Source organism: Hibiscus syriacus, unplaced genomic scaffold (assembly GCF_006381635.1).
Source record: "Hibiscus syriacus cultivar Baekdansim isolate YM2019G1 unplaced genomic scaffold, ASM638163v2 tig00110114_pilon, whole genome shotgun sequence".
Classification (NCBI taxonomy): Eukaryota; Viridiplantae; Streptophyta; class Magnoliopsida; order Malvales; family Malvaceae; genus Hibiscus; species Hibiscus syriacus.
The window spans coordinates 1,955,735-2,016,682 of NW_024062594.1; the positions used below are offsets into that span (position 1 = coordinate 1,955,735).

The 60,948-nt window shown below is 34.9% G+C and overlaps 1 protein-coding gene and 2 pseudogenes across 1 annotated transcript; 1 reads left to right on the top strand and 2 right to left on the bottom strand.

The window, feature by feature from the left end:
• Positions 1–16,589: 16,589 nt before the first annotated feature.
• Positions 16,590–20,619, top strand: LOC120215285 (L-tryptophan--pyruvate aminotransferase 1-like). Its single transcript, XM_039213001.1, has 4 exons — positions 16,590–16,889; positions 19,599–19,879; positions 19,963–20,264; positions 20,353–20,619. Exons 1-4 carry the CDS (start codon positions 16,590–16,592, stop codon positions 20,550–20,552), a joined length of 1,083 nt encoding a protein of 360 aa, XP_039068932.1. The 3' UTR covers positions 20,553–20,619.
• A 5,095-nt stretch (positions 20,620–25,714) lies between these two features.
• LOC120215284 lies at positions 25,715–30,123 on the bottom strand (annotated as a pseudogene).
• Positions 30,124–32,085: 1,962 nt separating this feature from the next.
• On the bottom strand, positions 32,086–58,074 carry LOC120215127 (annotated as a pseudogene).
• Positions 58,075–60,948: the final 2,874 nt, after the last annotated feature.

Consider the following 60,948-nt stretch of genomic DNA (forward strand, 5'->3'; position numbering starts at 1 on the left):
ATTATCTTTTAAATAGAAAATCAATTTAAAGTTAAATTAATTACCTTTTTAGAACTTTTATATTTATCACTTTAGTTTTATGTGTATTTTAATTTTTTTCAATTGTAATATTTGATCTATTGATTGTCTGATTGTATTTTGTAGAGTCTTATTATGGATGCGACATTCTCAATTCAATTTATTTCATTAGTAAAGTCATGATTTGAACTTAAGACCTTATTTAAAAATTGAGTACCTCATCTCAATATAGTAACAAAAAAGTTTAAAAGTAGAGTAAGGATGAGTAAAATACATAAAAAATTACTTACGGATGAGTAAGTTTCTTCTTTCAGCATCGAAATTTTAAAAGTAATGAAAAAGTCACTAACATTATCATTTGATAATAAATTGATTTCTCGACCGTTAATATTTGTTAACTTAATAATAGAAGACTGATGTGGCACAATAGACTGACTTACTTTGCGCTGGTTAGCCATGCGAGACAAATGTTGATTGGCATTTGATGCTCGCCATAAAAGCTCCAACTGATCCAAGTAGGGCAAACCCTCTTCTTTCAACACTCGGTTTCTTTAATGGAGGACTCATTAATGGAACCCCAACAAACAGTCGTCCCATTCGATATTCGAATCCCACAACTGAATCCATCACCAAGAGCTAACCCTGAAGCAAAGTTTAAACCTTCGTTTAATGGAACATTGAGTTGACCCGTTAAGTTGTTTCCTTTACAAACGAACTCGGCAAATGAGTTCACTCCATAAACATTGTGCTACTGTTTCAACGACACACGGTCGATCAACTCAAAGTTTGAAGAAATGTGTTTAACAAGAGAAGAGTCTTCTCAATAACTTCAAGTCTAATTTTTGGGACTCATTATCTCTTTAGCTGGAATCCAAGTTATTCTAGATTAGAAACCTTTGAAGAATGTTGTTGAGGTTTACAGTTTCCTAACCCTAATTGGTTTTTATATAGGTTACTGGTTTGATAAAAAAAACAATCTTTAATCAATTTAAACATATTCTTACTAATATAACAATATTGACCAACATGAGATATAACTAGACCGTTTATGATATTTTAGTGGCATGGCCGAATATAAAAATTAGCCCTTTAATAACAAATATTAAAAATGAATGAATTAAAGAATAATTAAGTGAAAAGTGAAAAAATAATTTAAAAATATTAATTTAGCATCAATGTTAATTTTTTAATGATGAAAAAAAAAACAAAATGTAATATTAAGTATGATTTTAAAGAAAAATAATAATTAAATGACCAAAACGGAAATAAAATAATAAGTGAGCGACTAAATAAATAATTTATTATTTTTAATTATATATAAATTTATAGTTTTAGTCCCTGAGAAAGTGGGGCCCTGGATGAGTGCCCCTTTCGCCCATGCTCAGGGACGGGATTAGATATAATCACTGATATCCGATCTATTAATTGACTAATCTGGATTGAATACTATAAAGGTGAGGGTGACCATCCAAACCCAATTTACTCTATTCGCAAACGTCGGGATTTGAACCTCTGACATTGCTTAATAAATTTATTGTCTTATCCCATTAAACCAATTAGTTGTCGGATATTTACTATTATTTTTAATCATCTATAGATATATTTTAAGATAAATGTTGTACGTTTCATTGAATTAAGGCCCCTTTATGTTTTTGTGTATTCTTATTCCACAATCATTGGATTATAATCATTTTTATGTATCTATCGATTCTTACTCCATAATATATGGATTAAAACCTTTTTATATTTGTTGACTACTTTGATAATTTGATAATTTATAAATATGTTTTAAGATAAATGACGTGCATATCCTTAGACCGCGATCTCTTTATTTATTCTGTCTATTCATATTTGTTGTCTATTTTTATTCCATGATCGATGGATCAAAATCTCTTTTATGTTTTTCTTCAATTCACATTTATTATTGGGTAAATTATATCATTGACTTAATTATTTAACCCTTTTATTTTAAATACTTATCTTTTAATTTTGTCAATTAAACTATCAAACTATTTAATCGTTATCAATCAAATTAATTGCCATTAACAGTTGCCAAAAGTACCGACGTGATAGTTAATAATTGACATAATTATATATTTGGTTTTCAATAATTATACATTCTATCAAATTGATCGTAATTTTAATTTAATTTAATAAATTTAATCATATAATCCGACTGTAACAACATGATTGTATTAGAGTTTCAGAGTTATAATAGCTGTAACCAATTGTTACACGTGGAGCTTGAGTGCTGTAGATGTTTAGTAGTTATGAGTTTGTTACATGGCTGTTACGGTTACCTGTTCGCATGCAGTTTGCATAAAAAGGATACTTACCTTTGTATTTCACATGCCATAATATACAATGTTTTTCATTCATTTCCAGTATTATAATAGATTGGAGGATATTTTTTTAAATTTTAATTATTTTATTTTATTTTTTATTCAATCAGATAAAAATACGTGTCACCCAAATCACTGAGCTAAATCCCAATCTAAATCTAATTATGAAATGCAACATCTAATATTAACATATTGTAAAAATGGCAGAAGAAAAAGAAAGTAAAAGTTAATTTTAGTTTTAACTTAAGTAATAATTTTAAAATTTTTAAAATAATTTCATATATATATTTTTATGAATCAATTTACGTTTACAAAATAATTTCATATATTTTTAATAAAAATAAATTGAGTTAAAATATATAAAATCATTAATAAAAAAATGAAACCCAGAAAACACAAGTTTAAGACCCAACCTGCCTCCTTGGTGCTTATTTATTCTTCTTCTACTAATTTTCTATACAATTTGATGATGACACGTATCACTGTGTGATTATATGAAACAAAACAAATAAAATTAAAATAAAATAATACCTTATAGTCATGTTGTGACACGTGTCATAATTTGATTAGATGATTAAATTTATTAAATTAAATTAAAATTAGGATCAAATTGATAGAATGTATAACTATTGATGACCCTATATAATTATGTCAATTTTATTAACTGTCACATTAGTACTTCCGTCAACTGTTAACGACATGTGGCTTGATTGGATAACAATTAAATAATTAAGTGGTCTAAATGACAAAATTAAAAGATCTATAGTTAAAGTAAAATGGGTAATAGTTAAGTGGTCAATCATATAATTTACCCATATTACTATTTTAGTCATCTATAAATATATTTTAGGCATAATGCCAAAAATAGCCCCAACGTTCACCAAAATAGTCTGACCCATATTTTTCTTCTTCTTTTTTAGCATTTTGGCCTCCAATGTAACACCCCAATTTATGGGCTAAAATTAAGAAATTATAAAGTGGTGAATTTAATTGGTATTTTTGGAAGAAATTGAGGATTAAATTGTAAATCGTAAAGTTGGCAAATCATTTTAAGAAGTGAAGGAAGTTCAGTGACTAAACTCATGGTTTACCCATTTTTTATGGGATGAATTATAAACCCCATTTCCCTTTGTATTTCTACAAAAAAATGCTCATAATTCCTCTCCCGGTCAACAACTTTGATCTTCGATCTACTCGCCGTCCGACCTCCAATCGAAGAACCGAAATCACCATCGTGTTCGTTGTTGACTGAAAAACAAAACCCCTCAAACCTTTCGTTATGAATCGTCGTCGTTCGTCGTTAATTTCAGTCGGAAGTATCGTCGATATTAACTCGATTTCAGTCGGTTTTTCGTTGATTCACGACGATCCGGTCACCCGTTTTCGACACCTCCCGCACCATTGTGTTCCTTACATCGTTCCGAGTCCACCGATGTTCTCCGTTTCTCCGTCGTCGCCGGCGCGTGGAGGGGTAAGATCGTCAAAATTTCTGACGTTTCGAAATCGAGCTCTCCGCCGTTCAAAATTGTGAACCGAGCTAGGTAAGTGTCTCAAAATGCCTTAAAATAATTTTTAGGAATTTTTTCGGGAATTTTCTGACACCGTATTACTGTTCACACACCCCACGCGCCACCCCCGAGAGTGGGCATCATCTGGGTGTTAACTTTGTAATTAATTTCTATTTGGGTGTTATTTATGTAAAATTCGGGTGTTAGTTTCGTAAATATTTGTAGAAGGTGGCTAATTTTGTAATTAATTTCTGTTAGGGTGATATTTGTGTAAAATGGTCGCCTGTTGACCGACGTAGACCAGAACTTTGACCCGCATTGACCGGGCATTAAACAACCTTTGACTTTGACCGAGTATACCTATCCTGATGTTTTTTGACGCTCTGAGTCTGATTCCGCAGTTTGTTTTTCGAAATTCGGACATGAAGGAATCGCAATTGCCAGTCAAACCCGTTGACTTTGACTGAAATTTCAAAATTTTTGAAAAGTCATATTTTATGTTTTTGATGTCCCAAATCCGTTTCGCCAAACTCGAACCCGATAAGCTATTTTTGACTGATTTATCACCCGATTCGATCCGTTTTTTGGAATTAAGCTCCGTTTTTATGTAATTTATGTCGATATGCATATAAGGAATTATTGGAAGTTGATTTCAAGATCGAGGTAATACTTTACTACCTCTTTATGCTTTATGGAATATGTGAATATGGGTAAATGCATGAATAAGATAATGTTGGTCTCATTTGTATAGTTAATGAATTTCTACACTCGATCCAAATACAATAGAAATTTGGCAACTGATTATGGTTCAGATGATTTATATAAGAGATTGAGAGATTGTTAGAATTAATTACAAGTTTTGTGATTAGTGATAAAGGAATTATCCCTGGATTTGTAACTTATATTTTATATCAACAAAGGTTAAATACTAAAGGTACTCCGATGAGAAATTATGAGAATACTCTGGTTGGGTAAAATTACAAAAATACCCTTATGTTGTAAAATGACAAGAATTGTCCCTTGAAGTTGATTAATAACTCTGAAAAGACTTATTGATCTGATAAAATTATTAATGTGCATAAGAAATGCTAGTTTTGCTTGGAAAATTTGGATAACCGGTTTTTAAACCCCAGGAGGGTTTGTGCAAGATACTAGAAGTCTGTTAAAGAATCGTTTCAAGATCAGAGAATGTTCGGGAAAGCAATTGACCATAGGATCTCTATATTATATATATTTACGTTAAGAGTTAATATCGAAATTATCTAGTTATAAAATTACAAAAATGCCTTTGAGAGGTAAAAATAGTCCAAGTTGACTCTGAACGAGAAGGTAACCTGAGAATTTGTACTTAAACCGATAAATTACTGATTTAATGGTTTAGATCCTACTTTTGTATGGAAAATTCCTAATATTTCGTTAGTAATGTCTGAAAAGACTTTTAACTTGGAAATATCCGAGTTATGAGTAAATACCTGAAAAATTAATTATCAATGGTGCTATTTTGAATTGTTCGAAAGGTCTGAAAAAGATGATACATTTGAATTAAATGATAAGATCAGATGGAAGGAAATGATTGGAATACATTGGATCTGTAAGATGACCAAAATACCCCTATAATGAAAATGATTAAAGAATATCACAAAGCCAGGAATGAATGGATATCCTCAAGCTTTGAAATGAATGGAAGAACATTGAGCATAAAAATGTCCAAAATACCTTTATGACCAAGGATAAGTAAATGAATTGGATTCATTAAGGAATCCAAATAAACCTGGATGTTGCATTGTTTTTTTAAAAGTTATGGAATATAGTTTAAGCGAGTCGACCAACGTTAATGCTATGTTAGTACATGAATGTCATAAATACCACTTGAATGCGTGTTCATCTTCTCAAGTTTGGATCGATGATAATTCTGTAAGTAATTAGCTCAGCTCAACTCTACAGTGCATTTGGTACTAAGAAGTGGATATTTGTTAGACAAATCAACCACGAAGACCATATTGAACTGAACAGAAGTATTATATGTATCTGAAAATTTAGAAGCGTCTGAATTACTTTGGAAAATTCTGAAGTAACCGAGATAAATTGACTACTAAAGGAATTAAGTAATCTCTATAACTGAGGATTAATTAAGTGATTTGGATGAGTCTGAGAACGCTAATGAACTTGCATAATGTATTATCCTTATGGTAATAAACCACGAATCAAATAAGTCAGCATTTCTTGACACCGTTGAAACGTAGGAATGAAATAGAGACTATTGGAGGATATATTCAGCGATGATTCTGGAGATGATATATGTATATGCATTTTGGTATTAAAGAGTTAATACCATAGAAGGACAATTAATTGAGCAGTCGACAAGCATCAATTATGGGAGTTGATTGATAATTCGGTTGATTAATATAAATGGTAAATGTCATGAATCTTCAATTCTTGTTTACCAACTCAAATTACTCCGTCCATTCTTGAACACTTTCCTGATGCACATGAAAACATAGTGGGATTCTACAGTATCAACTTTAAGTGTGTGATTAGATCGGTTAGTAATCGATTCTCTCCAATATAACCTCGTTCCTGTAATTCAATCAAATTGCACAAGCTTCATGTTATCTATATTGATAACTACAAAATGCCACTGAGAAATACTTGGATCCTCTAGTGTGTTCCATATATACTACATGACGGTTTTATATGTTTTGAATTGAGTTTTAACGCAAGTATTGATTTACTAGTTTATGAACCATGGCAACATGGTAAGTGATCTACGATTATGGTTTTCATTGAAAAATATGGATTTGTTTCTGATTTATGGAATCATGGGAACTACTGGTTTATGAACTATGGTTTTATGTTTCAAAGGTTTTACTCAAACTGTTTTATTGGGATATTATATGGGTAGATTGGAGGTACATCTCTGATCAAGCTGGAAATTTCTTAAGGACCTAAGGGGATCCTTGGGTAGGCTCTCAGGCCCCAAGGTACTCCCTTGGATTAATAATTTGACTACTTATGGTGTACAAGTGGAAATTGATTATATGATTTATTTCAATATCACAGATATGACATATTACTGGATCACGATCTAGGTATTATGATTTATGGCTAAACTGATTTCTATTGGATTTTTATATGGATAGGATTTTGAAGTATGAGTCACACAGCTCTGATCCAGCTGGTAAGACTTTACGGACTTACGGATACCCTTGGGTAGGCCCCAAGTCATATCCTTAGGTTGGTTTCCTTTTCTGTGTACTTAAGATAACCCTACGGATCTAAGGATACCCTTGAGCAGGCTCCAAAGCATATCCTTAGGTTGGCTCCCCTTTCGCTGTGTGCTGAGGGCAAGCCTTACGGATGCAGTTCTGGGGAACTGCATAATGTATTATGGTACAGATCTAAGGATACCTTTGGGTAGACCCAAGGTATATCTGTAACATCCTCAATACCGGGTTAGTGATCAAATTGTAAAATTTCATAAATTAGTGATTAAAGTGGGATAATTGAATAGTCCAATGACTTATTAGAAGATATTTTATGCATCATTGTTAGTAATTATTAGATGAAGTCAAGGGTAAAATAGTCATTTGACATGGAATATTTTTATTTTCCTTTATTAGATAAGAAGCCCACGTGGAAGAGAAAAGAAGGAAAAAATAAACTTCCAGAGTTCTCTTATTCTTCTTCTTCAACCGTGAGTCACCATGGCAAAGGTGAGTTTTGTGGTTAGTTGATTATTTGTTAAAATAAAAGTTGGTTTATGATTATGGGATGATAATTAAGCTTAAGGAAAGCTTAAATTATCTTAAAAATAAAGGATGATGGAGTTATGAGAGATTAAGTAAAATGAGTTTTTAAGTGAATTCTTGAAATAAAAGGAGTTAATAGATTTTTAAGTTGAATTTGACTTGGCAATGGTTAAATTAAGGAATATGAAGTGTTAAAAGTGGATTTAGAACCTGTTGAAAATTGAGTATGATTCTTAAATTTCATAAGGATGATAGGATTTTGAGGTTAAAGATGATTTACCTGGATATAAGTTGGTTTAAGTAATGGTAGTTGAGTTTAATGACATGATAGGGGCTTAAAATAGAAAAATTGAGTGAAGAGTTGATGATTTTCGTAATAAAATGACATTTCTGGGCTATGTGCATCGATGCACATTCAATGTGTACCAATGCATCAAGAGTATTTCCAGAAAATCGTTCAGTGTGCATCGATGCACAAGAAGTGCATCGATGCACCCATTAAAAATGGAAACATCGAAGGTGATTTGTGTATCGATGCATAGGTAGTGCATCGATGCACTGTAGAATGCACCGATGCACTTCAAGGGGAAATTGAAATAGACATTTCTTTTGGTCTAAGAAATGATAGATTAAAGCATATCAATTGGATACTGATATGTATCAATATGTGATTATATAGATATCGAACACGAACAAGTTCCGGAACGATCATCAAGTTAAGATTCGATCGAAAGAAAGGAAATCATAAAAGTGGATCGAAACCTAGTGAGGTCAGGTGAGTGCATTTTAGTGATGAATGATGAATGGAGACAAGACTCATGATGAGTCTATTTTCGATTGTAGTATGCATAAAATCATGAGCATGATCATTGGTGTAAGATGAGTATATGTGTTATTTGTGATTATATGTATTACATGATTTTATATGTGTGCATGATTATATAATGATGATACACATCTATAGGATAAACACTATAGAAACTATGATATATGAGCTATAAAATGAAGAACTATAGAATCCCTATTAGAAGGATTATAGAAGTTATATGAAACTGAATTAAATAAATAGAATAATCTAGTATTTAAATATTGTGAGATAAGTGATATATGTTATATGTTATTGTAAAGGTTAATGTTATAAATCATGTAATTGGTAAAAGGGAAAGGAGAGAAGATATATGACTATGAGTATTGAATACGTATCTATGTGATATGATCTATGAGATCACATGAAATATTATATGACTATGTGATTATATGAAAAAAAATACAATGATATGTGATAAGCTCTGTGATATGCGAATCATATGAAAATGTTCTATGCGTAACTACGTGTCTATATGTATATGTGATATGTGATTTATATGACAATGAGCTATGTGGAAGAACTATGAGACTATGTTATATGAAGATGATAACTATAGTTATGTGACATGCCATGCCAAGGGTCGAGGGTCTACGCGGTCCTTCGGAACATATATGTATTCTTTGGAACATGTGTGAGGTCTTTTGAGATACATACTTGATCCTTGGCATATGTATATGATTCTTAAGAAATTTTCTACGAGGTCCTTAGGGACAATCTTACATGGCACTCCGGTGCAATTCTACGTGGTACTTCGATGCATTTATATGAGCTGTGGTGACAGCATTAGTGCACAACCTCAATAGACTCACATATCTATAGTTCTCAGAAGTGTACATGGGCTAAACAAAGGATAACAATGAATATAGTACTTATGAAATATATGCTTTTGGTGATATGAAATGTGTTATATGATTGATACGATGATGTGTGTGTGGTTTGAATGAGTCATATGTTGATAAAAAGGTTAGGTATAAAAAGGTACGCTTAAAGGATATAAATGATAATACTATGGATAATAGAATAAGATTAACGATGGAAATGACGAATTATGTGTATATGCGTACAGTTAATTATATATGAAGTTATATTGTGTGTGTGATAGCATGAGATGATATGTACATACATGTTTAAATAGTTCAAGTTACTCTTATACGTTAATGCCTCACTAAGTTATAGACTTAGCGTGTGATTGTTTCACACGTAGGTATGAGAAGCGAGAGTGGATGTAGCGAGGAGCAAGACAGGTCAGTATTTTCCTTACGATGATCAGATCAGAAACATATTGCATAAGTGTACTTTGTTTATAGAGTTAGTTGACATGTAGTTACAAGATTTTTAAGTTGAATATGCTCTGAATAATTCTGTAAATGTTTGAAAAGTCAATGTGACACCTCGGACTCGAATCTGAGTCGGATACGGTTTGGGAGTGTTACATTTAATGGTATCAGAGCTAAGGTTTAGCTGATTCTAGGCTTAAACAGAAGTCAAATGAGGTTTAAAAATGTGTACATGCCAACTAAAAGTGAAAATTTCTGATCTGATAGTGAAAGGAGTATGATGTCTTGCTAATAGAATAAGATTTGTATGATATAGTAGAAATTGATTATAGAAATCGTCAAAGTAAATTGATAGCTGACAAATCTGATGGTGATAGCAATTCACTTACCCTGGCAGGCAGGATGAAGAGCGAAACCTCAGAAAGTGTCTTATAAGATTAAAAGTTGATTTCAGAAAGTTAAAATCATGTCTGAATAATGATAGAATGTTTTCACTGTTTCGAATGGGAAAAGTGATATAGAGAAGTTTTGTTATAAAGAGAATAAGATAGAATATGGTGAACAAGTGTCACCATAAGGATGTTAAGAGATCAAATGATTGAGTTAGAATTACAAAAGAGTTCAAGGATAAGTGCATCAGTGACAAGTGTATAAGGTATATGAAGCTAGAGTTTATGAGGTTGATACAGAGGGAAATCGTAATGTTATGGACAACATTACAGTTTGATGGGTAGAGTGAAAGGTTGTGAAGCTAATTTAAATGAAAATGATGTATGCAAGTGATGTGTAGAGGGATGGTGCATGTATTAAAAGAGTGTTATAGGTGTCGAAATGGTTCCCTTTTCAAAACTGGTTATTGTGTTAAGGTTCTGGAGAGAAGTCAAAATGATTAAGGGAACTAGTATTTCATCAATCAGTACTATCGAAGAGTGATAGAGATTATGATTTTCAACTACAAACTTGGTTGGAATCGGTTGTATTCCAAGATAAAAGATCAATTGAAGGAAAGTCAGACTCACTTAAGTAGTAGAGTTTGGTTCTGGATAAATAAATGAGGAGTTAAAGATAGATATGAAAGTGGATGAATGAATTCAGAGTTTTGCTAGAATTATATAAAGTGAAAAATAAGAAGTATTTTAAATGGGTCAAGTGATGTAGATACTGTTTTGCATTCTAGATGGAAAAAGTTAGTGATGGCTAACAAGATTATGTGATGAAATGTGTTGGAGATATAGATTATAAGATATTGTCAGGATATGATAACCAAATATGAAATGGATCTGGATATAGTTGTATATTTGGATCATAGTAATGTGGTATAGTAAAGGAAATAAGGAATTGTATATTTGAGTAAGCTGAGGATTGATAAGAAGAGTTTGAGAATGTGCATATCGATAATCAGTTTATAAGACAAAGGAAGTCATAATGTTGAGTTTGAACAGTGGAAATTACAGGATGTATGAGAATAGAGATGAAATTGATAAGTTAAGTAAACTAATTTTGAGATAATTTCGGTTGGAAATGATGTATGATTGGTTGACTAGGGCTTGTGCCCTAGATTGAACAAATGTTATTGACTAGCTATCAGAGTAAAGGTGATAAGACAAGAGTATGTGAACATGAAAGGAAATATATGATTTGTGTATAAGGAATAAATAAAGGAAAATGCATAATAGAATGAGAGAAAAGACAAAAATGGATTGAAATTTCTGGTTACGACTTATATGATAGGTGATAGTACATAAATGTATAAAGGAAAAAGATAGTTGAAGAACTAAAGGAATGAAAGATTAAGTAAAGGAGGTAGCATGAGAACATTAGAAGATATGTTCTTATTGATATGTGCAGTGAAAATTCGAGGACGAATTTTCTTAAAAGGAGGGGAGATTTGTAACATCTTCAATACTGGGTTAGTGATCAAATTGTAAAATTTTAGAAATTGGTGATTAAAGTGGGATAATTGAATAGTCCAATGACTTACTAGAAGATATTTTATGCATCATTGTTAGTAATTATTAGATGAAGTAAAGGGTAAAATAGTCATTTGACATGGAAGATTTTTATTTTCCTTTATTAGATAAGAAGCCCACGTGGAAGAGAAAAGAGGGCAAAAATAAACTTCCAGAGTTCTCTTCTTCTTCTTCAGTCGTGAGTCACCATGGCAAAGGTGAGTTTTGTGGTTAGTTGATTATTTGTTGAAATAAAAGTTGGTTTATGATTATGGGATGATAATTAAGCTTAAGGAAAGCTTAAATTATCTTAAAAATAAAAGATAATGGAGTTATGAGAGATTAAGTAAAATGAGTTTTTAAGTGAATTCTTGAAATAAAAGGAGTTAATAGATTTTTAAGTTGAATTTGACTTGGCAATGGTTAAATTAAGGAATATGAATTGTTAAAAGTGGATTTAGAACATGATGAAAATTGAGTATGATTCTTAAATTTCATAAGGAGGATAGGATTTTGAGGTTAAAGATGATATACCTGGATATAAGTTGGTTTAAGTAATGGTAGTTGAGTTTAATGACATGATAGGGGCTTAAAATAGAAAAAATGAGTGAAGAGTTGATGATTTTCGTGATAAAATGACATTTCTGGGCTATGTGCATCGATGCACATTCAATGTGTACCGATGCATCAAGAGTATTTCCAAAAAATCGTTCAGTGTGTATCGATGCACAAGAAGTGCATCGATGCACCCATTAAAAATGGAAACATTGAAGGTGATTTGTGCATCGATGCATGGGTAGTGCATCGATGCACATATTAAAGAATGCATCGATGTACTGTAGAATGCACCGATGCACTTCAAGGGGAAATTGAAATAGATATTTCTTTTGGTCTAAGAAATGATAGATTAGAGCATATCAATTGGATACTGATATGTATCAATATGTGATTATGTAGATATCAAACACGAACAAGTTCTGGAACGATCATCAAATTAAGATTCGATCGAAAGAAAGGAAATCATAAAAGCGGATCAGAACTTAGTGAGGCCAGGTGAGTGCATTTTAGAGATGTATGATGAATGGAGACAAGACTCGCGATGAGTCTATTTTCGATGCTTGTATGCATGAAATCATGAGCATGATCATTGGTGTAAGATGAGTATATGTGCTATTTGTGATTATATGTATTACATGATTTGTATGTGTGCATTATTATAATGGTGATATAAATTTATAGGATAAACACTATAGAAACTATGATATATGAGCTATAAAATGAAGAACTATAGAATCCCTATGAGAAGGATTATAGAAGTTATATGAAACTGAATTAAATAAATAGAATAATCTAGTATTTAAATATTGTGATATAAGTGATACATGTCATATGTTATTGTAAAGGTTAATGTTATAAATTATGTAATTAGTAATAGGGAAAGGAGAGAAGATATATGACTATGAGTATTGAATATGTATCTATGTGATATGATCTATGAGATCACATGAAATATATGACTATGTTATTATATGAAAAAGAATACAATGATATGTGATAAGCTCTGTGATATGCGAATCATATGAAAATGTTCTACGCGTAAGTGAACCACGTGTCTATATGTATATGTGATATGTGATTTATATAACAATGAGCTATGTGGAAGAACTATGAGACTATGTATATATGAATGTATTATAACATAAATATTAATGCCCATGTTATGTGATATGAGAGCTAGAGGTATAGTTGGCATGCCAAGAGTCGAGGGTCTACGCGGTCATTCGGGACATATATGTATTCTTTGGAACATGTGTGAGGCCTTTTGAGACACATACTTGATCCTTGGTATATGTATATGATTCTTAAGGAATTTTCTACGTGGTCATTATGGACAATCTTACATGGCACTCTGGTGCATTTCTACGCGGCACTACGGTGCAATTCTACGTGGCACTTTGGTGCATTTATATGAGCTGTGGTGACAGCATTAGTGCACAACCTCAATAGACTCACATATCTATAGTTATCAAAAGTGTACATGGGCTAAACAAAGGATAACAATGAACATAATACTTATGAAGTATATGCTTTTGGTGATATGAATTGTGTTATATGATTGATACGATGATGTGTGTGTGGTTTGAATGAGTCATATGTTGATAAAAAGATTAGGTATTAAAAGGTACGATTAAAGGATATAAATGATAATACTATGGATAATAGAATAAGATTAACGATGGAAATGACGAATTATGTGTATATGCGTACAGTTAATTATATATGAAGTTATATTGTGTGTGATAGCATGAGATATATGTACATGCTGTTTAAATAGTTCAAGTTACTCTTATACGTTAATGCCTCACTAAGTCATAGACTTAGCGTGTGATTGTTCACATGTATGAGAAGCGAGAGTGGATGTAGCGAGGAGTAAGACAGGTCAGTATTTTCCTTACGATGATCAGATTAGAAACATATTGAACAAGTGTACTTTGTTTATAGAGTTAGTTGGCATGTAGTTACAAGATTTTTAAATTGAATATGCTCTGAATAGTTCTGTAAATGTTTGAAAAGTCAATGTGACACCTAGGACTCGGATCCGAGTCGGATACGGGTTGGGGGTGTTACAATATCCTTAGGTTGGTTCCCTTTTATTGTGTGCTTAAGGTAACCCTACGGATCTAAGGATATCCTTGAGTAGGCCCATAGGCCCCAATGTATATCCTTAGGTTGGCTTCCCTTTTGCTGTGTGTTGAGGGCATGCCCTATGGATGCAGTTGAACTGCATAATGGAGTTTGGTTGGGGGTTCAACTATGGTTTTAAAAGATTTATATCTTTTCACGGGTTTTGATTGGAACACACTAGACATCCTATTCGATCTCCTGAAAATGTCATACTTTGAATGCTTCCTATGAACCATGATCTTCATGGCCTCAACTTGATGAATTACTAATGGAACCCCAGATTATTCTGCAACGGGTATACGTCTGATTCAATAAGGAAATTATATGGATGTCTATTTATCTACATGTCGTGTAGCATCATCTAGTAGTTCTGTATTACTGTGCTTTCCGAAGCTCACTCTATTACTCACCATTGCAGGATAAAAGAATTGTACCAGTGCAGCTATCGATATCAATAAGGGAGTTCTTCTGGCGTTGCTTTCAGAGGATGGTATATGTGATTAGGGGGTATGTAGATTGTATTTTGTTTTATATCTGAGTTTGAAAAACCTGTTTAAGTTCTGAATAATAATAAATCATTTTATGATTTTACATGTTTTAAGAAAAATTTTAAATTTTCCGCTATTTTTACAGTGGGTCGCTCCGGTGGCCTAATGTGACAGTCCAGATCGGATCGGGCTATCTGCATCGGTCTGAGGGGGTTACATTTAGTAGTATTAGAGCTTTGGGTTGAGTCAAATTTTCAAGATAGACTGGCCGGTCGAATGTCAAAATATGTGTGATCAGTACATGCCCCTAGACTACAATCATATCTCTCTGAGCCGGAACTCCAAGGATGAATCCCTATCTGTAACGAGTAAACCAAAGTTTCTATTCGTTAAGGCTATAATTCTACAAAAAGGAATACCAGTAACATCTGTCTAAATACTGTGAAGTACCTCACGAGCCATGTAGGAGTTATTTATCTGAAAAATTCTGACTCGACTCCGGAAATGAAATTGGGATATGCTACTGCTCTATGAGCCTATTCTCATGATCAAGACTGGATTGATTACTCAAGGAAATTTTCGTTCAGATTCTTTTATTGAAATGAGGAAAAATTCTGATAAGAATGTATACTCAGCTGGTTAAGGATTAGTAAAGAACCCGTATTTCTGTAAAAGCTATTTGAAGCTATGAAAGAATTGATGGAAGTTTTATTTATTCATTTCTGTGATTGGAATGAATTTCGAGGACGAAATTCTTTTAAGGAAGGGAGAATAACAATTAAATAATTAAGTGGTCTGAATGACAAAATTAAAAGATCTATAGTTAAAGTAAAATGGTTAATAGTTAAGTGGTCAATCATATAATTTACCCATATTACTATTTTAATCATCTATAAATATATTTTAGGCATAATGCCAAAAATAGCCCCAACGTTCACCAAAATGGTTTGACCCATATTTTTCTTCTTCTTTTTTAGTATTTTGGCCTCCAATGTTTCACTATGGAGCAAAAGCTCCCTTTATAGATGAAAACTATTAGATAACACACGATTAACGCTCCAAAATATGAACCCTTTTAACCTAAAATGAAATGTTAATGGCTAAAATGCCTCAGAAGAAAGGGGACAAGGTGATTATTCTATCAAATGTTAGAGTTTTTTTACCCTAAATGAAACGGTAGGGGTAAAAATGTTCTAAAAATATAATAAGAGACAACATAACCATTTTGATAAATGTTGGAGTCTAATTTTAACATTATACTTATATTTTAAGACAAATTTTATCCGTGTCATCCGATTAAGATCCGTTACATAATTAATCATTGATAAATAATTTGGTCAAAATTTAGTTTTTAATTGAGTTAAAATCTAGTTCATTATCTATGGACTATATAAAGAAAACTAGTTCATTATTCTTTACAAAAATGTTGCCAAATAAATAGTTTATGATTCATGTACTTAATAATTGGATTACATGAACTGAAAATTAACCAAAAGAGGGATGAAACTTATTGTAAATATGCGAGGAATCTATAACAAAAGACAAATAAGACATAAGTCTCTTATATGGCAAGTACAACTATGGATATTGCCAATTAATATTTTCAATATTTTCTGCCTTATAAAGATTCCATTTTTATAACACAAACTAAACCACTAAGGAAAAAGGAAGTTGATGCTATCCTTGAGGTATGAGTTTAAACACCATGTACCAGCCATACTGGAGGAGAATGGGAGACAAGTGTACGGTCGTGATCCCTGGTCGTGATTTGATGAGTTACTTCAGTGACCCGGGAAACTTGTGCTGGTTTCTGATGCCGGAGCTCGATGATGCAATCAGGAGACTGCACCGTGTCGTTGGGAATGCGGTGGTTGATGACGACCGATACGTAATCGTCGGCACTGGCTCGACACAGCTCTTCCAGGCGGTTCTTTACGCCCTCTCTTCCCCACACAAGCCTGACACTGAGCCCCTCAGTGTGGTAGCCGCCGCCCCTTTCTACTCGGTAAACACTCTGATACAGTTTTAACCCTCGATTTCGGTTGAATTTTGAGATGATCTTTTTATCCTCTCTTTTTTTAATAACTCGGTTAAGTCAAATCAATGTATCCCACTTCTGTCGTGTTGGGTTCTTATCGTTTTCATCGAGGGTTGTTTCCATGTTTATTAGAACGTCTTTGCATTAATGGAATCGGTTCCATTTTTCCATGACATCGGGAAACGTTTGCACTATGGGGTTGTCTCAATTGGGACAATGGAACAAACATGTTTTCTCAAAAACAGCTGGGTACTGCTGACTCTAATGTTAAATCTAATGTTAAAGACAATGATCCCATTATCCTGAAAAATTTGCTTAATCTTAACTTGCCTGGTGAAGCCTTAGCAGATTTAGCAAAAGATATCACTGTTGAAGAGATCAAGGATCACTATTTTTACTCAAGGTAATGATAAGGCTCTTGGCCGAGATGATTTTACTCCTTTATTCTTTAAAAAACCTGGTCAGTGATTAGTGAGGATGTGATTAAAGTAGATAAATTCTTTTCCCGAAAGTCTTACATGCTGCATGCTTTTAATTCCACCATCATAGCCTTGGTTCCAAAGATCACAAATCCTAGCAAGGTTAAAGACTATAGACCTATTTCCTGCTGCTTAGTGGTCTATAAATCTATCACCAAGATTCTTGTCAAAAGATTGACTAATCTGCTGCTAGAAATGATTACTCCTAATCAATCAACCTTTGTTAAAGGTCGAACCATTATTGATAATACTCTTTTTACTCAAGAACTAGTGAAAGGCTATGAAAGAAAGTCAATCTCCCCTAGGTGTGCTCTTAAGATTGACCTTCAAAAAGCTTTTAATTTCCTCCACTGGGAATTCATTTCTTCTATCCTAAAGGCCATTGAGTTGCCTCCTAAGTTCATTGTTTGGATTGAAGCTTGCTTTACTGAAGCTAGATACTCTATCTCTTTTAATGGATCCTTGATTAGTTATTTCAAAGGAGAAAGAGGCATAAGGCAAGGTGATCCTTTATCACCCATCTTATTTGTTCTTGCTATGAACATCCTCTCAAGAATTCTTAATATTGCTGCTGCCAGAGGTATTTTTGGGTTCCATTTTAAATGTAAAAAAATTGGCTTCACTCATATTTCTTTTGCCGATGATCTTCTAATTTTCTGTAAAAGAAATTTAGAATCATTTACTGGTGTAATTACTGTCTTTAACAAATTCTATGACATGTCTGGACTTAAGTTAAATGCAGCCAAAAGTGAACTGTTTGCTGCTGGTATTTCTTTAAGAACTCTTGAGAACATCAAACTTTCAACTAGTTTCAACTATGGTCTCTTACCAGTGAGGTATCTTGGTGTTCCTCTTGTCACTAGAAAACTAAATGAAAATGATTGCTCTGCCCTTATTGACAAGATCAGATCAAGAATACATTAATGGTCTGGAAAACACTTAAGCTATGCTGGAAAGCTTGAACTGGTTAAAATTGTCCTTCTTAACATAGCAAATTTTTAGTGTAGACAGTTTCTTCTTCCTCAGGCTGTTATAAATAGGATAAACCAACTATGCTCTCGGTTCTTATGGAAAGGCTCAGACACTGCATCTACTGGTGCAAGAGTCGGCTGGGAAAAGATTTGTTGTCCCAAATCTGAAGGAGGGCTCAGATTTTAGGATCTAAAATCTTGGAACAAGGCTTCTATGTTGCAGCTCATTCAAAAACTATTAGTTGGTGAAGGCTCCTTATGGATCGTATGGATTTATTGTTATGTGATAAAATCTAATGATTTTAGAGAGATGACTGAATGTGCTTCTGCTAGTTAGAGCTTCAAAAGACTTTTGAAAATTAAAACAGAGGCACTTCATTTTCTTAATGCAGGATCAATGAATACTAAAATCATTTGGGAAGAAATTCGGATAAAACGTGACAAGGTTCCATGGCACAAGCTTATTTGGTTTCCTCTTCACATCCCTAAATTCAGTATTATTACTTGGATGACTATTCTAGATAGACTCCCTACTAGAGAGAGGCTCACTCGTATGGGAATTACCACTGTTGATTCTTGTGTGTTATGCAATGAGGCCATTGAATCCAGAAACCATTTGTTTGCTGACTGTACTTTGGCAGCTTCCCTATGGAAAGAAATTTTAAACCTCAATCACTTAATCAAGCCTCCTATGTCATGGGATAATATGCCTGCATGGGCTTCTAATTCATGGAAAGGTAAATCTCTTCTCACTTCCATCATGAAGATTGCTTGGTGTACCTTTATTTATACGGTTTGGGAGGAAAGAAACATGAGACTATTCCAAGGAAGGGCTCGATCGGTTGAAGAAATGTTAAACTCCATAAAGGAGATTGTTGGTGCCCAACTTAGAAATAGAGATCTTAATAGCCTTGATCATGTTAATATTTTACTTTGTAACAATTGAGGTATAGGTTAACAATTTTTATTGTAAATAGCTTGTCTTTGATCCTTGATTGGGTTGTTTTGTATTGAACTCTTCTTTGAATAATAAAATTTTAATTTATCCAAAAAAAAACATAACAATAGTTTTTCCAAACATATGCATGTCGGCATTCTTTTGGATCTTAGAGCAAGCATGGTAACATGGGCATGTCTAGTTCCTTGAACCATGTGATGAGTCAACCCCATATTATCCACCTATAGGTGTGGATGCATGATTTTATGTTTTCTTTCCCTTGTTACAGTCATATCCTAAGGAGACGGAGTTTCTTCGATCGGGGATGTACAAATGGGTGGGTGATGCGTACACATTCGACAGAGATGGAGCATACATGGAGTGTGTAACTTCACCCAACAACCCCGATGGAACGATCCGAGAAGCGGTGGTGAATCGTGAAGGTGGTAAACTCATTCATGACTTAGCCTACTATTGGCCTCAATACACCCCCATTACTGGTAAGGCTGATAATGATATCATGCTATTCACCTTCTCCAAAGCCACCGGACATGCTGGTTCTCGCATTGGGTAAAGAATCTCCTGCCATGAAATAATAATCCAGAGTAAAAATGTTTTGATCATTTAATTTATAACCCTTATTTGTTCTGCAGATGGGCTATCGTTAAGGATAAAGAAGTGGCTACCAAGATGGTTAAGTACATGGAGCTTAGCAGCATTGGTGTATCGAAAGAATCTCAGCTTCGAGCTGCCAAGATTCTCGATGTGATCGCCGAGGATTGCTCGAATTCCGGCCCTGACAAAGAGGAAAACTTCTTTGAATATGGCCATCATCTCATGTCCGAACGATGGGAAAAGCTGCGGGAGGTGGTTAAACACAATGGCGTTTTCAGTCTACCTAAGTACCCTAGAGACTTCTGCAACTTCACAGGCAAAGAAACTGATCCAAGCCCTGGTAAACGAATGATCATAAAATTCAATCAAACCATAATGTTTGGCATACATTAAAACTTATGAAATTTGTTTTCTTTTTCCTTGTACAGCCTTTGCATGGTTGAAGACCAAGGATGGCTTAAACTGTGACAATCTCTTGAGGGAGTCTAAGATCGTCACAAGGGGCGGAACGAATTTCGGGGTCGATTTGGATTATACTCGGATCAGCATGCTGAGTCTCGACGAGGAGTTTAACCTTTTCCTGGAGAGGTTGGGAGCAATCAAAGGGAACATCAATGGAAATTACTAGTTGTAATCAAGAACAAAATCTTTGTTCATCTTTAAGTGTATATGCTAAGTATTTAGAGTTTACCCCTCTAGGAAGTAAGTTTTAGAATGCAGTTTGAACTTTCTAGCGCGGAGAAGAAGTTAGGGCTTATGGTTTAAAAGCTGTTGGCTCTTCTAGCCATGATGGTTTCGCATGTATGTTGCTTGCTTAATCATAATGATTTTAAATAAATTTTGCAAACAAAGTTAAAACTACTGATCCAAATTGTTGGAATTGTAAATAGAAAACTTGTAAGAGATATTAGAAGAATGAAGTGGTGGAAGTCTAACAAGAAATGCTATAAAAAATAGTTATCAAATTGTGATTTCATGAAATAAAAACTAGAACGTTTATTTTTTTTAAAAATAAATAAATAAGAACCAACAACTTAAATTGACTAAAAATTATTCAAATAATTGAAAGATAATATATTATTGAAGTTAAAAAGTAAATTTTTAGCACTCCTTGCCTTAGGAACTGCAAACTTCAAGTTGTTATAGGAAACAAAAGTCTGGTTTGCTTCCTATATTAACAAGCGCATTTCATAATTCGGAGGTCTCTTACGGAAACTGCTCTCAACCTGGTGTTGGGGCAGTCTACTATCTTACCTCCCCCTTATCCCATACATATGGGAAAAAGGGACAACCATTAACAAGCGCATCAGTTTGTAGAGATCGCTTCAGACTTGGGGGTGGGAGCTGTTCCTCTTATATCTATTTTTTTATTTTTATTTTGTGTCACAATCTATTATAGGTATAAAATTCAAAATAATTTTTGTCTTACGACCCGTAAGGACAATATTATTCTTTTTTGGATAAATAAGCTTTTATTATCCAAAGGAAGCAAAGTTGCTACAAAAGAACCAATCCAATCAATGGAACAGAAACAAGGGTAACCTATTTACAAACAAAATCATAGTATACCCCAATTGTTACATATATCAATGTTAGAGCTATCTAGTCTATTAATGTTTCTGTTACTTAAGTGAGTACTAACAGTTTGCTTGATAGCTTGGAGTACTTCCCCCTCGTTTCTGTGGGCACCTCTGAATAGTCTATGATTTCTTTCCTCTCAGATTATGTAGTTGAAAGCACACCAAGAGAGCTTGAGGATGCAAGTGATAAGGGATTTACCTTTCCAAGTTGCAGTCGCCCAAATAAGGAAGTTAGACCATGATAGTTGGGGTTTTTGAATACCTGAAAGAAGAAGAATAGAGCTCCAGATAGAGGCTGACATTTTGCAATCAGCAAAAAGACTAGTTTCCGAAGCTTCAGAACATAAGATGCACTGAGTGTTTGTAAGAATACCAAATCTCTGCAGCCTGTCCTTTGTTGGCAAACGATCCAGAATTATCATCCAAGTGATGATGATGTGCTTGGGAATATGCAAAGGATACCAGATCAGTTTCTGCCAAGAAACTTTGTTGCTCTTCAGTCTAACCTCTTCCCATAAACTTTTAGAACATTTCAATCCTGCAGACAATATTATTCTTGCCCTATCACTCACGTGAGTCTCGAGACTTATTTAATCCTTGTTATATATGTTTCGCGATTCATTTCATATAATATATTTATAAGTATCAGTTAAATAAATATAAACTAATTTTGTATGAATAAAAGTATGAATGTATATTCTTCAAACTCTCACTACACATGTGATATTACTTTTTTCGAACAATTCCTACCTAAGGGAGGGGAACGGAAATTTTACTCCTAATAGATATTAAACCCGCATCCTAAAGAACATGAAAAATGTCAACCGAGAGCTTTTAACCCACTGCACTAGAGACTGTTAACACATGCATATATGATATCATTTAAACTACTATCATATTAAAAACTATAATAAATCATTGTGACTGTAAAATAAAATATAACATAAAAACGAGTTTAAAAAAATCAAAATATGAAGTCATTATATAATATTCAAATACAAACAATTATATGAAGAGCGTAAAGATGCATAGGTCTATCCAGGGCCGGTTCTGACTTTTTTTTGGCCCGGGGCAAAATTAAAAAAATTGGGCCATAATTTAAAAGAATATTAAAAAATATGTAATATAAAATTTTAATTATTTTTTTATTAAATTAAATAAATATTAATTCATTACAAAATCAAAAATGTCAAAAACATATTTAAGCATATAAATACTTATAAAAAAATATTGTCTTCGAGCATTTCTTGATGCAAAATCATTGATAATAGTGTCAACATCAATGTTTTCCAACATATTTTTCTCAATATATAACATAGCTAACTCATTCAATCTTTCTTGTGACATTGTTGACCTCAAGTAATTCTTCAATAATTTCAGCTTTGAAAAACTTCTTTCCGCGGATGCTACCGTTACCAGCATTGTTAATAAAATTCGATAAGCAATTGAAACATTAGGATAACAATCTCTAGCTTTAACAAACTCAAGAACTTCAAGCGCTGACATGAATACATTTGGCAAAGTCAATTGCAACACTTTATTTTCAGAAAAAAAATCATCTGCATCAATATCCGATAAATTATTATGAGAAAAAATAATCTTAAAATTATTACAACACTTTTTAATAAGTCAATAAGAAATAAGTTTATGGGCCCTGCTTTTAATTTAGTTTATTAATATTTATGGGCCCTGCTTTTAATTTAGTATATTAATATAGTTTTTAACGTTATGATGAGAACAATAAATTAATAAGAAATAAGTTTATGGGCCCTCTTGTATTAATATAAAAAATAATATATTAATATTTATGAGCCTTATTTTTAATTTAATCTATTAAAATATAATAAATTAATACAAATTAAAATTATGGGTCCTGGGCGGGTGCCCCTCTTGCCCCTGCCCAGAGCCGGCCCTGACGGTCTATCCCACCACCTATGACAAATATAATTTTTATCTCCATCTCTGTCGCATCCTCGAAACATTTACTTATCATATCTTATTACATGCTAAAGTAGAACAGAACCCTACAAAATCCGTCCTACTAATATCCCTAGACAAACCCTTTACAGTCTCCAATTTTTACATTTTAAAAAGCCCTTAGTCATGGTAGTTCTTGAGTCACTTATGCCATAACATCTACTTTTGTTCAACAGATATTTACTCCTCAATTGGATCTAAAGAGAAACTTCTCCATGTGATTTTTACTCTAACAAGTCTTGATTCGTGGTCTTGATCAAACAATAATCATCTTCAAAAACCACCTTAAAGTTTTTTTCTAGCAGCTGAACACTTAACAAGTTTTGATCTAGGTACACATAACACATTAAAAGTTATTTTAGTACTTGAATGTGTTGCAATAGCAATGGTTTCGATTCCTTTTGTATGGATATGACCATTGTGGTCAATCTTGACTATTTTAATTAGCTTTAGTTCCTTGAAAAGTTCTTGTCACGAGTAGCGTGATTAATGCACTTTGTTATCACTTGTGTCCTGTGATCACACGAATCCTAAATTATGAGAAATGTATCTTGTGAATTCTCGTTAACTGACTCGTGTCTCTTATCTGCAACTTCACGAATACACCTTGTGAACACTCACTAACGGTCGTGTATCAACACACATGTGGCCCATCCAGATGACTAATTTATCTGTACCATCGCTTCCTTGGATGTCCAACCAAGATCTATGCCACAACATCCTCCAACCGACACCTGCCCAGAATATTATAAATAGCCCAACAACAAAGAGCAAAACAACGTACACTCCTCTGCCAAAAGAACTAGACCTCCAACTCCAAACCTGGCGACTACCACCTTAACTGCCGTACCGACTGCCTTCCACGGTTATTGTTTCTCCCATTAGTTAACACACTCGTTCTCCACTAACCTACACTTTCTTCTATTAACAGTAGAGGGCTTTGTACTCGCTAGAAAAATTTCAACTATATAAGCCTTTAAAATCAGAACAAAAAATCTTACTCGATTTGTTATGCTTAAGAGCCCTTCAAAATACTCTTTGATGATCTCCAACTCTTCATATTTTGTAATTCGAAGTCTCTTACAAGGTTCCACTAACCTTAACTGGCGTACCGACTGCCTTCCAAGGTTATTGTTTGTCCCATTAGTTAACACACTCGTTCTCCACTAACCAACACTCACTCAAAATACCATTTAAAAATAATGTTGCATTGAAGAGTTGATCTTCCTTTTCTTCTATTAACTGTAGAGGGTTTTGTACTCGTTAGAAAAATTTCAACCATATAAGCCCTTAAAATAAGAACAAAAAATCTTTCTCGATTTGCTATGCTTAAGAGCCCTTCAAAATACTCTTTGATGATCTCTAACTCTTCATATTTTGTAATTCAAAGTCTCTTACAAGGTTCAACATCTATACCCCTTTGATTTGTACATCTTCTTCGTATTCTACTTTGAGATAATCCCATATAGTTTTGGCTACTTTCAAAGAAATGATTCAAATGAAAATTGTTGATGAAATTGCTACAACTCAGTTCTTCTAATTTTTCTACCATTGTTGGATTCTTAGGTAGCAGAGGAATTTCATATATCTAAAACGTTTAGGTAAGCTTCCATCAATATTAGAGGTGTTTATGGTTAAGTTTTAATCGAGTTTAAGTACGAGGTTAACATACTTCACTCGTGCTCAAATTCGATCCAACACAAAAAGCAAGTCTTAATTATTTTTTTGAAGTGTGCTCATATTTATAAATGATTAAAAAATCTTGTTTTCGATAAATTTTTATTCTATTGTAAGTTTAATATTTAATAATCATATATATTCAATAAGTTAATTTTTTAAACTCTTTTATATTTGAACTAATATATTTTTATATTTACTTTACGATAATATATGTTATTATAAATTTAATTTTTAAGTTACATAAATTATATAATAAAATAATATAATATATTACTTTTTTAACAATAATATAATTTTTAAGTTCTTATGGTTTTCCTATTCCTGTGATTCTTAATTTGAGCCATTGTTGGATTGTCACGTAGTGAAGAAATTATAATTCAATGGACCAATTTTATATTAATACATTTTTTGAGAGCTGTAAAATATTTGACACAACCATTTAAACGAAAAATAATTTTCATATTTCATTTCCTCTAAAACAGACTCTTAAGCATCATATGATTCCCAAATGCACTGAACTGACCCGTTCAAACAATTAATCATTAACCAAAGAGATAAAAGAATTCACAGTATTGAATTTGCAGTTTGATGAGGGAAGAAAATTTTAAGAACTCTTACATACCTAATAGATAAAAAAAATTATAATGCACAGAAAGTATAAGATGAAGCAGAAAAGATTTTTCAGGATGAAACACTCTCACATGCTCTTCACAGGGCCTCTGTTATAAACTAGTTTCTTGTATTCTTACGCCCCGAATGATTCAAAGGAAATGACAACTTAAAAGCAATGGCTATCAAATAAGTCTTAGTTCGTACTCGCCAGCCATTGTAATGTACCGTACCCACGGAAGAGACTGATAACCACTTTTCTCAATGATCTTCAGATATCGAACCTGTGAAACCCCCAACAGGTAAATTAGGAAAATTATAAAAATAACACCAAACACTAGAACTCCCTCTCTTTTTTTAGTGATTGTTTTTGTTAGCAAATTGACGCAACAATAATATTATTCCGCCGAATTCCTAGAGGCAAGAGTTATCTACATAGTAGTGCCAAGAGAAAGGGATGGACTCGTATTCTTATAGTTGTATCATTAGCATGTTCATGATGGATATATAACTAGCTAGCTAGCTAGCTAGCTAGCAAAACTAGCATGCTAACTAATCGTCCTTTCTCAAGTAATCTTTGAATGAGACATGAAATGTTTGGTCAGCAGGTTATGCTTGATATGCTGGCATCATGTTAGATTGACATCTTTAACCCAGCCTGTCAACAATTCATCACCACCTTTCCCCACAATCTAGACAGCTTAGCACACTTCTTTATGACAGTGCAAAATAGATCAACCAATTTGATGCCTCACCCAGTTTCAGGCTGTATAATTTCACATATCAGCCTGTTATATGATATTAGAATTACCTTATATTTTTTTTTGATAATACAATTACCTTATATATTATGTGCGATAATATACAGCATCTCTTAGTCGTAACATAATTGTTCTATACTGGGTGACATTCTAAAATCTAAGCTTTAATTTTTACTCATTGCAAAAAAAGTGATATTTATCCTATAAAGAAAAGCTAACTACATGCCTTCTTTCAATGACACCTGCCTGCAGGGATAGGGTTGGAATTTTATGAACTTTTAGGCCCATTGTTGGGTTATCTTTCACTTTAATTCTTAGTCAACTATAAGATTTAACTTAAGATCAAGCATATTAGTTCATGTGTTAAGAAAATAAATATTAATAATGAAAGTTAGCACAAGTTCTCCCCAATTCAGATAGGAACTCTAGTTCTTGACTGATGAAAGCGTGAGGATGAGAAAACAGGGAGACAATGGAAAAGAAATTTTCCATTTTTTATCCCTTTGAGCATGAGGGAGAACAGAAGATTGACAAAACAGTTGCATTTGGCATAACCAAATAAACGTAAAGGATATGAAGGCATACCTGTATCCCGGAAACTGTAAAATACGGAATCTCAAACTTCACACGAATAGGAGCTTTTCTCTCTTGGGTTGCCTCTTCATCTGTTATGCTAGGAAGAGTAAACTCGGCCCTCAACATATACTCCTAATGTTATGAATTTCAAAATAATTAGTATCATGGCTGGACAGATTTTTTTAGTAAGTTTGGAGTTGGCAGATGATACCTTCCCACCAGGAAAAGATCTTATTTTCCACACTAAAGCATCATTTTCAGGTGCGTAAGCTGCAGATCCCATTGATGTCCGAACATTTGGACTGGAAGCATCAGCAGGCACAGGTACCATAATCTCAACATTTGTAGCAGTACTGTAAAGAATAATTGTCTCCATGAGATCTCAGTAATCTAACCATTAAATAAACTACCTAGAGATCTGTGAAATATGAAGCAATAGGGACAAAAACCCAGTACCTACGCTCCTTGAACTGACTCCTGGCCTTTACCATAATCTCAACACGGCTTCTTGAATGTTTTTCAACTTGAGCTTCCACCCAAATGAGTGGTTTTACCTATAAGGAGAAATAATAACCAAAATCAGTCATCAGAAAAAATAAAAAAAGGAATTGGCAGAAAGACAGAAAGAAAGGGGAATGAAAATTCAAAAGAAAAATGGTTCACCTGAGTGCTAAGTCTGTATGTCATGAGATCAAAGGAACCATCAGGAGGTATGAAGGATATAGTCCGGTCATTCTCGAATCGAGCCAGACGTACACACCTAGACCAAAGCATTAATCATAGGGAAATCAGCAACATCAGACTTCAGTAGTTGTTACATGCAACGCTTAAGAAAGCATATAATATAAAACTGAAGTAATAGTAGAAAAGAGAGTTAGGGTACATACTGATGAAACTTTATGTCCTCCAAATCAATCGCCTTACCCTTTGTTGTCCGTCCTTGTGCCTCAAGCAATACTCTATCATTTAGCCAAGCTTACACTCCGGCATACCACTGAAAAGATGATTGAACCCAAATAGATAAATGGACAGCCTAGAACAGAATTTCCAAAATTAAAGGAAACTTTTTTGGTTCCATAAATATCAAGAAAAAAACAATTGTTTGGACAATGTTTGTGTGCATGAAGGTTTGAACTGCCTATTATCACATGACATAGCCTAGACAGAACATGCATAAATGTACATGCCAAAATTTCAGAGCTTCTAGCATAACTGGCGTGAATGACATGGCAAGCAGAAGTTTCATATGAATGGTGTTGCCAGCAAGGGTGCAAAATAGAGATGGAAAGACACCAATTCTCACTTCTAAATTCATAATGCTTTACAGGTTGCAGGAAGTATATCGAAATCGAGGTCTCGCCATATCAATTGTCTACCACTTTGATCGGTATCTCCTTTTTCCCCATGAAATTCATAAATGCTAAACTTTTATTTGGAACTTGCAAACCACACAGTATTATCGCGCTTTCTCTCTAAAATGCAATATTTGTTGAAATATAAAATTTGCTACATTAGACACACTTCTATATTTCCACTTTAATTCTATTCATGAAAATAAGTAATTACACTCTATAAGTAAAGATAGAGTTCGGTGTAGAACTAAAGTATATTCCCTTAAGACGAAACATATATCTTTAAACAACCAGAAAACACACCTCAAATAAGTTCTCATCTTCAACGCCCCGACAACATCTGACCTAATTATTTGTCCATTGCTGTTGACAAGTATGTTCACACTTTCTACCACATCCAAAAACACCTGAAAGGAAGAAAAAATCATCATAAGCTAGTGTCTTAATACATTAACAAATAAATCAAAAGAATAACTATAAAAAAAGCCACCTACTTCATTCTTCTTGTAGTTTATTCCTTCACTACGCCAAGAAACTGCATTTGTAACAGCCATTGGAGGTCTCTGGCTAACTTCCATCCTATAAGCATCGATCTTGATAAACTCACTGAGTATTTTTGCTTCAGTGTACTGAGGGTAGCCAAAATCCATAATCTCGTCTAGTAACTCATACTGGCAGACGCATAAAAAAGCCAATTATAAACTCTTCTACAAAAATTATTAACCAATATGGTCTAACAACCAATGCAAGAAAAAAAGAGTTTGATTTTCACATACCACTACAACAAAGTTATCCCTAAGCGATTCCTCTTCTAACTCCTCAAAATAATGCTTAAAAACCTGAAACATTAATATAAATACTGAGAATTGAGATCATAGACTTCATAGAGAAAACGGAAAGAAAGAAAAAGAACACAACTCAATCGGAAATTTGAAAAATATAAAAGGCATAAAACTACAATTACCGAATTGGCTTACATCAACTAAACGGTGCAGGAAGAAAAGAAGACTGGCGGCATTGCAATTCTGTCTCGTTGCGATCATCAAGTACACGTTGCTGTGCTGTATAAACATGTACGTTACTCCATTATCATAAACCACTGGATTTTGTGACTGCGGATCTCCCTGTGAACCAAATCCAAAGGACCGAATTGAACAACACGTTAACCAATTAGAGCACCATCAAATTAAAAACTGATTCGAAGTATAGATAAGCTAAATTCAAACTTAAAAAGAAAATAAAGCAATAAACAGAATAAATGCATTCATTCTAAACAGAAATTTTATATGAAATCCAAATCCTAAAATTGCAAAAAGAGGCGAAGAAAAAAAACCTCTTTCTCGATGAGTTTGGTGAAGAACTTTTCAGCTTGAGCGGCGGAGACGTCGCCACGGTAGTCACGCCACACCAGAACGCGGCCTTTTATATCCAGAAGAAACAGTGCAGATGCTGCCCCCGCCATTTCTTCTGTGGTTTATATTTTTTGTCCCTACGAAATCCCTAGTAATTTTGCAGATCAGATCGATGCGGTTCACGGTTTTTCTTAAGATCTGATTTGAATCAAACGCTAGAGGGGAGATCTAAACGAAGGGAGTGCAAAATCGAGCGTGCTTGTTGAAGTTGAACCATATTTTGTAAATGTTCGTTACGATCTGTCCACGCACTAATTTACTTTTCTTTTTCTTTCTGATTTTAAATGGAAAAATCATAGGCTCGCCTTCAACCTTCATCTCCCGATACCTTTATTTATTTATTTATTTTCTTTTTTGGTGCCAAATGCTTACGACTTTAACTTCTGGTTTTAAACGCCGCCGCTTTACGTCGTTTAAAGCTCACGCGCCAATATTATGAAATGTTTTTAGGTTTTGCTTCTTTACGGTTAACATTTGGGTAAATTAATGATCATTCCGTTTTCGTCTTATTTCAATGATTGGTTTTTTAATTTAATTTTTTTATCTAATTCATTGATCGTTTAATTTAGATCAAATTTTATAGAGATTTATTATTATAACGATTTTCTCAATCTAATTAATTCAGTTGTAAACGTCAAGACTCGAACTATTAACCTTATTTAAATAATTAGTTTTAAAAGAATAGTATTTTGATCATGTATGTTATTTATTCACTATATTTTAATCATAGAATTTTTAGTTTGATGATATGACACGTTATTAATATAATTAAATTAGATTTTTTTAATTAATTTTTTTTGATTAAAAAATTAAATTTTTAATTTTAAATAAAATATTAATTTTTTATTTAAAATTTAAATAAAATATTAATTTAATCTTATAATTTTTGTAAGTCGTTGATTTCTATCATCGATGACTGCAGATGAAAATGAATACAAGTTTGGAGAAGCGTGTTGATTGTCGATTTATCATAGCTTGCATAGTAATTGCTCTCGATCCTAATACTTTACGACCGCAAATTTGAATTTATATTCCCGTCTCATCGTCCACCGTGTTTTCTTGGATCAATTTTCTGGAGCTTCAAGGAACTCGTCTTATACGTATTTACTTGTTGATTCTTTTCAATTTCATTTCTGTCATTTAATTTTAAACGGTATAAGGAATGCAGAAAGTAGTGTACATGAAAACATATCCAAGTTTAGATTCTGGTTGTATCTAATTTGATCTTATCTCAAAATATCAATTCAATTTGCATTTCACTTGTTAACAGATTGGCGGTTTGCCTTAGCTCATTATTTTTCGATCTTATTTCATTTGACTTTTCGTCAAGATTGTGTTATACTGTTATAAGGAAATTTGTATTATGTTATTTGGAGCAGGAAGAGCATTACATTTCCAACACTTCTCCCGGCCTCGTATAAATAAACAAAGGGTAAACCACACGTTCAATAGATAAACTATTACTTTTGTTCCGTTTTGATACCTAAATTTTATTTTATTTTTAAAATTATATCTAACATTTAATTTAGGCTTCAATTTGGTATCTTGCTGTTAAACAATTAACAAAATTGATGATGTCACATTTTTCTATTTTTCAATGATTACATGACATTATCTTATGGTGACATATCAGCATCGCCGTTAAGTTTTTATACCAAATTGAAATCTAATCTAAAACGTTAGGTATGATTTTGAAAAAAATAAAATTTAGATATCAAAACAAACCAAAAGTAATAGTTTATGAACTAAATTTATAGTTTACCCATAAATAAAATATAAAGAAAAATAAAGAATAGATGGGGTCTTACTCTTCACATTTCCGAAAGGTGCATAATCATATTCCTCTTGTAATTCATTTTTCGACGTAGTGAAATTTCTCCTCCTGTTGTAATTTCCGTATGCTATCAAAGTTACCAATAAAGAGGTATAAAAACTCACACTTTTCCTCAGCAATGTCCTATACAGAATCAGTGTGGCATTTCAATATGATTTTGGGTTTTGAGAGGGCTTAGAACTTGTAATTCAGCAGCCAGGCTGCGCTAACTTACAAGGTTGTTTGTCCTAAAGTATACTTAGTTGTAAGCTAATTTGTCTGTTTACAACGTAATTGATTAGTAGTAATACCATCACTTTTTATATTAAAAGAAAAAAAACCTAGCGTTCCATAATATGAGTACCTCGATCATGTTCGAAAGCGCAAGTAGATAAGGCAACTTACAGCAGAATGTCAGCTCCAACTTCAATGATAATTTTCGCTACTTTAGTCAACATATCTGTAAAAATAATCTCTCGAAATTTAAAAATGGGTTAATAGGATGCATCAAACATTTTTTCCCAGCGAAATGTCTACATGGTTTATCGGGGGCCAATGCCCCAATTCAAACAGAGATTGCAGGCCTTGCAAAATTTAAGTGAAATGGAAATAAATTGTACCTTGGAAGGAAGAATCTCCCATGTATTTCTGCGAAAGAAAAACACAACTACTAACGAACAGTCTCGTAGATATATTTTGATAAACTTGAAGTTTCGGAAATGTTAAATGCCAAACCATGCAACAATAAGGTACTCTTTACCTTCTAAATACTGGAAGTACTAGCAAAAATATCGAGAAATGGTTTGAAATTAATACCACAATTTGGGATTTGAGATCGATTTCCTCAGACACTCTGGGTTGATTGGCAGCTACATCATTTAAGGAAAATGTGTCATGAATTCAGTTCCTGGATTTCTCAGTCTATATTTAGGTAAAAAAAATCTACCTTTTCAGCGGTAGGGCAGCAATTGGTATGTAATGATGTGAAACTGGGAGGAAAGGGTGGGAAAATGCCTTCAGAATTGTTATTAAGCATCTCATCGTGATTAAATGACTGCTGTCTAATTTCATAGTTCAAACTGGGAGACATTTCAGGAGTGTAAGCATTACATCTTGATCAACTGACTGCTGTCTAATTTCATAGCTCAAACTGGGGGACATTTGTGGAGTGTAAGTAACGTCGGTGTTAAAAGTTAGTTCAAAGTTTGGCAATCAACTTTGAAAAATATTTTTCAAAGTTTGGTAAATGTTTCTTTGAAAAAATATTTTTCAAAGTTTGGTAGATGTTTGTTGAAAATAGGAATGGGTAAATTCACTTTAGTCATTGCACTTTAGGGTATTTTCAAAGATTAGTCCCTAAGTTTCAACTATAAATACCCTAGCTCATTTAGCTTCAAAATCATCCCAAAATCCCAAAAATCATTTCTTTCTCCCAATACTAGAGAGTTTTCTTGTGAGTAGTGAGTGTTTTGTAAACACCTGTAAATTTTCTCTCTTAGTAAAATATCTGCAGCAGTCCGGAGACGTAAGCACAATTGGCTGAACTCCGTTATCAATTTCGGGTATTATTTTTCCGCTTTTATTTCGTATTCTCACTAATCTGGTTATAGGAAAATTACTCGTACTAGGTTTATTTCCCAACAACTGCTATCAGAGCTTTTGGTTGTGAATTTTGTCAATTTTTTGCGAGGTTACTATTTACATGAATAGTGAATTTCGTGAATAGTAAAATTTTGTCAGCGATACGAATTTTTCGACGGAGGTTTTCTAATACACGGTGGTTCGCAAGAATTGTCAGAAACAATCCAAACGAAACCAGATTCGAGTGGGAGCGATGGCTGCAGACGAAGGGAAGGTGAAAATTGAAAAGTTCGAAGGTGCGGACTTTGGCTTTTGGAAGATGCAGATCGAAGATTTTTGTACCAGAAAAATCTATATCAACCTCTCTCAGGAAACCAACCAGAGGGCATGAAGAATGAAGACTGGGCTCTTCTCGACAGACAAGCCCTCGGAGATATCCGACTGACATTATCCCGCAATGTTGCTTTCAACATAGGAAAGGAAAAGACCACGGCGGGTCTTATGGCGGCTCTCTCCAGTATGTATGAGAAGTCATCAACCTCAAACAAAGTACACTTGATGAGGCGATTATTCATTTTGCGGATGACGGAAGGGGCATCGATGGCACAACACCTAAATGAACTCAACACAATCACAACCCAGTTGACTTCAGTGGAAATTGAATTCGATGATGAAGTTTGAGCTTTAATTCTCTTATCATCTCTACCAGACAGTTGGAATGCTACTGTTACAGCAGTTAGTAGCTCGTTGGGAAATAGCAAATTGAAATTCGACGATGTTCGAGATCTGGTACTGAGCGAAGAAATTCGACGGAGAGAATCGGGTGAAGCATCAACCTCCTCAGCCTTGCACACGGAGTCCAGAGGGAGAACTTCATAAAGAAATTCAAATCGTGGTAGATCCAAATCCAGAAGGGGAAAATCAAGAACAGGAAAGAAATATTTTACCTGTTATAACTGCGGGCAAGAAGGGTCACTTTAAAAAAGATTGTCGGGCACCGAAGAAAAATATCGGCGCACAGGAATCTGCCAACGTGACAGAGGATACAGGTGATGCCATGATTCTAAGCGTCAACAGTCCGATTGAATCATGGATCTTGGATTCAGGAGCATCTTTCCACTCCACCCCATGCCGAGAAATCATGGAGAACTATGTCAGTGGTGATTTTGGGAAGTTTCATCTAGCTGATGATGAAACCTTAAAGATCGTCGGAAGAGGAGACATCCGACTAAAGCTGCCAAACCAGACCACCTGGACGCTGAAAGGTGTGAGACATATTCCTGGCCTAAAAAGAAATTTGATTTCCGTAGGACAGCTTGATGGAGAAGGTTATAGTACAACCTGTAGACATGCGTTTTGTCCGGTGTTATGTCGGAGCATACCCGAAGCAATGGCATGCCTAAAGAAGAACCTAATCCGTTGAAGGCACAGTTCAAGCCCAATGACCCAGCAACATTATCATCCAAGCCAGTCCACGTGAAGTCCGGGAAAACCGAAAAAATGGTTATCGGGAGTTAACCAAAACAAAGTGGGGTGAGGGTCGGTTTTTATTGATAAAATTACTGGAAACTGAAGAGGGAAGGGGCAGTTTTTTTTGAAAAAAAATAATATATAATAATTTGTTTTTAGAAAACCACGAAAAGGAGGAAAAGAAAAAGCATTGTGCAAGGAGGTCTGTTGGTTCTTTTTTTACAGAGAAGAAAAAGCATTGTAAAGGGGATTTTTCAAGGGAAACGGTGGAACTCCATTTTTCATTGAATCAAAGCAACACATAATATCAAAAAATAAATAAATAAATAAATAAACCTTACGGATATTAGCATTTCTTTTAAAAAATCATTAGAATATTAAATTTTATTAGTTTTTAATATATTTAATGTGTTAAATATTACTTTCTATAATTACATTTGTTTTGTTTACTTATATCATTTTATTAATTAGTGGTATTGTAATTTGCATGTTAATATCATATGTATAACTTGACCCCCTATTACATAATCGGACTAAAGGGTAATACCCTTTTAATTTAAAATTGTCCTGAATGGCCTGTCTTAACTGATTAGAGGGTCGTTTTGACGATTTTAAATTAAAAGTGTATCCCGAAAGTGAAACCAAAAATTGATTCGTCACCTAAAATTTGGGAACGAGAGAAAATGAAATGTTCGTTTATTTAAATTTATCGAGAAAAGGTTATTATAGCTTTTAAGATCTGGTCTCGATATTTGTAAATAATCGAACATTCTTTATCTTTTTAAAACGACTTGGTAATTTTAATTTAATTTATTTAAGTGTTTTTTAATGTTTTTTTTTAAATTTACATATTTGTTTTATGGGATCAAAAATCAAATTAAGTTCAAATTTGTAAAGTTCATTGCAAAGACTTTAATTAATTGACTATGTACCGATTTAGGGCGTTGTGGGGGTGCTAATCCTTCCTCACACGTAACCGGCTCCCGAACTCATTTTTGGTAACGTAGACCTCAATTTGTTATTTTAATTAAAATTAATTTTTATTTAAAATGACAAAGCATTTTTGGGTGCCCAATCACACCCTAATCAAATATTGGTGGCGACTCTTCGAACCGTATTTTTCGATTGTAAAGGAAATCTAAAATTTTTTGAAACGAGAGGTCTTTTAAATTGCATTTGTTTTTAAATTAAAAAGAATTAATTAAGAATTAATGTGGTTTTCAAAATCTCACTTTTCTCACCTTTTAAGAAAAAAATCGTTTCGACAGCTTGGCGACTCTGCTAGAGACTTTTTTTAGAGAGTCAGACCGATAGTTGATTAATTAATTGTCTTTACAAATGAAAATTATAAATTCGTTTTAATTTGGTTTTTGATCCCTTGTTCGGTTTTATAATTTTTTGTTTATAATTTGATTAACCAATAAATAGTTGTACTAATCTGTTTGTTAATGGTTTCAGATTAATTGTGTCTTTTGGGAATTGATTTTGAGTGTTTTTATTGTTTGTTTTTTTTCGCTTTTCCTTACACACTGCACAGTTGCGTTTTCATGACATGAGCTAAAACCACGCTCCGTCTTAATTAAGTAGGAGTGAGAGACTATGCCCTCGTGTGGTTTTCACCTCCGCATGGGATAGTGGATCGCTCCTGGAGGTCACGCCTTATGGTCCTCGTGATGGTAATCACCTCCGCATGGACATAAGGAGGTGTGTTCCCTCGAAATTAAACTCGATCCCTTAAAGCCTGTGATGGGCCAAGATTGAGGGTTTGATAGCCCAAGGGGGCACCGACAAGGACAATTCGAGAACCTATTACTTTAGAATCGAACCCAGTATATAGTGAACATAGAGTCTGAACTTAGGTTGAGCCAAACCCGAACCTTAAGAATCCCGTGAGGAGAGTACACAAGGAAAAGCTTTTTTGAGTCATTTAATTTCGTTTTTTGAATAAATATATGCGAACTAGAAATCATGCAGTTAGGTTTATTTTTTGAGCATGTATGCGAATTAGAAATCATGCGGCTAGGTTTATTTTCTCGAACAAGCATGCGAATTAGATATCATGTGGTTAGGATTTTTTGTGAATGACAAGGCATGGGGGTAGATATCATGTTGGGTAGGATTTGCTAAAGCATGGCCAGCATGTGAGGATATGTTTTATTTAATGACTTTGATACTTATTATTTTGTTGTTTATATTATGTGTACTAACCTATTTTGGTTTTATGTATATTTTATTTTGAATTTATCGCATTTGCATCTTCATCCAAAGGTGTTAATTCACAAGTGATTGTCTAATAAGAAGGTTGGTCATAATGAGACAAGAAATTCTTAACCATGTAATCAAAATCGGGAGATCCATAGGCGTTCAGATGATTCATGAAGAAGAACATCCGATGAATGAAGAAATTTGAACCTGACTGAAGAATGATTCATGAAGAAGGAAATCCGATGAATGAAGAAATTTGAACCTGACTAAAGAACGATTCATGAAGAATGACAACCGATTTCATCAAATGTGATAAAATACGCCGACCATTTTGGAGATGCAATGTCAGATTCCATTAAGAGTACGGTTCAAGGAAATGAAGAATCACAATTGTATTTTGATTACATGGTGTAATGAAATCTTGTTGTCTAAATGAATGTTGTTCTATAGTGGTCACTTTTGGGATTAACACCTTTTGCATTTGCATTTTGCATCCACATTTACAGTCGCATCGCTTTAATTTAAGCACTTTTACACGCATCAATCATGAAAACGTGAGAGTAACTCATGAAAGATACTGTGACAGAAGCTCTTGAAGCAAATTGAAGTTACCCTGAGACGTGTTTCTGGAAAATAGACAGCAATGAATGAGATCTTAGCATGAGTTAGTAAGATCGAGAGAATTCAAGAACAGCTCGTAAGGACCCAACAATAAATGATTGATGAAGCAATGAAGTTCCAAGTTGAATCCAGGGGACAGATGTTCAAGTTGATGAGCATGATGATTACAGTGATATATGGGGAGAAATCATCAGATGACCCTATTACACAAGAAAATATGAAGACTTCGGGTGAGAATCTGAATGTTAGTGGTGCAGCCAATGTGATGATAGCAAATGATCAAGAAAATATGAAGACTTCGGGTGAGAATCTGAATGTTAGTGGTGCAGCCAATATGATGATAGCAACTGATCAAGAACCTGTTAGGGGATGTGGTAATTCAAGTCAACTCCAAAAATCAAATAAGATTCTAGAAGATGCTACGTAGATCATACTGGGAAAAGCAGAAGTTAAGGGTGAAACTTCTAATACGAAAGTGGAGCCGTACTCAAAGAAAAGAGGCATATAGGAGGCTCAAATGCCAGTAAAAAAGGCCAAAAAGAATAGAAAAAAAAAGAAGATGACACCTCTGATTCCGATTCCGATCTCATATTCAGACTTGTTACCCTTTCTCTTTAAAAGTGGGCTCTTAAAGCCTTTTCCTCCGAGGTACAACACTTATTTGTGTCCAGACTGGCAAGGTGTCAAAAGATCATGCGGTTATCATTCTCAAGAGTTTAGCCACTCTACAGAAGATTGTACGATCCTGAGATTTAAAGTTCAAAACTTCATCACGGAAGGGTTGTTATGCTTTGAAAATGGAAAACCTAAGCTCTCTGGAAGCTCAAAACTTGTCGATGATGGGAGATCTGCAAATCAATGTCTCTCCCAAGATATTGGTCAAACGTTAAACCTTCAAAGCGAATGTTCCAGTGGTCAGTCACAAGGTCTTCAATATGATCATAATAACGGTAAGGAGAAAGTGGGATCAAAAGAGTTTTCATATAGTCAGATATATCCAAAGTTGCTCCAAGCCCAGCTGATTGTCCCACGTTTGGCCAAGCCTTTGCTGCCCCCTTATCCAAGTTGGTATAATGAGGATGTTACTTGTGAATATCATGCTGGAGCCCGAGGACACTCTATCGAGAATTGTAGCAACTTCAAGCGACAGGTTCGAGATCTTTTGGCTCATGGAGTTATAGAGGTGGATGCTTAGCAGTTGAAAGTTAATTTCCAGAATGAAGTTGATGGGGTTGAAACAAGTGAAGTACATGCCAAAGAAAGTGTTGAAAAGGAGAAAAATAAAATCAAAGAAATTGAGATATGTGAAGCAGAGATAAAGGACTCAACTCTTGAGACCTCTCTGATGCTAAAAAAGAAGATAGAAGTGGGAAGTGACAAGAAGAAAGTTAAAGGAGATGTAGTCTGAGACTGGCCGTAGAAGATGTCTTGGGAAAATACGACCCTCAAGGTTTTTTAAGTGCCCATTTCCGACTTGTTATCCCCTTTAATCAAGAATCAATACCTCACTCCAAGTCCATTAAGAATAAAGACTAGCCCATCCGCTTATGGCTATGACCCGAATAGTGCTTGCGATTTTCATCTAGGGGCATTGGGCCATCACACTGACAAGTACATACCATTGATGGAAGAGATAGAAAGCCTCGTTGACAAGGGAGTCCTGACAAGAGAAATGATCGAGAAATGAGGAGTAAGTGAGGGTAAAAACCCTAATCCAATGGGGCACCCGCCATTCTAGGGAAAGTAGGGCCTTTTGGTTGAACAAGTGAAGGTTGTGCTCCACCACAATCGCATTTTCCATTTGCAACATCATGTTTGAACTTGTTTTTCATTCTTTCTCAGTTTTTTATAATGATATTTAAATAAATTCATGTTATTTTATGGATGGTGAGCATTGAATCGAATTTACGACTTGAAATTCTTTGAATATCAACTGAATTAAAAGCTCTTTAATGATTAGAGTTATAAATCTTTAACAAAATGACAAGGTTGAAACCTGATAAAACAAGGACCTTGACATTAGCCCCAGAAGATGCACTCGAACACCATACCCTTTTCTTATAGGGACCGATGTAGCCTTCTTCTATCATAAGGGGATGAACAATAGGCTTGGTATTCAGGTATGCACAGGAGCAGACAACATGGGGCATCCCTCGTGTATGATGTTACAAAACTGACTAGATTACACTTTTGTTGATGACGTTCAATGATGATTATGATCTTTACAAATGGAATAGTTGAGTAGATGAGTCTAGTTTGGGTCAGTTGCTTGGGAATTGAACTCTAACGATGAGATTTTCTGACCTACAACAAACACCGAGACTATAACAGGTTCTCCTTGACAAGCTTAAGAAATGGAATTCGTATACCCAAATATATATATATATATATATATATATATGTTTATACAATAAAGCTGAGCTATTCCACTAAGGCAATTGGTTATAGAGGAAATTCGAAAGCCCTGGCTTTATGAATAGATTATATTCAAACCATGACCTTGATCAGGTACTTGGCAATTCGATGTATGCTCCACTGTGATTGTCAAGTCAAAAACTTTGTGATGAGATGAATCCTTCAGCTAGCCCGATAAAGGCAAATTACAATAAAGCTGATTTCAGCTAGCTAGAAAATGGCAAATTAAATCAATTTTATAAATAAGGAGTTGCGGCAAAAATGGACTAAGGGAGATAAGGAACACCTGTTATAGTCAATTTCACACGTGCACTCAGAAATTTCATTTTTAGATCAATATTTTTGCACTGCCTTGGCTAGAGAAGTCTATGAGGCTTGAACAAATGGAAGATTTCAGAGAACTGAAATGGAAGTGTTCTAGAAAGTATAGTAATGGATTATGCTAGTTGCGTCATTTTGTCCGCATCCGATTAAAATACCAAGCCAAGAAAGTAGGGCATGTTGCAATAGTCATGATGACCGAGAAGGAAATGATATTTCGGTGGTTGAAACCTTAGAAAATATAAAGCCAACCTGAAGTCAAACCCTCAATTTTGACACTTATCAAAGAGCTATAACCCTGAAAATATTAAATAGCTATTGATTCTTTTGATATTCTGTGAACTCTTATTTATGATTTGATTCAATTATGAGCCTGAATTAAGGGGCAGTGTTTTACAAAATTATTTTATTCTTTGATCCCTAAAATAAGATAAAGGGGAAAATATTTTCAAACAGGATAGTCTCAAATGTGAAAGGTCCTTGAGGCTGACGAGGCTTTTTTTGCCTCCATTGAAGAAAGAATAAGCGATGCCAGAACATGAAGCATTCCACAGTGTTGAAAGAAAATAGTCCGAGAGATCAGAAGGACTGAGAAATGGAGCTTGTAACACTCCTTTGTGACGTTGTCAGTAACCAGTCAAGCAAATGATCACTATATGGGAAAGGGGCATATATCCTGGTGCATAGTAAAAATGCAAGAGTGTGACCAGTCAAGAATAAGATGATCACTTTATTTGAAGAGAGGGGCACACATATCCCACTCATAACAAAAAGCAAGACATTGCGTTAGAAGGGTTGATCATTTCTTAAGTGTCAATGACAGCGTGAAGAAAAGCCCTCAAGCTATTTGAGAACACTGTTGTGTAGCAGCATGATAATTTGAGCATTCAAAGTCAAGAGATTTTGGTACGAAAGGAGCCATGAATACCCACATTGGGGCATGACTAAACCCACATCATGTTGAGATGACAAGATTTGGACCAAGGAGTCATGAAGAATGAGCCTTACAAATTAAGGTGATGGGGCATTTTGAAGGCCTGTACCAGTATGAGATAATGTCGGGGCACGACTGAACCCACATCATGTTGAGATGATAAGATTTAGACCAAGAAGGCATTGAAAATGAGCATTATAATTTGAGGTGTTTGGGCATTTTGAAGGCTCTTACCTGAATAAGATAATGTTGCGGCATTAGTGAATGCTTATTCCAGCTAGAGGTATTATTGTGGGGCATCTTTGGAAGCCAATGAAGACTTGTGGAACGATCATTGAATTGAAAAATGGTTCCAAGGGGATAAAAATATATGAAGAATGAAAATGGTGAAACAGTGACAGTGGAGTTTACCATATATGATCATTTTGTCCATCATCAGTTGCATTATTCTAGTGATTTCACATGCATCAATGTTGACGAGCCGAAACATCCCACTTTAATCTTCATTGAGTTTTGGTATTCTTGTAATCCCATACAAAAACTCTGGACGTTATGCAAAGAGCTTCTCTAGTTAAAATATATAAGCATAAGCCACAAGAAAAGATGAATGTGTTGACAAATGATTTACGAACCAGTAAATATGATGTTGAATCAATGTTGCGATCATGTGTTGTTTCCATTATCCGAGATGAAGGTTGTCATACGCAACTCCAAGGTTAAAATGAGAAATGATGTGGTGAGATGAAAAATTGGGATAAATCCTCCTTGTGATATGAATTAAAGAAGAATAGATGCTACTATCCCATTGATCTTTGTGGAGTTTGGCGCAATCATGTACATAGTCTCCAAAAATGGGGCAACACAATCATGCTTCTGACCATAGCAAGAAGTTGAGAGAAAAAAACTTTCTCCGAAATAAAGATAGATAACAAAGACGACAAGGAGATAGAAGAAGATCAGAGGGCTCGTCAAAAATGCAAGTTGGAAACTATGAGTTGCTACATGGGTATATAAAGCAGACTTGAAAAGGAATGATCAAGTATAAGAAGACTAAGTTCACCACTTTGAAGTCAAATGAAGATGAAATCGACATTTATGCATTCATGAGAACATCATTTGCATAAAACAAAATGCATTACACTAATACATTTAATTGCATTCGTGTTAGTGTTTCATGCATAAACACATGGTTTTGACAGATCTTCCAGTGAAAAGAGAAGATGCAGGATGTCAAAAGGCCAACAAGTCGAAAGGAAGATTTCAAACATCAAACGCAAGGAATCGCGTTTAGAAAGGCATACCCTGAAGAATTGAGAGGTCTAATCCACAGAAGAAGCATTACTCTAAAGTGATGACCATAAGATATAGAAGAAAAATAGAGATGTTCGTGTATGAAGAGAGGAATCACTCGATTAAAGTGACTTGTACACAGGAGATTGGGGCAAAGTCAAGTCTTCACCAAAGAGTAGTGAAGCGAATCCATTTTGAGCCTTGACCAAAGAGTAGTGAAGTAAACCATCTTAAGCCTTCACCGAAGAGTAGTGAAGCATATCCTTTTTAATCCTTCTCGAAGAGTGTTGGAGCAAACCATCAGACTATCAGATGTAGGAGAAAAAGAAAAATTTCTCGAGTACAAAGAAAAAGAAATATGCGCGAGGAGTTATTAACCGATTCAATGTCCCAGGAAGGGAGAGTTTCAAATGACAGTCAAGTCAAGGAAGACTCTCACATTTAGTTGCGGCGAGACAAGCTCTCACAAGAGAAATGAATTCGAAAAGATTCTCTTAAATTCTAAATTTTTTAGTATAATGATTTTCAAATTTTCAAGCACACATTAATGATTGATAATGTTTGATTTTCAGGTTCGACCTTCGAAGCAAATCAAACTTAAGTCTTTACGAGAGATTAGTGAAGCAAATCATCTAGAAGTCTTCACAAGAAAGTAGTAAAGTAGAAGAAGATGTTTGAGTTCCATACTCCCTAGAGAAAGAGGGAGCGAACCTGTAAGAAGAAGATGTTCGAGTTCCATACTCCCTAGAGAAAGAGGGAGCGAACCCGTAAGAAGAAGATGTTCGAGTTCCATACTCCCTAGAGAAAGAGGGAGCGAACCTGTAAGAAGAAGATGTTTGAGTTCTATACTTCCTGAAAGTAAGAGGGAGCGAACCTGTTTATTGAAGATTGTTCGAGTCTTATACACTCTAAAGAAATAGAGACCAGACACAATTATTGAAGATTGTTCGAGTCTCATACTCTCTGAAGCAATAGGGAGCAGACCCGATTACAGAAGATTATTCGAGTTCTATACTTCCTGAAAGAAAGAGGGAGCGAACCTGTTTAATGAAGATTGTTCGAGTCTTATACTCTCTGAAGAGATAGGGGAGCAGACACGATTATTGAAGATTGTTCGAGTCTCATACTCTCTGAAAAATAGGGAGCAGACCCGATTACAAAGATTATTCGAGTTATATACTTCCTGAAGAAAGATGGAGCTAACCCGTAGGTAAAAGATTGTTCGAGTTTTTTTCTCCCTGAAGAAATAGGGAGTGAACATGTTTTCCGAGGAATTTTCAAGTCTCACCCTGGGGGAGGAGTGGAGCAGATCCCTTATCAAGTTTTAAAGCATAAGATTGTTCGAGTTCTACTCCCTGAAGCAAGAGGGAGGAAACCCGTAAGCAAAAGATTTTTTGAGTTTTACTCTCTGAAGCAAGAGGGAGCGAACCCGCTAGTCGAAGAATGTTCAAAGAGGAGGGAACATATCACTCATCAAGTTCCAAAGCCTGAAGATGGAACTGGACAAAAACGCACTGTCTTTTTTATCTGAGAAAATCGCCTCAGTGACCAAAAATGCCTTATAATATACGATTTTAACCAACTTTTTTCGGATTTGCCAAAATGACCAACAAAATCGCAATGCGATCGCTAATTCGCAACGCGATCTCTATTATCGCAAATTCGCGTTGCGATAGTTGGAAATCGCATTGCGATGGTCTACAGTGTCGTTGCGATTTTCCCAATTCGCAATGCGAATAAGTAAATCGCAACGCGAATTGGGAAAATCGTAATGCGATACTGACTATCGCAATGCGATACTTACTATCGCAATGCAATAATACAAAATCGCAACGAGATACTGACTTTCGCAACGCGATTTACATAGCGCCATTCGTATTAACGCGTATTTTTTTTTCAAATTCCAAACACGAATTTTTTATTAATAAATCAGAAACTGAACCGTCCACAGTAATCGCAACTCATAACCTCAAACCCAAAATCACAACACCCAGTCCCATCTCCATCTCTCACTCTCTACGACGAAATCCATCCCCATCTCTGAAGATTTCCGTCCCCATCGCCGGCAAAATCCCTCACAACCATTCACAGTCAAAAATCCCTCACAATCATTCAGAAATGGAAAATCAACCTCCGAGGGTTAGTTTTTTTTTTTATTTTGAAATTTTTGCATTATTTTAGGTTTTTCATATTGATATTGATGATAAGTTTACTGGTAATTTCAATAATAGATTAACCATTTCACTTAGATTTCTTATTAAATTCATTCGATTGCTGCCAATACTGCTAAACTGTTTAGCCTGTGAAGTTAGTATTTTTCTTTGTTTTGTCTTTTAGTTGAAGTAATGCAGAAGAAGAATAGTTTCGAGAATGAAAATCGAAACGCGGAAATAACTATCGCAACGAGAGAATCGCAACGCGAAACCAAAATCGCATTGCGATTTTCATTTCGCGTTGCGATTTTCATTTCGCGTTGCGATTTTCTCGTCGCGATAGTCATTTCGCGTTGCGATTCTCTCGTTGCGATAGTCATTTCTACGTTGCGATTCTCATTATCTCGTTGCGATTTTCATTTCAACCAAAAGACAAAACAGTATTGCAAATTTTAGTTTCAAGAATAAACTACTATTTATGTTTATTGTTTTTGGTATATCTTGACAGTGTAGTTTTTGGTATATCTAACTTGGTATGTTTATTGTTTTTGTAGAAATTTTTTTCGGCTTCATTGATATTAAGGAATAAAGTTAGCCTAGCCACTACAATTGCTTCGAAGCTTTCACCTACACAAAGAAAATTGTTTGAGGAAACCTGCTTCGGGCCATGGCTGAAGTACAGCATCCGGGTGGAGATGCTAATTTGACCCATTTGTGGCTTCAGACCATGACTAGCGATCTACCCGACAGTATACAACGTGGTGAGGAAGAGATATGGTTTCATTTTCCACCGGCGTATACTTGTTTTGGGCGGAAGGAGTTCTGCTTAATCACTGGTCTACGATTCGGACACGATGATGTAGGCCGGTACACTCGTCATATCACCCGCCTATCATGGTTATCCAGGGTTTTTCCTGATGAGTCAATAGAGAAGCCGAACTTACACGTCGACGACATGAAGAAATTGTTTAATAAGAAAGATGGTTTTACTCGGATGAATGACGTCGATGTTGTCCGAGTATGCCTTCTACTACTTTTGTATGCCGGCTTTTTAGGCAGAGAGGCCAGACAACCTATTCCTCAGGAGCTAATATTATTGGTAGAGGACCTAAATGCATGGAATCTATTTCCGTGGGGTTCGTATATATGGAAAGCTACCTGGACTAAGTTGTTGTCTGCCTTTGATGACCGCAAAAGTTTGTGGGGCGATGGGTCGAAATACACTTTGTCAGGCTTTGTTTGGGCCTTTAAGGTAAGAATTTCTATATAATGTTTTCAAAATTATAATTAATTATTTAACAATTACTAATGTTTGTTATTATATTGTTTGTAGATTTGGATATTCGAGGCCTTTCCCGCCATGAAGACATATGCAATAAAAACTTCAAATGATATTCCCAGGGTTATTTCCTAGAAGAGGAAACGTCTATTGGATTGGGAAGACTTAATACCATATGCGACAATAAATAATATAAGTTAACACAAATACTATCATATATAAACAAGTTATTAATAGTAGACGTTTAACTTTGTTTGAGTTTTTATATTTTTAGGAGGCCAACATTCCATTAATGAGACTGACACCCACGGAGGCTGAGCTTGCCACTTATTGGTGGCAAGCTAGTCAGAGTTTTCTTGATGGCACGAATGATGAGCAGCCTCCACTTCCTCCACTTCGAGAGCCATCACCTCACCCAGAGCCATCACCTGATCGACCTGACTATACACCTCTACAACGAGAGCCATCACCTATCCCGTCACATCATCGAGCCTCTTCTCCACCATCACCTCAAGATAGGCAAACCGACAAAGATGCCACGACTTCTATCTCCATGTTCTCCACCTCCACGGGATGAGTCAAGGGAGTTACGTGATGAGGTCAATGCCTTGCGTGAGGAGATCGGTACTCTACGCGATAACGATGGTGCATGGCGTGTGGAGGTATCTACTTTACGTGGTGAGGTTGCCGCTCTATGTGAGATGGTAGTATCGTTGCAGAATGAGGTTCATACTCTACGCAACGAGGTAAGTTTAAGATTTTCCATATTTAACTTGATGATAAATTTACTCGTAATTTCAATTAAATTAACCATTTCACTTATATTGCTTAGTAAATTTATTCGGTTGCTGCCAATACTGCTAAACTGTTTATTAACACTGTGAAGTTAGTATTTGTCTTTTTGTTTTGTCTTTTGGTTGAAGTAAATTTATTCGGTTGCTGTCAATTCTGCTAAACTGTGTATTCTTTAACACTGTGAAGTTAGTATTTGTCTTTGTTTTGTCTTTTGGTTGAAAGTTTGAAATATATTTGTCTTTGTTTTCACTGTTTAAATATCATGTCTGTTTATTTACTGATATTTGTATTTAATTATTTAGCGGACCGATAAGGTGGATGCTTTACGTCGGGTTTTTCTTGCAAGACAGAGTTCACGCATCAGACGGCGTGCACGTGCTATTAAGTCTCCGTATACCCCAATAGTGCAAAGACACCGCAAGAAGAAGCCCGACTCGCCTGTCATCCCTCAAGAGTCATTTCCTATCGTTGAAGAGGCCCCTATCATTCCTCGAGAGTCCCTTCCCACCGTTCAAGAGGCCACTGGCATCGTTGAAGAGGTCCCTCCCACCATTCAAGAGCCCGATTCACATGGCGTCATATGTAGGATTCTTGAGAAACCCTCTGACGTGCCAGACATGATGGATTCAAGTTGGCTCTCGTATGAGTTACCGGCCAGTACCATACCGGTATCTGAAGTGGAGAGGAAACAACTACCGGACACAATTCTGGATAACACCCTTTGGGCTATGACCACAGTTGATTTTTATCTACATGAGCGGAGCCAGGGGTGTTTCACTGACATATGCAAGCTCAACGATGATATCTATTTGTTGCTTGATCGGTCTTGGTGGGGCGTATTATTAGGGGTCGAAGATAATGGCTATTTCGATGGAGGGGTAAGTCTTATATTTTTCTTATATTTTAATTTGATTTTTTTTTTAAATTTATGTAAGTTACTAATATATGTCTTTTTTTGTAAAACAGCATATCGATGCGTGGGTGTCACGTCTTCTAATAATTAGGAAACTTAAGGAAAATAAAAGAAATACACGATATACAATTATGCCAACGTCTTTTAACGCCGCTCACTTGAAGAATCAACGAGATGAATCATTTGCGTTGGGCAATGGACAAGCTAAACTTTATCCTGCATGGTGGGAGGTCGATAAGGTTAGTGTTTATTTTAGATTGAGTTTAAAGGTATTCATAAATAAGTGCGCAAATGAATGAATTATTACTTATGATTGCAGGTGTTTATCCCTGTTTTGGAACGTAAACATTGGCTTCTCGTCGAGATTCAGATCCCATCCCTTAAGGCAATAGTATATGACAGCATGATAAATTACATATCATTGGCTGATTTAAGAGATATTATTAAGGGATGGAGCTCTTATTTGGCTAAATTCTTGGATGCAATAAATTATTGGACTCGTTCTGGAAACAAGAAGCCAAAGAAGCTCAATATTACAGTTAGCAGAGACGAGACCGCACCACAACAAACGAAAGGACCCAGAGGGGATTGTGGTCCTCTCGTATGCTTGGCATTGGACCGTTTGATCACAGGAAGTATAAAGTATCTACCTCCCACTGATAGAGATAAAGCTGCAGTAGGCTTGTGGTTTCGGCATTATATGGCTAGATCGATATATACGAGACGCTGCCTACCTGCATCCGCGTTATAAAAATGTCCATAAACAATTGGTATGTTTATAGGCTTGTGGTTTGAAAATGTTTGGTTAAGTACCTAGAATTCAATAATTTGCTGTTTGTAGGTTTTAGATGTGTAGAAAGTGTTGTTTGAGCAAATGTTTGGTTTATGTAGGTTAATCTCAGAAGTGAGCTGCGTGAAAATGATGTATGGCTGCAAAAGTTGATTCAATAGTAGATGAGGAAATAAGAATTATTGCTTATTTTTTGATTGTTTAATTGATTTGTAAAAGGTGATTTGTAAAAGTTGATTTGTTTAATTGATGTTAACATAATTCTTATTTGTGCTTGTTTAATTGATTGAAATGTAATGGTTGATTTTGTTGATTTCAATCTGTATTATGTTGAAGGCAAAAAGTACTATCGCAATGCGAAATGAAAATCGCAACGAGAGAATCGCAACGCGAAATGAAAATCGCAACGAGAGAATCGCAACGCGAAATTAAATTCGCGTTGCGATTTTCATTTCGCATTGTGATTCCCTCGTTGCGATTTTATTTCGCATTGCGAAATTCGCGTTGTGATTTTCATTTCGCATTGCAATTCTCTCGTTGCGATTTTCATTTCGCATTGCGATAGTAATTTCCGCGTTGCGATAGACATTAAGATGATTGCCTATTAAGTGATAACAACTGAACAGATCATAGCAATTTTCAAACTCAAGTTACTAATACATGCCTAACTGAAAATGTTAAAAGTTCACACATAAAATCTACATAATACAACATTTGCATTTAAAAATCACCTAAGTTAACTGTATGAGCTTTGGATTTTAAAGATGATTGCGATTTTGATTGCCTTTTTCTTGACACCATATGAGCTTTGGATTTTGATGATGATCCATATTTTGGTAGAGGAAAAGATGATTGTGATGGCACTGGTGATCCACATGTCAACCTTGTATGACCACTTTCCTTGCACCGACTACATGTCGATCTCTTCTTCTCTTCACCCTTAGACGGTATATGATCGTGACTTTTTGGTCGGCCAGGTAGCCTTCTGTCCATGGCTGGTGGCAAAACTGTTTGTAAGTCATCTGGTATGTCCCACTCAGAAGGATGTGGAATAGGGTAGACAATCTCGGCATAAGTCTATCGATATACTTCTGTAGTGTAGCAATCCATAGCGTATGTGCTTGAATCATCTTGGTTTAGATGAAGAGCAACTTTTATAACATGGCCACACAGATAACCAGATGTTTGCCATTTCATACAACTACACGTCCTTGAATTTAGATCGACAAGCCCATTTAAGTTATTATCCAGTACTTCAAACAAAGTGTTTGAACATGGTTCAACTCTCCATGACGTTGACTTCACAACACGTTTCGTTATCTTTTTTTCAGTCCATGGTGTAACACGATGTTCCAATGTTCCTGTAAATTTAAATAAATAAAACTTAGTAAAAGATATGATAAGTTACGAATTCAAAGAAATAATACTTGCATGGTTTCTTTTCTTGTAGTACCATTGTTGAATAGAGGCTCGAAAAAACTCCATTAACATAGTAATGGGTAATTTCCGGGAATGACGACTTAGAGCGTTGATTGATTCTGCACTATTAGACGTCATGAAACCATATATTGCTCCAAGTTGATGTACTCTTGACCATCTTTCAAACCCGACATCTTCTAGTGTTTGAGCACACTGAGGCAAAACACGTCTTAAACAGTTTATATGCTTATTGAAATCCACTTCCCGATAAGCTTTTACAGCCTTCCAGTATGTCCATTTGTGCTTTTTTATACCAGCAGACCTTGATTTTAGATTTCTATACAAATGAACACCACAAAGTCCATGAAAAGCATCTGGGAAACACCTTCTAACAGCGTTGTCAATTGAGTTTGCCCTATCGGATATGATTGTCAGATTGCTAATAGGACCTATGCAATCCCTAAGATGCCCCATAAACCATGTCCATGAATCAGAGGTTTCAGATTTGCCAACCCCGTAAGCTATTGGCAATATCCCATTGTTAGCATCCATGGCTACTGCTAATAAGTTTACTCCAAGGTATCGACCTTTCAAATGTGCTCTGTCAACTATAATAACTGGGCGCATGCAAGTAATAAACAAACGAATCTACAAAATAATATACACAAGAAATATAATCATTTAAATGTGAAATGCATGTAACTAACAAAAATGAGTCAACAGAATTATATTGATTTACTAACCGCAGCACCAATGGCGATAAACAGCAACTCAAAGCATCCATCTCTATCTGTTTTGATATGAGTTACCGACCCAGGATTTTTCAGCTTTAAATTGTGACAATAAGCCGACAGTTGGGCAAACGATGCTCTGGCGACCCCCTCAACAATTCCAAGGCATAACATTTGGCTCTCCAAGCTTGAGAATATGATATACTAATCTTGAACCGAGCATTCATGTCAGTCATAATTTCATGTCCCCGATATACCCTGCCATTCAAAAACATTAACTCAGCCAGAAAACCACCCAACACCTTTTTGTTTGCCTGTCTATGGTGAGGAAAAACTTGGGTTCTTGAACATGTATGTTTATCAATAAAAGTCCTAACTTGAAACATTTCGCAATCTTTTATCCTCTTTGCAATCATACGCCACGTACAGTTTTTGTCAAGCATACACCTTGTTTCGAAACGATCTTTGCTTGATTTGTTAACTTTTAGTTGATAGCTATCTTCCACACATTTCGTATACAAAGCTATCTTCAAGTCTTCCTTTGTATCAAAACAATCATCTTTCTTGATACGAATAACTTTTGTGTAACAATCAACTGCTTTCTTTACCAACTCTTCTTCCGGTATCTGAAGTAATTCTGGCATATTCCAGTTATACTCCCGTGGCATTTTCTTTTCTTCGGGGACTTTTTCTTCTTCTTTTTCTTCTTCAGGATTATATGAATTACAGAATGGATGTTCAACATGTTCATTCACAGTCGTAACTTCCTCCTCATTATCATCAACAACATCTTCCTCGGCAACAGCTGTTTCATCATCAAAATTCGAGAATTGACCAATATCAAAATCATTACACGCAGGGTCTGTTTCTTCTTCTGAAACATCATCAAAATCTGAGTATTGACCAATATCAAAGTCCGGGTATTGACCAAGATCAAATTTCGAATACTGACTAGTACTCACATTTTTTTTCTGTTGGCTCATCATCGTCTAATTAGTCAATACGAAAACCGGAATTTGGTGCTGAAAGTTGATTGGGATTTAGATTAGAGAAAGGTTATGGGTTTTGAGAAAAACTTAGTTGATTACTACCCGCTATTGACCCAACAATACTACTTCTAGGTTCAACAACATACAATGTAACATCATCACTTGAAACACTAATGTAAGCAATGAATCGTTCAACATCTTCATTGTCGGTTAACAAATAAACTTTACCATTTCTCTGATAAGATAGCCTAAATCCACTTAGGGGCTCTAAATTCAATTTCTTTGAAACACGTAACATTAGAGTTTCATAAGTTAACTTTTTTAATGACAGTTTTAGTTGAAGATTCATGGGTAAAGGCATATATTGTAAAACACCATGAACATTCTTCCATGACCCTCCAAAACACAAATCTATCCAAACATGATCAACATTAGATGATTTCATGGTTGTAAATTAATTTACTAAACAAACGAGCTGTGAAACTAAGACCTGTTGCCGGATGGGGAAGGATGTAGGAACGGATGTCGCCAGAGAGAGTGAAAGATGGAGATGGAATGAGTTGCGATTTAGGGATTTAGGTTATGAGTTGTTGCTGCTGCGTAGATATATACCCAAAAAATTTGTATTGCGAAACTAAAACCTGTTGCGAACTTTGAAAATCGTATTGCGATTCTGTATTATCTCGTTGCGAACGTCAGAATCGCGTTGCGAAAGTCAGTATCGCGTTGCGATTTTGTATTATCGCGTTGCGATAGTCAGTATCGCATTGCGATTTTCCCAATTCGCGTTGCGATTTACTTATTCGCATTGCGAATTGGGAAAATCCCAACGACACTGTAGACCATCGCAACGCGATTTCCAACTATCGCAACGCGAAATGCAACGCAAATTTGCGATAATGGAGATCGCGTTGCGAATTAGCGATCGCATTGCGATTTTGTTGGTCATTTTGGCAAATCCGGAAAAAGTTGGTTAAAATCGTATATTATAAGGCATTTTTGGTCACTGAGGCGATTTTCTCTTTTTATCTTTATCCTATTCTTGTTAGCACAAGAATGGGCAAAGAGGGGCAGCTGTAGACATGCGTTTTGTCTGGGGTTATGTCGGAGCGTACCCGAAGCAATGGCATGCCTAAAGAAGAACCTAATCCGTTGAAGGCACAGTTCAAGCCCAATGACCCAGCAACATTATCATCCAAGACAGTCCACGTGAAGTCCGGGAAAACCGAAAAAATGGTTATCGGGAGTTAACCAAAACAAAGTGGGGTGAGGGTCGGTTTTTATTGATAAAATTATTGGAAACTAAAGAGGGAAGGGGGCAGTTTTTTTTGAAAAAAATATAATAATTTGTTTTTAGAAAACCACGAAAAGGAGAAAAAGAAAAAGCATTGTGCAAGGGGTCTGTTGGTCCTTTTTTTACAGAGAAGAAAAAGCATTGCACAAGGGGATTTTTCAAGGGAAACGGTGGAACTCCATTTTTCATTGAATCAAAGCAAGGTATAGTATCAAAAAAATAAATAAATAAATAAACCTTACGGATATTAGCATTTCTTTTAAAAAGTCATTAAAATATTAAATTTTATTGGTTTTTAATATATTTAATGTGTTAAATATTACTTTCTATAATTACATTTGTTTTGTTTACTTATATCATTTTATTAATTAGTGGTATTGTAATTTGCATGTTAATATCATATATATAACTTGACCCCTATTACATAATCGGACTAAAGGATAATACCCTTTTAATTTAAAATTGTCCTGAATGGCCTGTCTTAACTGATTAGAGGGTCGTTTTGACGATTTTAAATTAAAAGTGTATCCGAAAGTGAAACAAAAAATTGATTCGTCACCTAAAATTTGGGAACGAGAGAAAATGAAATGTTCGTTTATTTAAATTTATCGAGAAAAGGTTGTTATAGCTTTTAAGATCTGGTCTCGATATTTGTAAATAATCGAACATTCTTTATCTTTTTAAAACGACTTGGTAATTTTAATTTAATTTATTTAAGTTCTTTTTAATGTTTTTTTTTAAATTTACATCTTTGTTTTATGGGATCAAAAATCAAATTAAGTTCAAATTTGTAAAGTTCATTGCAAAGACTTTAATTAATTGACGATGTACCGATTTAGGGCGTTGTGGGGGTGCTAATCCTTCCTCACACGTAACCGACTCCCGAACTCATTTTTGGTAACGCAGACCTCAATTTGTTGTTTTAATTAAAATTAATTTTTATTTAAAATGACAAAGCATTTTTGGGTGCCCAGTCACACCCTAATCAAAGATTGGTGGTGACTCTTCGAACCGTATTTTTCGATCGTAAAGGAAATCTAAAATTTTTCGAAACGAGAGGTCTTTTAAATCGCATTTGTTTTTAAATTAAAAAGAATTAATTAAGAATTAATGTGGTTTTCAAAATCTCACTTTTTTTACTTTTAAGAAAAAAATTGTTTCAACACAACCTTTTCAGGCTGTGAATGGAAGATTACAAAAGGAGCACTCATCATTGCTCGTGGTAAGAAGACTGGTACTCTATATGTAACATCAAATTTAGAGAATACCATTGTTGTAGCAGATGTTGATGAAAAATCAAACATATGGCACCAAAGGCTTGGCCATATGAGCGAGAAAGGGATGAAGACGCTTTTGTCAAAAGGGAAGCTTCCGGATCTAAAGAATGTAGATGTCGGACTATGCGAGGATTGCATCTTTAGCAAACAAAAGAAAGTCAGTTTTGCAAAAATTGGCAAGACACCCAAGGCAGAAAGGTTAGAGTTGGTTCATATTGATGTATGGGGACCATCTCCAGTTCCATCTCTTGCAGGCTTATTATATTATGTCACCTTCATCGATGATTCTACAAGGAAGGTGTGAGTTTATTTTCTGAATAAAAAATCAGAATCTTTGATACCTTCAGAAAATGGAAGGCCATGGTAGAAAATGAGACTGGTCTGAAAGTCAAACGTTTGAGGTCTGATAATGGAGGAGAGTATAAAAATCGTAGATTCAGAGAATTTTGCGCAAAAAATGGGATTAAGATGGAGACAACAGTTCCCATGACACCGCAACAGAATGTCGTAGCAGAGCGCATGAACAGAACTCTGAATGAACGTGCCAGAAGCATGAGGATACATGCCGGATTGCCCAAATTTCTATGGGCTGAAGCTATCAACACTGCAGCTTACCTGATCAACCGTGGACCCTCAGTTCCTTTAGATGGCAGAATACCAGAGGAAGTTTGGAACAAGAAAGAAATAAACCTTTCACACTTAAGAGTGTTTGGTTGTATTTCTTATGTACACATAAACTCTACTGAAATAAGTAAACTTGATGCCAAGTCCAACATATGTGTCTTTGTTGGTTATGGTGGTGATGAGTTCGGCTACCGATTTTGGGACTATGAAAATCGGAAGATCATCAGAAGCAGAGATGTCATTTTCAATGAGAATGTGATGTACAAAGACAGGTCAACTGTAGAATCAAGCAGCTCCAATACCAAAGTTGAAACAAAGGAATTTGCTGAGTTCGAGGAGATTTCTAGAAATGATGTTCAGATCAGTCCTGAAACAGTTCAAGAAGAACCAGGCACACCGGAACTAAGATGCTCCTCCAGAATTCCTAAACCAACCCAACGTTATTCTTCTTCTTTGCAATACTTGTTGCTGACTGACAATGGTGAACCAAGTGCTATGATGAAGCAATGTAGGTGGAGGATTCAGTCAAGTGGGAGTCTTCCATGAAAGATGAGATGGACTCACTTATGTCAAATCAGACGTGGGAATTAGCTGAATTACCACCATGCAAGAAAGCGCTCCGCAACAAGTGGATTTACAGGATCAAGAAAGAGCACGATGGGAGCAAACGCTACAAAGCAAGATTGGTTGTCAAAGGTTTTCAGCAAAAGGAATGTATTGACTACAATGAAATTTTCTCTCCAGTTGTAAAACTGTCTACAATCAGACTGGTGTTGAAAATTGTAGCTGCAGAAAATTTACATCTTGAGCAGTTAGATGTAAAGACAGCTTTCCTTCATGGTGATTTGGAGGAAGAAATCTATATGAGACAGTCAGAAGGCTTCATAGAGGCAGGCAAGAAAAACCTGGTATACAGGTTGAAGAAGAGATTGTATGGTTTAAAACAAGCTCCTAGACAGTGGTACAAGAAGTTCGATAGCTTCATGGGTAGCAGTGGTTTTACCAGATGCCAAGCAGATCATTGTTGCTACATCAAGAGGTTCGACAATAGCTTCATTATTTTATTGTTGTACGTTGATGACATGCTCGTTGCAGGCTCAAACATGCAAGAGATTATACACTTGAAACAAAAATTGTCGAAGCAGTTTGCTATGAAGGATCTGGGTGCTGCAAAGCAGATTCTTGGGATGAGGATCAAGAGAAACACAAAGTCGGGGACTTTGATGTTATCACAGGCTGAGTACATCAACAAAGTACTCTCCATGTTCAACATGCAAGATGCTAAACCAGTAAGTACACCTTTAGGTGTTCATTTTAGACTCTCCAAAGAACAGTCACCAAAGACAGAGGAAGAACGTGCACACATGGTAAATGTGTTGTATGCCTCAGCAATTGGAAGTCTGATGTATGGCATGGTATGTACCAGACCAGATATTGCTCATGCAGTGGGAGCTGTTAGCAGGTACATGAATAATCCGGGCAAGGTACACTAGGAAGCAGTCAAATGGATCCTCATATATCTACGAGGTACCATAAACAAAGCACTTTGTTTCAAAGGTGGAGATACGATATTGACAGGCTATGTAGATGCTGACTTAGCCGGAAATATTGACATCAGAAGGAGCAATACAGGGTATGTATATACTTTAGGAGGAACTGCAGTGAGTTGGGTTTCTCAACTACAGAAGATAGTTGCTCTCTCCACAATTGAAGCAGAATATGTCGCTGTTACGGAAGCTAGCAAGGAGATGGTTTGGCTCCAAAGTTTCTTGGAAGAGTTAGGCAAAAACAAGAAAACAATGTCTTGTATTGCGACAGTCAAAGTGCTATCCATCTAGCAAAGAATTCGTCTTTTCATTCCAGGACGAAGCACATACAATTGAAATATCATTTTATCCGATCTCTTCTGGAATATGGGATTTTGAAACTTGAAAAGATTAGTGGAGCTCAAAATCCTGCAGACATGTTGACAAAGACGGTGACTACGGACAAACTGAAGTTGTGTTCAGCTTCAGTTGGCATGCTAGAATAACAAGACCAGAAATACTGCTGCATTGATCGAGGTGTGAAGACAGATTAAAATCAGTCTTCAAGTGGGAGATTGTTAAAAGTTAGTTCAAAGTTTGGCAACCAACTTTGAAAAATATTTTTCAAAGTTTGGTAAAGTTTGGTAGATGTTTGTTGAAAATAGGAATGGGTAAATTCACTTTAGTCATTGCACTTTAGGGTATTTTCAAAGATTAGTCCCTAAGTTTCAACTATAAATACCCTAGCTCATTTAGCTTCAAAATCATCCCAAAATCCCAAAAATCATTTCTTTTTCCCAATACTAGAGAGTTTTCTTGTGAGTAGTGAGTGTTTTGTAAACACCTGTAAATTTTCTCTCTTAGTAAAAGATTTGCAGCAGTCCGGAGACGTAAGCACAATTGGCTGAACTCCGTTATCAATTTCGGGTATTATTTTTCTGCTTTTATTTCGCATTCTCACTAATCTGGTTTTAGGGAAATTACTCGTACTCGGTTTATTTCCCAACAGTCGGGACTCAAATCACTCAACTCTTGATTGGCTCTGCAGACAAAGTCATTAGCTCTTTTTATATTTGTTCTTAAAACATACTTCCTAGTGTTCCAAAAAAATTGTCTTCTTATTAATCCAATGACATATATTAAAATATTCTTCAAGAAGCCAATCGGTAAGTGTAGCTTTCAATTTTCATATCTACCTAGAAGGAAGTCCCATACTGGATATGAACTCTGATTGTGGTAAAAAATCAGATCTGAAGTCTGTGTTTAAAGGTTCAGTTTCAACTTCACCCTTTAACTTCTCCTGAAAAAGAGAAAACAATCAATCCAGTGTAGAAAAAAAATCCAGCAGAAGAGCGAAATTATTGGATATAGATGAATCTATAATTATAATTATAATAAAAATCAGTTATTAAAAGAAGTAAGCATTTCTATAGTTGTATCTCTACCTGCAGAGTATTCATGAATGATACTGCCTCATTATGTGTAGTAAACCGCAAAGCAAACTTCTGAATCTGACAAAATATGAATAGATTCCATGAGTTTTCTGCAATGAAGATACTGAACTCTGTTTATCTCTTGCCTATAAAGGAAAAGTAACAATTCGTATTGCTTAGATCTCTTTGGAGATCTAAAATATCTTGATCGTGTCCTAGCTGAATAATTTCCCATTCTAAGATCTCTTTGAGAGATGTTGTCTTCATTAAGTGGCTCTAGAATAAAAACAATAGGAAAGTTTGCACACATTTTTCTCCTACCTCATTCATTTGTTTAATGAAGTTCTCAAACATTTTTTCACTTTACAAACACGTAAATACCTTTCCTATTTTGCTCCTATGCATTCAAACACTTTTAACGGTAATCATGAAACTCCTTAAGCAGGAGCGTTTTTTCACTTTGCAGTCCCTTTCCATTTCCAAACATCGTTGAATAATAACGAGAAGGGAACATCAATGAACAATGATGAGTTGAGCCACTGTTCCAACTTTTTCGTCAGCCACAGGGATAACCTAGCTGATAATTCATCGTCATGGTTTCTTCAATCGTTGGAGATCCCTCCAGAAACGGCGAGCGCCGCAGTCAATGCATCGATGAACAATAATCCGGGAATTGGGAGCAGTACTTTGAGCTACAACGGCGGGGCAGTCGCCTCTCCCTACTTGTCTGAACTTTATTTTGACGATTCTATCATGCATGTAATTATTTCATATATGGTACTTCAATGGCGGATATTAATTCTTTTAGATGATTTTACTCAAAAATCAATACTGAATATTTTTGTATGGTTTTTTAAGAGTTGGAAATGATTTTATGAAGATTCAAATTCACCCAATAAATATTCAGAAATTTCAAGAAACTGTCGAGGGTGTCTGAAGGTACTAAATTTTTTTTTTACCCATTTTTATTATTATTATAATTATTATTATAATTATTATTATTATTATTATTATTATTATATGTACTATTATTATTATTAAAAAATAATTACAAACAGACCCAGATTATCTGGCCCAATTAAATTCAGATGGCCCAACTAAACCCTAAAAAACATATTAGGGTTTGATCTAACCCTAGCCGCCTCATCATCTCAGCCGTTGGATCTGAGAGATCCAACGGCCCACACTCCTCCAGATGCAAACCCTAGGGTATGATACCCTAGGGCCACGCGGCCGCCGCAGCTGCTCGCACCATCTCCACCGCTGCCACGTCTCGCCGAAGGCTTCCAGAAGAGCCACTCCAGCCGTACACGTCTCCCCCAAACGGTGAGTCACCACTGGAAGTCTGGTGACTCACCAAAGAACCCCTTTTGGACCGGTCCGAAGCCATCACCGGTGGTGGCTATAAAAGCCACCGAGCCCCCTGCCAACAAAAAAAAAGGAAAAAGAACGGAGAACAAAACAAAAAAAAACCACAAGACAGCAACCAAAAACAAAAGAAAAGAAAGGAGAGAAGCTTACCGAGGAAGCCACAACTGCCGGACCTCTTCAAACGTCACCAAAAACCTTCGAAGATCGAAGGTACTTTATTAGATTTGCTCCGATGGGAGCTATTTAAAAGAAAAGAACACCGGAACCGTCATTAGGACGGTCCGATCTACTTTTTAGTGTAAAAAAAATTTCGGCCACCGAAGGCGGTGGTCGGCGGCGGGGTCAACACCGGCGAACGGCTGCCGGCCGGTGTGCTTCTCTCTGTTTTAGAGAGAAGCGAGAGAGAATTTTGAATTCTCTCAGAAGAGAGAGAGATGGAAGAAAATAAATGAGAGCTGGCCCTTCGGGCTAGCTGGTTTCGGGCTTTAAATAGTCCTTCCCAAACGACGTCGTTTCGGGGAGGGCTATTTGTGTAATTAACTAAGGGTTAAATCCCGTCTGCAGTCCCTTGACTTGTAATTCTTACATTTTAGTCACTAAATCAAATTTATAATCCTTTTAATTTGGTCTCTAAATTTTATTTATTTATATTTTGGCCCTTAACCGTAATTATAAATATTTTAGATAAAATACGTATTTAGTCCTTTAGTTTTAATAAATAATATTTTAATCCTGAGTATTTATTTTAATCTGATATTCGAATTTTATATAATTTTATTTTAGTCACCAAATTAATAAATAAGGAAAATAGCATGTTTAATCCCTATAATTTTAAATAATTAATTATGAATTAGGTATTTAATTTTAATTTTATTATAATTTAGTTACTAATTTTAAATATTTTCATTTATTTTACTGCTTTTAAATATATAGTTCTAATTGTATTTTTATTTTAATTTTACTTGTTTATATATTTAAATATTATTTTTATTATTGTTATATAGTCATATAAATATATATATATAATAATAATAATTTATTTTTTACATAAATTATTTTTATCATATTTATTTATTTATTTTTCAATAGCAGTCTTAATACAACTGGATGTCCTATTCTGGTATTTCAAAATTAAATATTATAAAAAAATATAATTTAATTTAAATTATTATATTAATATTTATTAATATCGAAGAAAAGAGCTGTCTTAAGGCTCCTAGAAGACATTTTCTGATATTTCTAAATAAATAAATATTTTATTTATAAATATATATAAATTATTTTTTTCTAATAATTATAATTTTGAAATAATAGAATTATAAATTAAATATATTTTGAATTTTTAAATTTCTAATAATAGAGATAATTTATAATTAAAAAGTACCAATTTTGGGCGTTGTAGGGGTGCTAAACCTTCCCTAAACGTAACCGACCACGAATCCCTTTTTATTATTAAAAAGAACGAATTTTTGGTTAAAACGCAGATCAGTTTATCTTTTAATTGATGCTTTCTAAAAAACTCTTTTAAAAGATATTTTTTTAGGTATTCGACCTACCTGACCCAAAAGGTCGATGGCGACTCCCAAATTATTTTAAAAACCATTTATTCACATCACTTTTCCCGCCAAGTAAAAAATTCGTGCCCGGACAAAAACCGGTTACGACAGCTTGGCGACTCTGCTGGGGAGCGTCAAACTTTTAAAATCAATTATAAATTGTCTCTATTAATTATAAATTAAAAATTCATATATTTGATTTATAATTCTTTCTTTTCAATTTTTTATATATACTTATTATTTTCATAGCATTTATATATTTTCTTATTTATATTTC

Excerpts from the sequence above, each read along its gene's own strand:
- LOC120215285 (XM_039213001.1), top strand. The coding sequence starts at position 16,590 with ATGTACCAGCCATACTGGAGGAGAATGGGAGACAAGTGTACGGTCGTG. Across the intron at positions 16,890-19,598 it reads CCGCCGCCCCTTTCTACTCG|TCATATCCTAAGGAGACGGA; the intron begins GTAAACACTCTG and ends CCCTTGTTACAG. Across the intron at positions 20,265-20,352 it reads AGAAACTGATCCAAGCCCTG|CCTTTGCATGGTTGAAGACC; the intron begins GTAAACGAATGA and ends TTCCTTGTACAG.